The sequence below is a fragment of the Aythya fuligula genome, chromosome 22 (assembly GCF_009819795.1).
Source record: "Aythya fuligula isolate bAytFul2 chromosome 22, bAytFul2.pri, whole genome shotgun sequence".
NCBI lineage: Eukaryota > Metazoa > Chordata > Aves > Anseriformes > Anatidae > Aythya > Aythya fuligula.
In genome coordinates, this window is record NC_045580.1 from 5,501,940 (window position 1) to 5,552,668 (window position 50,729).

At 58.2% G+C, this 50,729-nt stretch overlaps 1 protein-coding gene across 1 annotated transcript; it reads right to left on the reverse strand.

The window, feature by feature from the left end:
* Positions 1–2,565: 2,565 nt before the first annotated feature.
* On the reverse strand, positions 2,566–14,134 carry BCL9L (BCL9 like). The gene is made up of 7 exons (XM_032202042.1): positions 13,779–14,134; positions 11,621–11,743; positions 9,552–9,762; positions 8,729–8,813; positions 5,929–8,311; positions 4,997–5,263; positions 2,566–3,866 (listed from the first exon to the last, which is right to left on the reverse strand). Exons 1-7 carry the CDS (start codon positions 14,077–14,079, stop codon positions 2,707–2,709), a joined length of 4,530 nt encoding a protein of 1,509 aa, XP_032057933.1. The 5' UTR covers positions 14,080–14,134; the 3' UTR covers positions 2,566–2,706.
* Between the last annotated feature and the right edge of the window lie 36,595 nt (positions 14,135–50,729).

The following is a 50,729-nucleotide window of genomic DNA, read 5'->3' on the forward strand; positions in this document are numbered from 1 at the left end:
CCAGTGCTGCGGAGGACACAGGGACAAGGTGCTGCTGACAGGGGGACGCGGGGAGTCCCAGGCAACTTCTGAGTTGGGCTGGGTGGAGGGGACGACAGGGGAGGTACTGACAGGCAGAGATCTTAACTGGACCGAAAGAACAGCTGTCTACAGACAGACAAACAGAAAAAGCTTTTTTTTTTTAATATATAAAAAATATTATGGCTTTAAATTAACCGAGACTAGCTGGTGGGTGATGAGCAAGGTTCGGGGATGGCGTCGGTATTTGGGTGTTTACGAGAAAATACCAGCAGCCAACACCCCAAAGTGCAGCCAAGGGAAGCCACAGCCTTTCAGGCTAGTCAAGCTAAGAAAAAGCTGCATCTGCTCGAGCCACATCCTCCCAGGTGAAACACACACCCTGAGAGGATGGAGAATCCAAGCAGCTACGATGTCAGGTCCGAAGCACACTTACTTAGCCCAGGTTGAAGACTATTCCTCTTTGCCCTAACTGCCGAGGCAGGGACGAGCACTTTCCAGGATTGTTCCTGGTTTGCCACTTTTTGAAAGCGATGCTCGGTCAGATCTTAAACACCACGAAGCAGGAGACCAGAGTGAAGTTCTTCCTCAGATCCAGACCCACACTTCCAACCTAGTACCGCACTCTACAAACACCCCGACACGTCAAGGTATTCCTGATCAGACTTTGTGGCTAAATCTTGTTACAGATCCAATCAATGCAGACACTGGAGTGACATTTCACCCCCTGCCAGTCCTTTCTAACAGCTCGCAACACACTAAAAAGCTTTGCCAATCCCTCTCTACTTGACGACCTCCCCTTCTGAAAGCCTTCTCCTCCCTGCGGTTTCAAGTAGGGAAAGGTGAGCGCTGTTACAAGAGAGGTAGTATGCTAAGTCTGGCTTTGCAGAGATAATCCTCCAGCTGGTGTTCGTGTGGCAATCGAGTGCCCTGAGTTCACAGTGGGATACCCATAGGGTTCACCATGCTGGAACGCGGTCCCTGCAGAGATCCAGAGATCCTGTGTGTACAGAAGTGCATGTGCTTAACCCCACAGTCCCTTCAGTGGACAGACACAGGAAAAAAAAAAACACTGGTGCCATGTGCAGGAAGACCTTACAGAACGGAGGATGGGAGGGCGAAGCGCATCCAGACAAGCCTGAGTTGTTCAAATGGCTTCTGTCAGCCTCGGGATAAGAACCTCAGCCTCGGATGTCAGAAACACAGAGCAGCCCGTGACACACAGCAGCCACACAGCTGACACCACGCAAGACAACTCTGCTTCTGAGCTGGAGTATTGCGTGCAGGGACAGCTCCCCTGCACCAGCTGGCCCTCTACAGTGCAGGACGGCGGGGCTGCGCCAGGTAGCTCGGGGCAAGATGGGACAAAAACTGCCTCTGAAAGCCCGGATGAGGAGCACAGGCAAGGGTGATGGGGAAGGAAGACCTGGGAGACCGTTCAACAGCAGAGGTAGAGGGGACACGTTGTGATCACGGCGGACGATGGGAGGGTGAAGGACTGGTGGAGGAAGGCTGTGAAAGGGCAGGGCTCCCGGCTGGCCTCTCGGGAAGCACCAGGAGGAGCCACCCAGCTCCCCTCGCACCTCTCCCTGCGCGACCCTGCCCACGGGACGCACGGCGTGAAGGGAAAGGAAGAGACCAGAGGCGGCCCGGCTGGTCGAGAGCTTCAGGCCCAGCACCTGGTTATCTGCAGAGCCTGGATCCTCGCTGCTTCTCCAGCCAGCCAGCTGGCCTTCTCCCTTTCACAGCCAAAGCAGCATCCCCGTGGAGCAGTGACAGTGGGATCCCGAGGGGCTGCGGCCTCTGCCCGGCCAGCTGAGCGCTGCTCCAGTGCCTGGGGCCACAGCTCCGACCTCCCCAGTGGTCCTCAGTCACTGGTTGTGTTCTGGTGCTCAGCACAGACTCCACAGGGGCCTAAGATCTGCGTGAAACCGTACAACCTGCACATGCAAACCGCTCCGACGCACGAATGACACAGGTTTGACAAAGAGTCACTCCATAATGAAATCTCTCGACGCCCCGTGCACCCTGGGGGATCCTCCTGCCTCCCCCAAGGAGAGCTTTCAATCCTTGTACACTGTTGCCTTCAGCATGTTTTTTGTTCTTTTTTTTTTTTTTTTTTTTTTTTGTTAAAACATGTTTTGAGGCTTCTATTAAAACACAGAAATACAGAACAATTAAAAACCAGCACAAGTTTTGCCTTTCTCAGCGACCTATTTACAGCTAGTTCCAAAAACCCTCTTGCGCATTTTGGTTGCTTTAAAGGAAAAAAAATAAAAAGGAAAAAAGGAAAAAAAAGGAGAGAGAAGGAAAAATTAAAAAAAAAAAAAAAAAGAAAGAAAGAAAAACACTTGAAGGAGGAAAATGATAAATGAAAACTTTACAAACTGCCACAGGGTCTGGAAGTCCCTGGACAACACACAGGGTTCAAAATTAACAGCCCCACTCCCGCTCCCAGTCCCTTCCACCCTCCCCTTTCCCCTCAAAAAAAAAGGAGGAAAAAAAAAAAAAAAAGAAGAAAAAAAAAAAAGAACAATTCACATCAAGTTTACTGCACGTGTGGTTTTCTGTAGAGAGGCAAATCCGATATGAAAAGCATCCCACTTGGTGTCCTCCACTGGCATTTGGCCCCAACCCGCCCCCGACGAAAGGTTTAAAAACGTCTGTACAACCCGGCCCCCCCCGTGCTCAGAAAGGCAGGTTTGCCATGTTCCCCGGCCCGGGGATGTAACTCATTTGGCTGTCCAGGGACACGCTCCTCTGCCTCATCTGGTGCGTGACCATTAGGTTCTGCTGCGGCGGGGGCCCCATGAGCGAGCCCTGAGGTGACATCATGTGTCCCGTCTGGGCGTACATCTCCCCCGACACGGACATGCTCCTCTGCTTGGCCTGCATCAGCATGAAATTCTGCTGGGCCATCAGGCTCTGCTGCGGAGACATCATGCCCTGGTGCATGCTGTTGGCCATCATACCCTGCTGGGGCGGAATGCCTGTCCTGCCCAGCATGGGCACTTGTCCGGGATGGCACATGGGCATGCCGAGTCCCCGCTGCACGCCCTGCTGCCCCGGGAGGCTGGGGGCGTTCATACCTGGCCGCACGGGGGGCTGCTCAGCCATCATGTTCTGCAGGTTCATGAGGTGGAGGTTGGAAGGCTGCGATTTGGGTGCTTGGCTGTCGCTTTTGGGGAAATACTGCAAGGTGCTGCTTGGTTTCTCCGAGGGGATGATCCTGGAGAGGTCGAACTCGGGGATGCCGGTGGGCGTGGGGCGGATGACCTCGCTGAGCTCGGGGTCGTTCAGCACCGATGCCACCCCGGGGAGCACGGCAGGGTAGGTCTCGCCGATCCGTGGAGGGATGTTCTTGCCCATGATGTGCTGCTGAGGGGGCATCTGGCCGGGCTGCTGGGCAGGAAGGTCGTCGGGTGGCAAGGGCATTCCCGGGGGGTAATGCTGCTGCATGCCGGGGCCGCCTGCCCCGCCGGGGACCATGGGCATGCCTCCTGCAGGAGACTGCATGGCGTTGTGGGGCTGCTGCATGCGGGGGAACACGAGCTGGTTGGAAGGAATCATCTGCGAGCTGTTTGGCACGGGGCCGCACTGCTGGTTCAGCGAGTCCTGGGGCCCCGGGGGCAGCATCATGGGGTTCGGGGGGGGGACGCCTGCCCCCGCTGCACTTGGGTGCATAGGAATGTTGGAGCCCAGAGGGTTTGGGGAGGACATCATGGAGGTAGGGGGTGGTTCGTGGGAGAGGGGCTGCTGACCAGGCAGGTTCATTCCCATGGGGCTCTGAGAGGATCCAGGTCCCACGGAGTTTAAGTGCAGTTGATTTGTCTGATTCCCTGTCACACCTAGGGAGGAGAAAGAAAATGAGAAGGGAGTTAACTCTGCCCACACACCTCTCCAGGCTGCAAAATCCACACCCTGTGTGAGCTTGCTTTGCTCTCCTGCTCCGAAAACCCCAAGCAAGGGGATGCAAGAAGAACGCAAAGCATCAACATCAGAAAGAAGTGCTCCAAATCCAGCTCCCTAAGCCCACGAACAGCAGAGAACTATTTCAATTTCAGCCACTGCAATGCTGTCAGCCAGGACTTGGCCACCACAAGAAGCTCCTGCCGGAGAGACAGGTGATATGGCAAGGCCTGGCTGGGAGCAGCTTGGTTTCAGGGATGTTAACAGAACACACAGCTGCAATTCATGTGGATTTGTAGTTCTTATGGCCAGCTAATTTTATAGTCCCAGATGGCTCGGCGTGTTGAAACAGCTCTATGGGGACAGCAGGATCTCAGCAGGGTGCCTGGAAGGCATGGAGGAGTGACCCTGCACCACTGCCTAGCCCTCCAGCAAGCTCCTGTGACCACACACTGCTGGGTGGTGGCAAGGTGGAACAAGACAAGCGTTGGCTGCCCAACACAAGTGCTGTCCAGGAGGGAGGAATGTGTTCATCGACACAGCAGAGCGAACAGGGCTTGCAGAGGGGTTCAGTTTCAGAGGCAGCACATGCATTTGCATGCCTGCGGTCAAGCTAAGTGACTTCTTAGCAAAGAGTCAACACGTTGATTTTTCATTTTGAAAACCACCAAAAATATTTACCAGACAGCTTTAAACTCCAACCCCAAGTGGTACAGCCTGCTGGAATTCCCCTTCCCTTTCACGCTGGTCACCAGATGACGAAAGCCAACCATTTGTCTAGCTGTCCTCATCGGTGCCACCAGCTAGTGAAGCATGTCTGGCTGCTGCTTACTGAAATCACAACTGTGCTGAGCCATAGCCTTGCTCGTGCAGGCACCTGGCTCTGCTCACAACCACCAGACCCCCAAGCCTGGGGCTGAGTGACCTTGTCTTGCTGCAGAAAAGGGAACGCAACTTGTTATTGCCTGCTTCAGCTGTACAACTGCTCTCTTCCAGCTCATCCAGCCCATCAGACCTGTGGACAGCAACATCCCTCATCCCCCCAAAGGCCAGCCCTGCAGACACGTACCTGACATGCTCCCCGGGGGAAGCATAGGTCTGTCTGGCAGCAGCTCGTCGTCAGAGGTGGCAATGGTTTTGATGGCATTGTGGTAAAGAGGCGTGGAGCTGGGCATAGCGTACTTGGACATCTGAGACATCATCAGGGAAAGGGGGTTCTGGGAGGGGGATGGATCCGGGGAGGAAGTAAAAGGCATATTGGGGTTCATGGTGCTAGAGGCTGGTTGGTTACTGGCTGGTGCCGAAGAACTGCTCCTGGGCCCAGAAGGGAGAGAACCTGCAAGAAAGAAAGAGACGGCTCAGTACTGCCCACGTGCTGGGGCTTCCTCCTGTCAGACAGCAACCCCATCTCCTCCTTACGATGGCAGCTGTCAGAGAAGGCTGCAAGACAGCTGGCAAGGCCCGGAGCCCTCCAGCCTCAGAGGAGGCTCATGCTCCAGCACCATCATGGGTTTCCACTTCAAATTGCCCGGCTTCCCAACTCAGACACAGAGCACGAGCTGCTGCTGAAGAAAAAGTTGTTCCATTTGCCCTTCCATCTACTCAGAAAGGCCCTATCTGGGCGCCTGGGGGGGAAAAAATCTCCATAAAAAGTAAGGGCACACACAGACACAAATGTCTTCCCATGCCTGCGGTCAGGAAAGAAATGCCATGGGGAGGAACAGCCTAGCAAAAGGGTGGCAAAATGCTAAGACAGATGACAAAACTACAGGCCTTGAATCATCCCGATGCAGGGCATCGCTCCCATGGCACGAGACTAGAGCTGGCAACGTGCTCACAGCCCGACTGAGCAGGCTGGGTTTGTGGGATGGAAACCACGGGAGCAGAAGGTGACAGTGCTGATCCTAAGGAGCCTCTGGTCGCAGAGTGCTCGTTGCAGGACCTGGGATGTCCACACACCCACCAAAACCACGCACGCCCCCACACAAGACAGCAACGTACCCTGATCCAGTCCTGCCATGGAAGCAGAGGAGTTCATGCTGAGAGGCTGCTTGCTCTGGGTGACTCCTGGGCTGGGCAGCGTGGCTTTGGGAGACGGCACCCAGCCGGGGGAAGGAACAGCCATGGAAGGGGACTTCAGGCGGCTTGGCGAGCCCGTGGGGGACCGGACGTTAAGTGAGGAGCTCATCACCTGGGGGGACTTAAGGGGGCCAGACTGGTTAGAAGGCGGCATGCTGACCATCTGTGAGGGCGTCTGCGGGGACTTGAGGTTGGCAGAAGGGGAGGTGACCAGCGGTGAATGCACTTGGCTGAGGGTGGGGGACTTGAGGTGCCCCATGCTGGGGGAATTCATCTGGCTGATGTTGATGGTGAGGTCGGAGGGCCGGCGGCCCAGCCCCCGGGAAGGTGCTGGATGCATGTTGGCCAAGTTGCCCCCTTGTGCGGGTGGAGGATTGGTGGCTGGAGGCAGAGGGATGTGGCTGAGTCTGGTGGTGCCGCTGATGCTCCCCACGGGCATGGTGCCCTGCTCAGGGCTGAACATGTCTGAGGTGCTGCCCATCTCCTGGGACATGTTGGGGTAAGGTCCTTGCCCGCTCGAGAAGCCCTGCTGTCCTTGGCTGGGGAACTGGGAGGGAATCACCATTTTCTGCGCCCCCCCCAGCATGGCGTTGCCGTTGCCGTTCTGAGCCCTCACCCTGGCCAGCTCCTCGGGGCTCATCCCCTGGTGGGCCATCATGTCAGGGCCCCTCATCTTCTGCGACATCATCATCTGCTGCTGGGGGGTCATCTGCACGTTGAGGTTCATGTTCATGTTCATGTTGACATTCATGTTCATGTTGAGGTTGCCGGGGCCCATGGGTGCATCCATGTCCCGAAGGCCCGACTGGCTCATAGGGGGGCTCAGCATCCCCCGCGTGCCTGCAAAATCCATTCCCATCGGGGCACTGCTCAGGCTGTCCCCCGTTATCTGCCCAGCAAACATGGATTGATCCATCTGCCTGTGAGCTTGTATCATCCTCTCCATCTCCATCCCCTGGCCCATGGAGTTGCTGGACATCCCCATGGGCCTCTGCATTGCGACCGGGCGTTTCTCCATCAGCTGGTGCCTCAGGATCTCCTCCCTGGCACGGGGATTCATGAACCTTTCAGGGTCCCCTTGCCCCGATGGGTACGGCAGGGAGCCTTGCGGAAAGTTCCCAGGGCCTCCCATAGGAGGCAGATCATCGCTCCATCCCATGCCAGGCCTGACCGGCCTCTGCATAGCATTCATGGGCCCAAGAGCATCCAAGGACATGTTCTGCATCCCTCCAAACCCAGAGACTCTCTGCATTTGATTTCCAGGGAACCGTGGCCCTGGGAAGGGCGGCCCTCCCCTTAGCTGCATAGGGTCCTGCACGTCTATAGGACCCCGCAGCTGGCCGCCCATCCCTGGTGGCCACTGCTCTCCAGGCTTGCTGTGGTAAGGCGGCGGGGGCCCACGCATCATCATGCTGCCCATAGACTGTGGGATCATGATCTCCTGCATGGGCCGCCCGTGGATGCTGATCTGCTCCTCTTTCCGGCGCTTCTCCTCGTAGTACTCTTCCTGCAGCTTCCTCCAGGCGACTTGCTCTGGTGTCAGGCTGTCCTGGTTCAGCCGCTGCATCATCATGTTCATCTGCTGCCCCATGTCAGTGCCCGGATGGTGGGGGACCTCATGCTCCAGGCTGGGGCCACCGAGGCTCTGGGTCTGCGAAATCATGGACTGCAGAGGCTCTTCGTACTTCTTCATGCTGGCAGGGGGTACGGGAGGCTGGGCAGGGGCAGCCTGGGGCTGAGGGGCAGTGCCACCCTCCCCTGCGGTTTGGCCGGACTTCAGGAAGGGCTCAGCCTCCCCACTGCGCAGCAGCAGGCGCTCAATGTCCCGCAGGGTCTGCAGAGAGCGCTCGCGGTGCTCCAGCTGCTCCTTCGAGAGCCCCTCGGAGTTCATAGGGTTTCTGGGGCCCAGGCCTGCCTGCCCGTTCCCCTGCATCCCTGAGCCTGGGCCCTCCCCGAGGAGGCTGGAGCTGGGTGTAGCCGAGTCCACTTGCCCAGGCTGCATGGTGTTGGCAGATGCAGTGGGCGTATTGGGGTGGTTATTCCCGGGCTGGTTGCTGGCACTGTTGTTTCCCAGAGAGTTGGGAGTCAGATCTCTCCGGCCATCTTCACTTGTCCCTTCCTGGGGCAGGCTGCTGGGTGCAGGCAAAGCTGTTTGACCGATGGACTGAGGCGGAGGAGGCGGCTGAGGTGGGGGAGGCTGTGGCTGACTAGCTTGAGGTGCTGGTGGCTGGGTCTGTGGAGTGTTGGCAGCAGGAGGGTTCATCGGAGGCTGCTCAGCAACCCCCAGCACTTTATGAGCTGGCGCCTGATAAAGAAAAGGGAAGCCAAAGTGAGCAGGAAAAAAAACTGTGCGTGGTCTTCCCCATACCCTCTAAAGGAGACTACGCTGTCCCAGAAACGTGCCACACGGCTGCTCTGCCTTCGTTCCTCGTGGGGAAGAAGCAGGCCCTCTCGCATGCTCTAGAAATCCACAGTTCTGTGTTCTGCCAGCGTGGCTGCAGGGCCACACACCATGCCCCATCCCAAACTCTTCACAGCTTACAGCAACCAGGACTCACTCTGAAGAGGTTTCAGAGAAAAGCAGCTTCCCACACCACTGAAAGGGAATTCTGACGCCCCCCTTCCTTCACAGCTGAGTCAGGAGCTGGGAGAAATGGCCATATCAGAAGGGAAGGGTCAGCAGCACATGCCAACAGGAGCGTTTGGTCCACAGTTGGTATACCTGGTCTAACTTTGCCCGCGGGACGTTTTGCTGATGATAGGCCAGAATGGAGTCAGCTCGGCCCTGCAAGACAGCTTCCGCAGCTCTGGGGAGAGAGAACCAACCGCCCAAGGTCAGACATTGAGCCCCATCCCAGGCCCCTGGTGCCACCTCCTCTCTTCAGCCCTACGGGGAAATCTTAGGAGGCAAATGAGCAGGGAGGATAAGCTCCGAGTCCCCCCACCTGTCCTGCACAGGCCACGGTGAGGTTCTCTCACTGAAGACCACTTGCCTTGGAATTTGCATCTTCCCATGTGCTGTGCTGGGCCCTCTGCTCTGCTTTGTGCCTGTTGTTCCACGCTGCCTTAAGGGTGGCTTGTTGCCAAAATGCTCTGGGATCTAGCACACAGAATCTGTGAGCTAACAAGCTGGACTCCGCGGCTGAGGTAACGCAGGGCAGAAGTGAGGAAACGAGTGGCGACCACCGAGTGTTGCATGGCACTCCCTGTGGCACCCCAACCCCCTGGATGCTTCTGAATCAGTTCAGCAGCTCACACTGCTTTGGGCAAAGCTTCAGTTAGATGCTGACTAGATACACCCTACGGTGAACACCACAGAAAGCAGCGCTAGACGTTGCTGAGAGGAAGTGTGCACAGAAGGCAAAGTTTGCCCATGAGCAGTAGCTGCCAGCAAACTTCCTGAACCCCAGCAGGGACCCACTCTGCGTAACTGAACAGAGCCAGACACGTTTCTCCAGCCCTCCTGGAGTCAAGTGCAGTACACAGCAGGCTGCTGTGCCTGGCCGGTCCCACAGGAGTGGAAGGTACCAGGGTTTCCTGCTTACGTGTTAGCAAGGTGCGTTGTGAAGACGTAAACGAACTGCGAGGGCTGCTTTCCTGCTCCGCTGCCTCCACCTCCTGCACCGTCCGACCGTAAGCCCGGGGCAGCACCATGAGGCGTGCTGGAAGAGCTGCTCTCGTTCAGGTTTGGCAGCGGGTTGGACCCTGGGCCAAGCTGCGAGGCTGTGGACATCGCAGGGTCTGCTACATTACAATCTGCGGGAGCACAGGAGTCGAGTTAGTAAAGGCAGCACAGCAAGGGAACCAGGGCAGTCCTTGCCAAATGGCACCGCTGTCTGCGCCAGGAGGATTAACAAAAGGGGTGCAGGGCAGGAGGAAGGCTGGAGCAGCAGCCCTCAGCCGCAGCAGAGGGATCAGTCTCTGCGTAAAGGCCACGCCACTGCAGAGCCAGGCATGAAAATGCCTCTCGGTGTCAGGGCGCTTCTCTTCCTCGAGTCACAGAGGAAAAGCCACGGGCCCGGCACCCTGAGCTCCTGACACCGGCAGATGGCAGCACCCACACAGCAGTCCCGGGCGTGGGGGTGTCCCCAAGCACCCCAGGGGCGCAGTTTGGGTCTCCCCTTCACCTCAGGGCGAGGGGTCGGGCTCACCTCAGCTCCCTTCCCACGGCCGTCGCAAGAGACAGATGGGTGAGCAGGGGAAAGAAGGGCTGCTTTTCGCCAGTGCTAATCATTAATCAGCATCAATCATTAAACAATATTCCCAATTCATATTAAGAAGCACCATTCATGGCTTTTCCTCTCGCATGGCCCCATACACACACGCTCTCCTTTCACCAGGGCCCTCCCTGCAGACCCCCGGGCACGCCAGCAGTCTGTCACAAAGCAGCAAAGAGCAGAGACACCACTGGAAACCTGCCGTGAGGAGACACAAACCCCTCCAACCCACTGGAAGAAGTGTTTTGGGGAAACATCTTGGAGAAGATGGCACAAAAGCCCCCCTCAGCTTGGTTAGATACACGTCTGTGTTTCGCATCCACCACGGCCCTTGGGTGCCACCAGGCCCTGCCCTGTGGCCTTTTCAGTACTTAAACAGGTCTCACAAAAATATGAAAAGCAACTTTTTTGTGGGCAGATAATGATAGAACAAGGGGGAATGGGTTTAAGCTAAAAGAGGGGGGATCTAGATTGGGTATTAGGAGGAAATTTTTCACTCAGAGGGCGGTGAGGTGCAGGAACACGATGCCCGGAGGAGCTGCGGATGCCCCATGCCTGAAGGCATTCAAGCCATTTCATGATTCTGTGAAATATTCTCCCTGCTGCAAATTGAAAGTAAGCTGAATCCTAAATGCAAAATATCCGAGAGCTTTGACACGTTTAGAAAACAGGAGAGACCTGTGTTCTGCTGCCCAACACCCTCACAAAACACACACATTTGCTGACTCACTGCAATATCAAACTGCCACACCAGGGAGAGTGCTGCTTCCAAAGAGAAACAGACATCTTTTTTTTCTAACATCTTGAACTCTAGTGGACAGAAGAGATGGAAATTTAAGCGACTAGACGTGGAAGCTCACAAAACCTTTATACCTATAAAATTTCAAAGCATCATCCTAGGCTTTAGGAACAGCCGGGCTTCAACTCATGGCTGTGGCTGGAAGTGGAAGAGCTTCCTGAACACCTTTGGTGAGCCCAGCCTTGCCTGAAGCACTGCTGAAACACCAAGAGCCTCTGCAGCCTCAGACACCTTTAGACCACAGCTGCAGAGACCTGGGTGTGTGTTAGCTGATCCAACAAGGGCAATGCACGTGGCGTGGCCTGGCTGCCACCAAGGCAAGGGTAGGCCCTGTGTGTGTGAGCAGTGGCATCGTACTGACTTTAAGCCAGGCACGTTTTCCAGATGACAATTCTGTGCTGTTAGAGGGGCCAGTGTGATGCACAACATAAACACCACCCTCAGCACCTTCCCCCTCCAGCATTTCCGTGGCATCTCAGTACAGAACAGCTTCCACACCTCAAACCACAACGCTCTCACAGCACAACGGCCTGCCACCACACACTCGGAGAGATTTGGCTTTATTTAAGCTGCTGGGTGGGCAAGGGTGGGCACTCACTGTGTGCACTGCTGATGGGCTTGTCGTCTTCCTCGCTGTCTGGTCCCGAGCACCATTCGTCCCCGCTGTACGGCTGCTTCCTTTCCAGCACACACCGCCGCTTGCTGCGGGGAGCTACCTCACCTGTGGAAGGACACCACGATCAGAAGAGCTGATCTGAAGAGACTTGTGAGGGGCTGGGGCTCTGCCAGATCACCTTGGGAAGCACAAGGTGCAAGGGCCAGGCTCTTCAGCTCAGAGCTCGCTGAAGCCCAGGCTCACCGACCACGTCCTGCAGCTATCTAGGCTGGCACTGAGACACCATCCCCTGCCAAGGGCCACCCTGGGCATGGTGAGCCAAGCCCCTAAACAGCAATGGGATGCGCTGCTGAGACACAGCCTCCTCTATTCTGAGTGCTGTACCAGGGCTGCAGCACGATACCTCCCCCAAAAGCCTTGGCTGCAGGGGTGGGAGGCCCAGGATGAAAGCCCCTCAGCAGCATCAGTGCCTGGCCTGTGCACTGCTCACAAGAAGCCTCCTGCAGCCCTCGTTCCAGCTGAACTGCTCCCCACAGCCGCTCACAGCAGCTCCAGGCTGAGGCTGAGGGTGGCAGCAGCTCTGCTGGACCCAAGGATCATCCTGCAGCCACAGCCCAGCTCACCAAAGGAGGCAGAGCGCTGGCTGTAGTGCTGCCAGGAGAGCAGAGTCAGTACCAGACTGGCTGCCGTTCACAAAAACTCCAAGTCTAGCACAACAGACAGGCAGGGAGCTGGTTAGAGGGCTGCTGGTTTCCTCCCCTTTCTCTTGCTAGCTCCAAGCAGACAGCTCCTGCGAGGGTGTCCTGATGAACCACCGAGCAAGGCTGCCTTTTTGGCCTGGCTGCAGACTTCAGAGCAGTGGGTGAAGAGAAACGACAACACTCACCTCTCCCACTGCCTCCCTACCAAGCAATCAAAGGCAGACAGCCTCCAAAATTGAGCGGAAATAAAAAAAAAAGAGACAGGACCAGAGCATGACTATGGGGGATGCTCGAGGGCAGAGCTGCCGTGCTGAGCAGAGCTGAGCTTCTTGGCTTGCAGGTTGCTTTCCTACCCTTGGGGACTACCAATTTCCCAACAAGGCAGAGAAGTGGTTGGTTTCCACAGGTCCTGTTGATATCTACACCTTCTGTCAAATACACACGTGTCAGAGTGCTCCGAGAGATGGCTCTGCCAGCCCAGCCAGGATGCAAGGGGTGAGCAGCCTGACGCTGACATCCCCCAGCCCCAGTAAAGGTCCTGGAGCACCTGCTCAGACTGGGCTGGGCACTGTGCTTTAGCATAACACTAACTCATCACCCTTTGTACAACATCGAGTGGTTTGCGGGCCGTATTCACATGACACATCACTGAATTGCAGCAGAAATGGAGGAGATTCAGGCACTCAATCCTGATCTGTCATTTCAGTGATTTTCTGCTCCTTGGGCACCGTTGGCATTTCTCCCCCAGCAAGCGCCACACGCAGCCATTGAGCACCAGGCTTGGTGGAATGCAAGAAACTACAGGGAAGGGCAGCTGGGGCAGGGAAGCCAGAGGGGTTGGAAGTACTGACTCAGCCCTTTTCCAGAAGCCACATGCTTCAGCACAAGAGTCACCCCTAGCTGATGAAACCACAGAGCTGTTCAGACAGAGACCCTTGCAGCACCTCCTCGCTAACCACAGCGGAGTAGCTGGACAGCTGCAAGAATACCACAAAGGCAGAGCTTTGCCAGCAGCGAGGAGACAGTGAAAAAAAAAACAAAAAACAAAAAACTAAATTCTGTCCTGAGTTGAAAGTCTGTACAACACAGAGCAGGGGCACTTGGAGCAGTTTCAGTGAAGCTCTTGCTCAGCACACCTCAGAAGGCCATGAAAAGCAGAGTCCAAGGCTCCCAGTGCAACCAGCAGTTTGGGGAATGAAATGCAAAAAAAAAGAAAAACAAAACAAAACAGAGGGACAACAGTCAGCCACTCTGCTCCCAAAGCTGCAGCTATGCCAAGCAGAGATGCAAAAGATGCACAGGCAGCCAGGGCAAGCCCGAACAGCAGTGGCAGCATGGAAACACAAGATGCTCACAGCTGCTGCGATCCCTGGTCCTGCCAAGATGCTCGGAGCAACCGAGAGAAGGGCTGGCTGAGCCGAGCTTTAGGAGCACGCTACCTTTCGGTTCCGTGTCCAGCGACGGGGTGCTGGCTTCTCGTTGCTCTCCGGAGTCCACTGAGATGCTTCGTTCCCGTTTCACCTTGCCCTTCAAGGAGCTGAAGTTTGGGACAGCGTTCTGGCTGTTTTTCAGTCCAGAGTTGCCGGGGGAGATCTGAGTGGCCTTGCTGCCATGGCTGCCCGCCCCCACACCCTTGGAGCCCAGGTTGCAGGAGGGTGCTTGGCTCACGTTGTGGTGCTGGGCTGGGGCACCGCCGCTGCCTGCCTTGCCATGGCTGGGCAGTTTGTTGTCAGGGTGCATTGGTTTGGCTGGAGCGGCCCACGGCACCACTGCAGGGAGCTCCCAGGCCCTTCGGTCAGAAACCTGCAAGAGAAAAGGGCAGAGGGTCAGCACAGAGCCCACGGGCAGCTCACTTATGGGGTCAGGATGAGAACGGGGCATTGCTGCCTGCCAGCCCTGCCCTTTGGTGCACGGAAGGATGCTGAGAGCTGCTCTGGCAGCGTCGCCAGAGGTCAAACACCTCTGCAGCCTCGTGGTTTCAGGGCCCCTTGTGATGTCTGGGCAGCCCAGGCGCTGCTGCTGCTAACTCAGACAGCTGTGGGAACAGAAAGTGCTCTTGGCACAAACCCACGGGGAGAGAGAGGGCTGGGAAGGGACAGAGGAGGGCTGAAGAGGCTTGAGGCAGCAGAGAAGCTCTCCTGAGCAGGAGACCAAACAGAGAAGGTAGAAAAGGCAACGCCATACAGGCAAGAGGAGAGCAGGGCAGGTGGCAGCAGGCAGCAAAGCCGCATCCCCGTGTCTCAGGGACTGCAGGGACGGTGCTGGCTCCTGCCCCGAGCCCCTGCGGGGAAGCTCCCACCTCAGCAGCAGCTTCCAGCCCAGCGGGACGGTGCAACACGCCCAGGGCCTGCCGGCGAAGCTCTGCTGCTCCAGACCCAGCCCGTCTGTCTGGAAAGCCCCGCAGGCCGAGGCAGAACGTTTCGGGGAAGAGGAGGTCAGGGCAGAGCACGCAGGCTTCTGGGGTGAGGGATGTGCAGGCAGCTGAGAAACGCTGCAGCAACAGCCAGCCCTTCTCGCAGGACCCTGGAGCTGCCATCCCTCCTTCCCCCGGCCCCCCAGGACCTGCCACGGCCTCCTCTGCTTCAAGGAGAGCGAGCCACGCGTCTCACAGCACCACAGCACGCTTTGAGTGGGAAGGGACCTTAAAAAATCATCTCATCCCAACCCTCTGCCACGGGCAGGGCCACCTCCCGCTGGATCAGGTTGCCCAAAGCCCCATCCAACCTCGTCATGCGCTTGTGGAGGCTGAGGGATTACTCTGATTGCTTCCTTTGGTTATGTTGCTTGCGTGACACCCCCTCCACACCGGCCAGAACCTTTCCCTCGCACGGGCAGATGAATTTCCCAGCACCCAGGGCTGGCTGGGGCCACGCTCTGCTCTTCCCAGCTGGCCTGAGCAGCCCAGATGCTGAGCAGGGATTTTTTTTCTGCCACCCAAGGACAGGAAGCTCCAGATGAAACCCCACATCCCTAAATAGCACAGAAAAGAGCCCGGCGGCACCGCGTGCACCACCTCCAGCGTGCTGAAAGCAGGTTTGAAGACACAGCACTGCCAAGAGCCACGCTGGGGCACAACACCATCCCCAGACCAGCACATGGATGAAGACCAAAGCCCCTTTTGCAGACCTGTAACCTCTGAAAGACAGAGATGCGCTGCATCTAGCCACCAATTTCCCAACGCGTTCCCTGCCTGCAAAACCTTTTTCTCCCCTCGTGCTCCCTGCAGGGCACGGGGCAGCCAGCAGCCGGCTGGCACAGCGGTGCCCAGCGGAGAATCCTACAGCAGCCCAGGCGCTGCGAGCTGCTGAGCCGCATCATTTGTGCCCAGCTCGGCCCAAAGCTGCTCCCTCCTCCTCCACACACCTCTCCAAGGGCTCCGCTCTCGCCTGCAGGAAGATGGTGAGCCACAGCGCTGATTAATTTTCACAGCACATCGGGGAGTTGCTAGCCCTTTAAGCGTCAGCCAGTCTTGCTAGCGCGCTCTGGTTCTCCGGGGACCTATTAATAGCAGCTGGAAAGATCACATCACTCTCTGGATATTTATACCCCTCATTCCACACCAGGAGAGATTTATGGCCGAGTCGCTGTCCCAGCGCCTGCCCGGTTGCTCCGTCAAACCGCCCGCAGGGGGAGGGGAGCGGAGCGGGGAGGAGGAGGAGAAGGTCCATATGGCACAGCCTGCAGCATGCGTGCTGCCTGCCATCACGGGCTCGCCAGCCTCGGGGAGCTTCTCCCCGCTGGAAGGGGCTGCTGCCAGACAGCATCTCAGACAGCAAACCCTTCAGCAGCTCCGCCGCTGGTGGCCTCAAGTCCCCGCGTGCCGCGGCACCTGCTCCGCACCGGGAGATTTTGGCCGCAGTCCTGAGGGTCACCAAGCAATTAGCACCAGCGGGTGCTGCATCAGCCAAGGAGGAGCCACCAGCGCCATCCACAGCAGCTCCGGGCTGGAGAGGTGAGCCCAACTGGGGCACATCTGCGTGAAGGCAGCGTTTTATTCAAAGCAGATCCCAAAGTGCCTCACCAAACACGTGCTCAGCAGTGCTGCAGCACAGCCTCGGCTGTAGCGCAGCAAAGGACGGGCGTGTGAGCACCCCGAGGAAGGAGGAGGAAAGTCAGGTCCCTGCTAAGACCGTGCCTGCAGGCTCTAGAGACTGATGCTTGAGATGCAACCAGTATCCCTCGAGTTCTCAGGACAAATCCATTCACCAAGGAACGAGCTGGAAGCAGGAGATGCCCGTGCGTGGCACCCGCAGCCAGGGCAGCCTCGGTGGAGCCTTTCAGCAGCACTGAGCGATGAGGAAGTCCCTTCTAACAAAGAGCCACCAAATAAACGCAGCCCCTTCCCCACAGACGAGCCCACTGCCCCCCTACACAGCTCCCTGCTGCAGCTCACCATCAGAGGCGCCTCATCCGTGGGCTAACAAGTGGATGGACACCTCTAGGTGCAGCCTGGATGAAGCCCAACCAGACGTCTCCCAAAACCATCCTTCGTGCAAGCAGGAACCGAAGCTTCCTTCCAAATGGGACACTGCACAGGCTGCATTCTACAAGGGGAACACCTCCTGGCCATGTAAGAGGAGCTGCCGAGGGTTGAGGCTGCACTGCTCCACCTGATCTGCTACTTTATTGGGCTTTTGGGCTGCGTCTGCGCGGCTTTTGCTGCCGGAGAGCACCTTTGGGCATGAGACACCTCGAGAAGAAGCATCTCTCCAAGGCAAAGGGTTCCCCTGCTCTTTCCAAGCCCAGCCAGGCAGAGTTTTTCTTCTGGTCACGTCTTCAGTGAGAAACCAGGCAATGTTTACGAGCTGTCAGCCAACACACTCAGGCAGGGCTTCCCAACCTGTGGCAGGGAGCACGGCCAGCAGCCCCGAAGGACCTCGCAGCCCCCCTAACGAAACCTTCGGATGCTGCCCGAACTTTCCAGAACTTTACATTTTCGGGGCATCTTTTTCGAGTCCCTTCTTCCTTCATTCTGGGAGCGGGCAGGTGCCTCGGGGCGCTGTACCTCACCTCGAGTGCTGAGCACACAAAGCCAGCCACAGCTGCCTGGGGATCCTGGCCCAAGCAGCAGCGCTTCCCCAGGGAAATTCTCCCATTCTCCGGTCTTAACTGAGCCCGATAACACTCCCTTTGCAAATTTTAAGGGCAGAAAGGCCAGAAACAGCTGCCTGCAGATTCCACCATGCTTTCAGGAGGAGCAACAATTGGCTCCTGTTGCAGATGCGTAGCAGGAATCCACCCCAGCCTCCCGTCTGTGTGGTTGCTGTGTGCTGACAGACACCTTGAGTGCCGCGAGCTCCTCGTGCACACCCCTTCCAGGCAGCTTCCAGCAGGCAGGCACACATCTGGGCCACAGAAGAGAATTAATTAGAAAGTAGAGACACTGACACGGGGAGACAAACGCTCCAAAACATCTTGAAAAGAACACGCCAAAAAGGAGATTGCAGAGAAATCTGGCTCCCTCTGCGATTTAGCAACACACCCACTCCAGCCCAGCAGTTTTAAAGACAATAGAAAATTTAATTCCCAGTGGCTGAAGCAAGGATCCAAGGCTCCTGGGTTCTGCCCCTGGCTGCCACCGATCCCACGGGTGACCTGGAGCAAGATGGGTCGCTTCTGGCTGCCTTGATTCCCCCACCATTAAATGGGGCGACAATCTCGCCTACCTGATATGGGGAAGGAGGCTGACAAAGCTCTCTGCTGAACAAAGTGCAGAGGGAATATTTGTGCCTTGCACATCTGAAAAGCCACGGCTTGAAACCAAAGGCTTAGACCTTCGCAGGAAAGAAACCTCAAAGCAAAACAACAAAAACTGCTTTCAGTACGGCTCCCCTGGCACGGCCTGAACAGCAGCGGAGGGGGGAGGAGGAAACTCGGGGCGAGGAGAGGCTGGTCTGACATATTCCTGGTCCTGGAATCGCTAGCTGATCGGTCAAGAAACCTGAAACCCCCGTGCATTCCCAGAGGACTTTCTGGTGAATCACGCTCCTGCTCCCTCCGAAGGCCGATAACAGATTCCCAACCCAACATCGCCGCAGGAATGCGGAGACTGTGGCTGCCTCCCAGCCTCCATCCCCGCAGGTTCCTCACTGCCGTGCCCACCGGCACCGCTGCCCCTCAGACCAGGCCCCCCGAGCTGTGCCGGGGTGCACCCCCCCAGCTCACGGACACCCAGCACAGGAGATGGGATGGGATGCGACAAAAATGATGCAACCAACAAAATGTCACTCGTGCCCTCTCCTCTGGCCAGCATGGGAGGTTAGAGAACAGGCTGACGTTGCAAACAGCCTCCAGACACACCACCTATGAAGACACCCTGCACACTTTACTCTAGGAACAGCAATCTTGGCATCACCCTCACCCAAAACGTCCCATGGACCCCACCACAAACTCAGTCTCAAAGGTCTTCAGCAGGACAAAATCTCAGACTCACCTCTTCCACCTACAGACAGACACCCCCCCATAGCACATGTGGGAAATAAGGCTCGGAGGAAGCATCCTAAAGCAGGAATCCTGTCTACTTCCCACCCCAGCTCAAAACACCACCCTGGACTGCAGCAACGCCAGGATGCACAGCGAGCACCTCACCCACACGCGAGGGTGCAGCCTTCAAATTAATCCCACCCCGGCGGATAAAACCCGCAGGCTGAAGGCACCACGGCACAGCACAGACCTCCCCCTGCGCAGTCAATACAGGGGATTAAAGGACTTCCATCAATTCCCACTGTTTGTGTACTGGGGTTACCATAACGGGGTGATTAATGCTAAGAGGTCTACCTCGTCAGCTGCGCCTCACACTGCCCTCTGCTCCACCGCCTCTCCTGAGCAGCGTGTTTGATGGTTTTCCCCACTTTGCACCATTTTCTCTAGAATAATACACGCTCCCAGAGCTGGCACCCGTGCCATTCTGAGCTCTTAGAAACGCAGCTTCGCATCCCTCCAAGCGTACTCGGCTTCTGCTGCCAAAAGCAGGGCGAAGACGCACAGAGCACCTGGCACCCTGCCCCGCAGGGCTCTCCTCAAGTCATCTCCACAGCAGTCCTGGGATGTAAATCCCCGGGTGGCCAAGCTCAGCCGTGTTCCAGCAAGGACACGACGCTTGGTCCCTTCCCCAAGAAGATTCCTGGCTGTCCCAGAGGTCTGCCCGTGCTGCGTTTCTCCCCGTCACCTTCTCTGCAGATATTCAAGACCTGCCAGGATGCTTCCTCGCTCATCCTGCTGCAGGGATCCTGCTTTTAGCAACGGGGTCAGAGCCGGCGATCTCTGGAAATCCCTTCCAACCCCACGGGTCCGTGACTCTGCGATCCCACAGCCAGGTGCTGCGGAGGCTGCAGTGCACAGCAGGAAGGAGCTCACAGCCCTTCCAGGGTCACTCAGGGCGCCCAGAAGTGCCAAAAGATTTCCTTAGGAGCAGGGCAAGCTCTCCATCCTGCTGCCTGGCGTGCAGGCTATGGGATGGAGCCACTAGATGTCACCCTCGCCTAGGGCATCCCCAGCCTCATGGCCCCCCCTGGGGCTGAGCGCTGCCAAATTTACCCTATCTCTCCCCTTGCTGGGGCACCTGTGCCGTGCACAGGGATCCCATTTGCAGAGCAAGACCTCACTCTGCATCCCAGCCCCTAACCCAGCCTGCAGATGCTGTCCTGAAGATACCCTGGCAGAAGCTCCACAGATGCTTGCTCCTATCAAGGCGACGTGGAGGCGCCTGCGGCACGCTGCCAGGTAAGCATGAGGGATCCCACCACACCTCGCAGAAAAGCTTCCCCAGAACAGCAGCTCTCTGCCCTTTTAGGCCTAAATGTGGACCCCAGGCACTTCCCAGCCTGACCAAGAGCTTTGCAAACTGCAAGTCCTGGCACGAAACGCTCCAGGCAGGGCCACCTCGGCCACCTCTCGCTGCCTGGTGCCCCAGCTGCGCTGTGCAGTAGGATCCCGGCTGCAAACAGCATGCAACGAGCAGGTTTCCCTTCGAGGAGGCTCTGCGAAGAGGAAACAAGGCGTTTTAAGTCACGTGCAGGAAGGTGTGGACAACCTTACTTTGACCTAGTTGCGTGCAGGATTTTGATCAGTTGGTGTCCTGGAGCTCTTGGCCAGACCCGGTTTGGGGAAGAGGGGCTCCTCCTGCCTCTGACCTGGCCTGGCTCTAAGTGCGGCGAACAAAAGGGCACACCTGTGGTGACAAAAAAGGGCACACCACGAGGTGACAAAAGCAAATGCTTACCAGCAGGTGCTGGAGCAAAATGGTCCAAATCACCAGGCTGCATCTGCGCGCCCCTGCGTGCACGCATCCAAACCAGCACACGGGCATCACCTCACCTGGGGAGGGGGAAAGGGACACGGAGAGGCAGGGAAGAGGTGGCAAAAACAAGGCTGGCTGCCCCCAGCACCTTGCACAGAAACTGTTATCTATCCACACTGCCTCCTGGGAGGCTGGGCTGCAGAAGGGATGCACAAAGTCAGCAGCCGCTCCTCCAGGATTATAAATAACAGCCCCGGCGCACAGCGGAGCCTTGGCTCTATATTTAAACCCTGGCTGAGGTCACTTCCTTTTCCCAGCAGCTCCCTCAGCCCCCACCCCCAGTTTGCTGTGATTTGCATGCCGGCGTGACTCAGGCACGTTGGGGTTTAAGGTCAAAGGGGAGGCAGCCGTGCATCGGCCCTGCAGGAAATTCCACGCTGGGGAACCCTTCGCCCTCCCCAGCGCCGGTGGCGGGGCGCACGGGGGCAGCCGCCTGCGAACCCAAACCCTCCCCACGAGACTTCCCCCATCGCAGCCGGGCTGCAGGGGACAGGGGGATCCCCCCCGAGCACCCCCAAAAGGGCAGCTGCTCCTCTTCACGCCCCAGCCACCTCCTCCGCAGCTCAAGCTGAAATTTCCCAGCTTCTCCCACTCAAAAGTGGGTGCAAAAAGGGCACGGCCTGGCCCACGGGACCAGCCCGCGGCCCTCGGGGTTACTTTGCCCTTGTGCAAACCCTCCCACAGCTTGCCAAGCTCGTCCAAAGACATCATTATCTAACCTTGACCCACGCCGCCAACCAGGCCACCAAAAACGGGCAGAAACGGGCAGAATTCGCCAAGTGCAGCCCTCTGGAAGGGCTGCAGGATGAACACCTACCAGCAGCTGAACGCCGACGCCACAAGGAGGGACCCAAACAGCAACCTTTCCTCGGGACTGCCCCCGGAGAGCCCCTCTCCTCCACCAGGAGGGAGATGCCTCGTTGATTTATGATGCACAGAGTTGGCAAAGGCTTCTGAAACTCCTCCAGCCCTCGTGTCTGAGGCTCGCAGGAGGCCCAGGGTTTGCAGGGCTCTTTGTGGCCAGAGCCCTGCGCTCTGCAGCCAGGTGCCCTGATGCTGCCAGATAAAAGCTCTGCAGTGATTTCATTTGCACTTGGTGCACTCACGGCGGTCCATCGAGCGCTCCCAGCTCAACCCTCAACCAGGACAACACAACTCCAGCTCTGCCGCCACTTAAAAACCAGATGGCACCAACAGGAAAAGTCGTGGCGCTGGCAAAGAGTGGGGCAGAGAAAAAGAGCAGAGGAGATCCAGTGAGAGAACTGTAAATAACAGCCCTCTTGGAACCGGGGTAGGTGTTCAGGTCATCACGTAAGCAAATTAGCTGCAGGGTTTCCAGTAGAACTAATTGGTGATGTGTGCTGTATCTATTGGGTTTCAAAGCCCTCGGCTGTCTAGATTACCAGCCCAATTCACAGGCTCCGAGGTAGCACAAGACGGGCTGCGATCGACACGTCTGAAGACCAACAGCCAGAAAGCTTCCCATCCACAGTCTTGGCATACCAGCCAAATGCCTCTTCCTCTCCCTCATCCCACAGATTCGGGAGAGGAAATCTGTGACAAAGCGGGGGTGCCCTATAGCCTTACAGCCCCGGGAGTCAGCTTACAGGGAAGCAAACGTGGCAGAAAGCTGCCGGCATCACGGGCAGCACCGATGGACGCAGCGGTTCCAGCGCGGGCTCCAGCCCACCGTGGTACCCAGCGAGGTGAAGAACCCCAATGGAGTGACACCAGCGAGGAAGAACCCTGGGCTAACCCTAAAATGCAAAGGTGACCTTACAGGGCTGTGGCAAGCTCGAGGCCTGTGCTGCAGAGCAGCTCCTGTGGCTTGTACCAAGAGATGGGCAGCGCAGAGGCAGCCGGCAGGAAGCAGCGCAGAGGTATCCAGCTCCCCCGGCCAGCTCCGAGGGTACTCGTTGTGCTCTCCTGACCACAGACACTGTTCCCTGGCTCCATCTGTGGCCCCTGGAGCCGAGCCTGCATCCCAGCAGCATGAGCGCACGGGGAAGGCATGCCTGCTCCTTCCAAGGCTGTGCGTTTACAACAACAGGAATTAAAAGCCACAGCAGACCAAGAGCAGCTTTTTGGCCCACGATCACATTACAGGACAGGAAGGAAGAAGGCACTTTGATCGGGCTGGAATCACTTGAAACAGCTTCCACGCCACTATCTCAGCCACTGGAATTAGCGCCCCAGCACCCCGAGCGTCCCGTTCCTGAAGGCGCTTCCTGCCCCAGCACGCGTGGCAGGAGCGGAGCCACGCAGCCAGCGCCGGGCACGAGCTGCTCCCAAACCAAGGTCACAGCAGCAAGAGGCACAGAAGAACACAGAGAGCCTCCCTGCAGCTTGCCAGAGGAAATCGAGGCTCAGCAGCCACCAGTGGCTTCGGAGGCTGCTGCTGCACGGGGACCCTCTTCCCCCCCGCGTGCCACGGGGGACGGGAGCCTCTCGAGCTGCCTCTGCACCTCCTGCTCCACGCACGCTGCTGGCGGGCTGAGGGTTAATTAAGGCTGCCCAGGGAGCTGCAGGAAGCCTCCTGCTTGCCCGCTCTCAAACAATGGGGCCATTGTGGAGGGCCGGGCAAGTGTGGGCAGCTCCCCGGGCCTGGCAGTTACCAGCCTGTTTGCTGCGCCGCCTCCTCCTCCTCCTCCTTCTCTTCCTCCTCCTCCAGGTAGCAGAGGAGGCTGCCGGTCCCTCCGTGGAAGATGCCAGGAGAACAGGATCGTACGGCCCATCAGGAGCTCTGGGAAGCTTGGGAACTCTTCAATTCAAGCCACAAATGTGCTCCAACCTCGCTGCCCCAGACGTGGAGCTGATCCAGAGCGCTGCCGGGAACTCCTGCGCCAAAGCAAGGCCCGCGCTGCCCCGCTCCCAGCAGGGTCTCCAGGCATCTTTGGAGCAGAGCTGAGTATCTGGCACGCTGGTGCCACTCAGACAACGCTTTTGCCACCGTTTCCAAAATCCCACCTGGATGAGTGGAAGTCTCGATGAAGAAAGTCAGCAGGGATTCAAAAATACATGCGGGACCGAGCACAGCACCCCCAGAGCACACTGCACATTGTGCCCCGTGGGGCAGATGTACCTCTTCTACCCAGTGCTGTAGCTGCTTGCCCTGTCTCCCCCGTGTCAGGAGCACAAATGCAGCCTGGCACAACCCTCTGAGCACCATTTGCTCTGCCAGCAGCCCCTGACTCTTTCACCCACCCCCCTGCGCCCCCCTCCAGCTCCCAGCACCGCTCCCCAATTCTCCTGGAGCCAGGCTCAGCTCCACGGGGCTGTGCCCCCCGGTCACTTTTTCTGAGCCAGAGCCCCCGCTGCAGCACCCAGCTAATATCCTGCCGTTTCTTTCCATTTCCCACCCCAGGGCATCGCTTTCTTCCCAGCCTCCAGATCCCTCTCTCCTGCTGCTGTTACTCAGCTCGGCCAAGCCCACCCGGAGGCTCGCTATCCACGTTCAACGCAACGCTACTTCAGGTCCTAAATAAGAGGCTGGCTGCCCTCAGAGAAAGGGCTACAAATAGATCTGTCACTGTAAATACGCCCTGCTCCCTTTGCAGTCTCTGCAGCCAGCACTGTTCAACGCAAGCCACCGACAGATTTTGCTCTTCTCTGAATTTTTGAGCCAGACAAAGGCAGGTAAAAACAGCTGATGACTCTTATGAGGCGGCATGCCTGAAAGGAAAACCACGCTCTCCCCTTCCCACTAAGAAAAGGAAGAATCTGGGCAACCTCTTCAAAACTAAGAGGGGAGAGAGGAAAAAAAAAATAAAAAAAAAAAAACAGGGCAGGAAGGACAAAACAATCTTTGTCCTTGCTTTGCTTTGCTGCTCACGCAAACACGGGACAGCCCCCGTACCTGTTACCCCAGCTCAGGCAGCTTGGCTTCACCAAGACTTCCAGAAACCGGGTCCTAATGGTCTGGGGAAAACGGCCCTGATGCTTGAGGAACAGCACGCACGGGATTTCCAGACTACCCCGATAATCAGCTCGCAGAAACCAGATAGCACAGCACACCCTCGGAGGTCACCGCCTGGCTCCACGACGTTCCCTTCAGCTGCTGTTCCTTTAAAGCGTGGCTCCGACAGACCACACAAGGGTTAAATCTGCCTATAAATATCTGTTCTCAGCAGGGCTGCTGCTCTGAACCCTCTAGCCATCTGTTCTAGCTTTCCCCCATCTAAGACTCTAACATCTGAAACACGCTCCAAATTCTTCGGAGTGCTCCCAAAAATAGCCCGGTGCCGTGGCTTCGCCGTCGCCCGCGTCTGCGAGCGCAGGAGCATGCAGCAGGGCGCCTGTGCCAGCGCAACCCCAAAAACCGTGCAAACGCCGACATGTCCGTGGCCGTGGTGCCGTGCAGACCCGTAGCGGCACGCAGATATTTGCATCCCTGCTCGGGTGGGTGTGCCTGCTCAACCGCAGGGCCACGGGAAGCTGCAGCAGCATGTTCACGCTGGCGTGAGCCCGCGGCCGCGTGTGCGTGCGCTGCGCCGCGGCGTGGGTGTGGGAGCAACGCGGGGGCTCCCCGACGGTGGCATCGGCACGATTCTGGCTGCACCGTGGATCCGACCAGCTCCTCTCCCGCTGAAGCTGCCCGGTGCCGTGAGCACCAGCACTAAAACTCCTCGACCTGCGAGGTTTCTCCATGCCCGACGCCGTGATCCAGACGCCGAGCGCAGGCGGCGGCGCGGCAGGGCAGGGAGGCCACGGGTTCACTTGTTCAGCGCTTGGCTCAGCAAATTCGGCAACCCCACCTCCGGGCACCGGAGCCTGGATGCAAAAGCAAGTAAAGCCTGATCTGCATGAGGCCAGAGACACGCCGCCCTGCCCCTATCCAGCCGGGGCTTGTAGGATTTCCTCAAGCGCTCCACGGAGAGCTGGGGCAAGGTTCCTACCGCAGACACAACAGCTTGCTTCTGCAGCACGTTGGGCTCTAAATCTCCCTCGTGCTCAGAGTCCTCACAGCTTTCCAAATACCAAAGGCGCTGCTAGATTCATCCTTCCATCTGCCAAGCCTGTTAGGGGGCAAATCCAGGAGAGAGGACAATCCTCCTCGCAGGCAACAAGTGGGAAGCAAGCTGTCACCTCCCACACCCTGCCACGCTGACCAGGAGCTCACCATCCTCTCCAGCATCCTCCTCGTAGGCTCAGGACTCGGTGCTGTCCTCCTGCTCCGTGCCCGAGCACCGCAGACACCCAGATCTTGGTGAGGAGCATCACAGAGCTCAGCCCTGCTGCCACCACATCGGGGCTCCGTGCACGCACAGCCGCAGGGAGGGGACAAACGGTGACCGATTTCCACGCGACGATGCCAGCCCAAGGATCAGACAGCAGCCAGGTCTGCGTCTCCACCTCCTTCCACAGGAGCCATTTCTCCCTTTCCAGACCACGGGAAACCACAGACCCCATCCGGAGAGGCTCCCCTGTGCCAGTCCCCAACCCCACAGCGATGCTGCGGAGATGCCCACCCTGGCACAGCACGGCCAGAGCCGTGCCCAGCCCTCAGTCACATCCCACTGGTGAGGAACGCTTCAGGAACACTTCTGCTCGGACAGAAACCATCACGGGGCTGCAGCAGGTACCACACCATCCGAGCATCACCCCGCTTTTCCTGGGGTACAGTGGCAGGGAGCCAGCTGGCACCCGGCTGGTGCACGCATCCCTACAGAATATAGGATCTTGTCGAGGGGCAGAAATGCATTTCAAGCATCCAGCTCCCGAAAACCTCAGGGATCCAACTCCCACTGCCTAATGTGTGTGAGCACATTCACTGCATGCTCATGCACGCTGTACAAATGAGCCTCTGTCTGTGTCTTCAGGATAAAAGTCTTCTTCGCTCCCTGATGTACTCAAGGCACCCACCTCGCTCTGAGAACTACAAGCTGGACTTTCCAAGAAGCCTGAAGTGGAGGTACACCTCAAACTCCAATGCCAACGTACACGGGAACATCTTTGAACTCCAGCTCTTCGTTTTAGGCTTCGGCGTGGAGTTTTGCTGGTAAACCACCTCAGCAGGCTGAGTCAACTCAGCCATACTCCATTTCTGACAGAGGGGGAAAAAAAATTGATCCAGGTATCGATTTGATGCACGAGTTTGTGCTTGTTTAAAAGTTTGCCCACAGGTCAGACCTTGTTACAAGCATTTTTCCTGGTGATTAGGTTAGAAACAGGCTGTGCCAAACTCTGGTCAGCCGCCTGGGGAGCAGAGCAGAAGCAGGTGTGGAAGTTAAGGAGTCCCTCGGGGATGCTTCCCCCCCACGCTAAGATGACACTGCGTGGAGAAGCGCCACCGACAGCTCCAAGGCAGCCTCTGGGCTTCGAGGAGCTGCAGTACAGCAGGATTTTTTTCCCCCTTTTTCACCCAGAAAGGGCCACGGGATTTCAGGATCCCCATGGGTTTGCAATCCCCAACCAGGCAACAACGCCGACCAGGACGTGGAACTGGCGGGTCGTTTCCTTCTCTCCAGCAAAACCAGAAGCCAAGAGCTGAGCAGCCAGGATCAAAGCAGGTTTCTAAAAGCTGTCTCCAGTGATCAGGCTGCAAATGCATTTTCAGCGTAGAACTGACGAGCTTTGGGTTTGCAGCAGTCCTGGTCAAACAGTTACCCACGACCACTTCCAAAATCGCTCCTCTACCAGCTCGCGTGCTCCACGGGCTCCACAGCTGGTGGAAAATAAAGGTCTCCACCTCAGCATCCTGATGTGGATCACTCCGAGTTAGCTTCTCTTCTTCCAAACCATTCCTCCTCTTCTCCCCCAAACATTTACTGCTTTCAAATTAAGCTTTGTCCCCAGTCCCACCGATGCACATCGGGTGGCTGCCGGTCATCTGCTGCGGAGCAGGGACCAAACCCTTGGAGCACCAACATCAGAGCTCCTCTGCTTAGCCCCCAGCACAAGTGCAGCACCCATCGTCCTCCGCTCAGTTCCTGCCCCAGAAATTGCCATCGTCTCCCTCATTTCTGTCCCCCATGTGACATGCACAGAGGCTTTCCCAGGAGCTCACCCACGAGTACTTTTCCCCACCACGCTCCCAAAGACTCCTCAAGTTCCCTTCATGTCAGTGGAACACAACATAGCGGCGCCCAGCCTGTTGCAGAAGGATTTATTTTGCCTTTTCCATTTCTGCGCCCATCACAACCCTTTTCTGCTGCAATAAAACCCGTAAATTGATTTCTCCCTTGCCTGGCCTTGCCTTTGCTGCCCTGGAAGTATGGATTGCAACCCAGCGCTGCTCTCTGCCCAAGGAAGCAGCGAACTAGTTCAGACCAGCGCAGCTCTCCCCAGACACCCGTGTGGCTCACAGCAGCCAAGCAGCTGCTTGCTCTTGCTCTTGTGCAGACCTCTCACCGAGCACACGGGAGCCAGAGCCAAGCTGAAGCGTTTGCTGGGATTTATGCATTTGAAATACGAAAAATCAGCGTACAAATGAAGAAATCTCCCTGCGCTCCCTGTTCCCATTTGAAACCTGTTCCCAACCCGAGGAGCCCCCGGTGTGCTCAGCAGTTTACTCCCGTGAGGTGCTGCAGCGTCCAGGGACACCCCAAAAGGTGGGACAGGGGCAGATCCTGCTGCCTGCCCCACAGCTCTGCCCCCGGGAGGTCCCTGCCAGGCACTGGGGCTACCCCAGCAGCAGATGCCTGCACACGCTGCGCGCACTGGGGTCCCCACGCAGAGCTGTGCCTGGTTGCAGTGCCCGATTTAGGCCAGTGCCAGGCTCCAAAAGGATCTCGAGCACACGAGATTCCTACAGGGAAGCCAGCTGGGGCACGTCCCTGGACGGTGGCAAAACCCAAAGTGTCCCCAAAGGCCATGGGGACAGCTCCGGGAGCTGCTTCCTGGGAATTAACAGAGCGAAGCAGAGCCCAAAAACATCACCAGTGGCCAAAGGCTCTCAAACCTTCCACCCCTGCATCCTCACACGGGTGACCCGATGCTCCCCGCATCGCCCCAGTACCTAGTGCTGTGGGCAAGGAGAGAGAAGCACCAGCTCCCCGGTGCATTTCCACATCTGGCACAGCTCCTCGGTGCCAGCAGGCTGGGCTCCCACTCAGCCCTCGATGGCACAGCCTGGGGCGAGCCATTTCACCTCAATTTCCCCATCAAACAGGCAGCAGGAGAAGGGCCGGAGTGGCCTCCTCTGGCACGCAGACGCACGCAGCCATCGGCTCGGCTCCGCAGGCAGCTCCCCCTCCTTCCAGCCAGCAGGGAAAACAGACAAACAAGCTGCCATCCCGCACCTTTTCCCTCTAGACTGGCTCTCAAAATAAAAAACAGCTTCCACTTGTCCCGGCCCCGGGGAGAGGACAAGAGAGAAAGAGGTTTGTTGTCAATACATGGAGCTGTCGCTAAGTGAAGGAGAAAAAAAAAAAAATATGGGGGGGAAGGGGGAGAAACGAGGGAGGGGACAAAACCACATTTTTACTTCTGGTGGCCAGCCAGCTGACTGACTCAGCCAGTTTGGGCTCCTGCCATACAGATTTAAAAACAAAACCAAGCTCTCAGAGAGGGGAGAGAAAGGGGATGCGGCTGAATGTGTTTTTTTGTTGCACGTCCAGCAGATCCTAGCCCAGCCTCGCATGCGCTTCGGAAAATGGCTCCTCTGTCACATTCTGTCTGGCAGCTCGGTAAAAAGAGCAAGATGTAGCACGGGTCCTTTGCTGCCACGCGACTGCTGCGACGCGCAGCACATGGCTCCCAGCACCACGCCTCGCTCCGTCGCTTCCCAAACCTTGGGGGCTGCCCCCAAAGCCAGGGTCTCCGGATAAATGCTGTCTACCTGCCAGCTGCTACAGGGCCAGGGCGATCGTTCCTGGCTTTCTGCATCTGCTGGAGAGAGGGGGAGATGCTCGGGACGGGCCTCGCTGGCAGGTCGCATCGCCAGCGCTTCCCCACCTCCACGTGCTCCCTGCCGGAGGAATGCGCGCCGGGGCGGGAGCGGGGAAGGAGTTGTTTTGAAACCTCAGCTCCTGTTTTATTTATCTGGATCCCACAGTGCCCGTGGCACGGCAGCCACTTGTAATGAGCACTCCGTGTTCCCAAAGCGCTGCACAAACACGAACGTGCGCTCCCCACGCCCTCCGCGGCGCTGCAATACGCTGGCACGCTCGGCGCTGTACCTGCCACGCACCGAGCTCTGAGCCCCAGCACAGCTGGGTAGTCATGCAATCACACATGTGAATAAGCAGCATTTGGCACTTGACGATCACGCCAGGCGTTACGAACACGAGCTGGTGAAGCCTCACGAGCCTCCCACGCAGTGAGCTCCCATAGAAACTGGCCGGCCTCCCTGGAGATTAATCCCTTACCCTGCCGGGAACGCAGACAGGGTAAGTTACCTAAGGAGCTGATGACATCTAAACGCAAACCCTGCGCTCTTCTGCCCATTTCAAGATAGCCGAATTGCGGCTCAGAAAATCCCAAAGCTGTGCCAGCCATCAGAAAAGCCACGAAGGAAACCTTTGGGTTCCGGCTCCCCGTCACCTAACGCGGCTGCTGAGACAACATCGCTTATTCGCACTGAAACACATCCCGTGAGCAGCTCGGGACGAGGATTCAGCTCCGACCAAGCCTTGCAGGGTGTCAGAGCAGAGGTGGAGGAGGCGGCAGGTGCAGGACACCCCCGGGGGATGCTCGGCAGCCCCGCAGGGAGCACAGCTGCCGGGTGGAAGGGGACCCGCTTGGCACAGCACCGCAGGCACCGGTGGCTCCGACAATCCCCAGCACCGTGCCCCCAGGGCAAGGGGATGGCCTCACCTCCAGAGATGTTTCTGATTTGAGAAAAGAAGAAGGGGAAAAGGAGAGAGGAGAGAGGGGGGCCGGGGGCAGGGGAGGGGAGCGCCGGTAGACGTTTGCAGCGGAGCTAAAAGGGGAGATTTAGTAACTGTCGGAAAAAAATGGCTGCTTTATTGCAGGCAGCTTGTAAACCCTGGAGCCTGAAGGTCTGGGAGTAATTTCTCCCTCCCACGTGCTGGGCTCAGTTTGTACTGGGGGTCAGGGGTCAGTGCTTTTCCAAAGCATTCTGGGACCCACGCCAAGTGGAGCAGGCTGCGCAGCCCCGCTCCTGCAGCAGGCGCAGGCGGTGCGAGGCGCCCGGCCGCAAGCTGCAGCGTGCTTAACCCTTCCCAGGGCGGCTGCTGCGCTCCCCTGCCACCCTGCAGGGCCAGATGGGGACGTGGAGAGCAGCCAGGGGGGGCCTCGTCCTCAGGGATCCCCTAATAATGGCTGGGGGGAGCCAGCCTGCAGAGCAGCACCCCCCCAGCCGCTGCCCTCGCTGCGCAGCGCTGCTGCAGCCAGGTCCTGCTGCGGGCCAGAGCCGAGGAAAACCAAGAGCCCAGCAGAGCAAGAGGGCAAAGCCCCGGCTCGGGAGAAAATGCTGCTCGCAGGAACGTTCCCTGCCCCATCTCAGGAGGGAGAGCTGCCCAGAAGCACAGCCCCCGAGCCCCAAACTGCTCCCCCTCAGCCCAGGCGGCTGTGCCAACGCGCTGCTGAGCAGCCTGCGGGCACCGAGCCGCGAGCGAGGCACTACCCAGGTGCTCAGCACCCACAGGGGGGAGCTGACCCACAGGCAGGGTAAACCCAGCTTCGTGGCACCCTTTAGGGTTCAGGGGAAGGTCCCAGACACCCCTTGTGCCACCCAGTGCCGGGCTGCCACCCCCTGTCCCTCTTTGCTCTCCTCGGGGACGCAGCGAGCAGCGCCACGTGGCACCTCCCGGCTCCCAGCTCTGCCTGAGCACCAGGATCTACCCTCGGGTGCTCCCGTTGGCGAGGGGAGGCTTTAAACACCGCCTGCCCGGGCTCCCTTATCTCTTCAGTCACTTCCTGCCGGGTGCTGGGCCTGAGCCCAGCTGGCTCACATGCAGAGGCAGGGCTTTTGCTGTCTCGCTCCTGCCACGCAGCAGCCCCGGATCACCTGTGCGGACGATGCTTCCTGCAGCATCTCGGCTCCCTCTCCTCCCAGCGCCGCGCTTTCTCCGGGCTGGCAGGGGGGCCGGCTGTGCCTCGGCACCCCTCCGCCACTGAGGCTGTCACAGCGAAGTGGAGCCGTCTCCCTCCAAACAAAGGCTTGTGCCTTCTTGTCTAAATCCCTTTGAAGTGCACTCGCTTCTTTCTGATCCAGGTACAAAATGGCAAAATTTCCCCACCGGCTCCACTTCTTCTGTCTTTCCAAGCCGCTGTTTTCATGTCCCACCTGCAATCCCTCCAGCTCCTTCTTCCAGCCCTGCCTTTACACTCAGAGCTACTGAATCCCCTTTCATCCTCTACCTTCGCTTCTCACTACTCCACACACCTCAGCCCTCCTTCTGGGCTTTCCCCGAGATCACAGCCCGGCGCCGTTTGCTGCGTCGCCCTGTGCCCTCTCCGTTCAGTTCTTCCAGCCCATTCCCCAGCTCCTCCGCACTCATCTCCGGAGATATCTGACCCCAGAAACTCCTTGCAGTCAGGGCACTCGGTGACCGGGGTGCTGGGGGATCACTCGGGCTTGGAGCTACCTCCCTGCTTGCTTGTGCCAAACACAGGACCCTGGTGCAGCACCACCAGGCGACCAAACCCACCAAAACGCCGCTTTTCAGGGTGTTTCCTGCAGCCAGGCCTCCCAAATCTCGGGAGGCAGAGCTCCACGGCCTCACTTGCTGCACCCAAGGAGCAAATCTTCCCACCGCAGCAGAAAGAAATGCGTTTCCCTTCTCCCAGGAGGGCCCTGAGGAGGACCTGGAATGGTGAACTTTGTCCTTCGCAGCTGCGCAGGGCAGAGCCGAGCCAGACGCCAGAGCAAAGCACCCAGCCCTGGCACCGGGGCTGCAGCTCACAGCTGACCTTGCCGCATCTGCTCCAGCCCAACAGCTCCAAGCTTTTTGCCCCAGACTCCGTGCGTGCGTCTAAAGCCCCAGGCACGAGCTGGAGACCCGCCAAGGAGAGGGCTGCCCGCTCGAACGGGGGCGAGCATCACCTCGAAGCCCTTTTCCCTTCCAGCAGGCACCCTGTTTCCTTCAGCTCCGGGCTCGTGAGACTGGGAGGCTGCTTGGAGCCGAGCCAGCAGCGGGGAAACCACCATTTCAAGGTCCTGCGAAGGAGCCTGGAAGAGCAGGAGGGGGGGGGAAGAGATGCACAGAGCAGGCTGCTCGCTGGGAAGCTGCAGCCGCTGCCAGGAGGCGGTGGGGGGAGGAGGCAGCAGATGTCCGCAGACAGCATTTGCTGAGAGCCTGCAGCGCTCCAGCCCAGCCAGGGGAGGAAGGCGGCGGCTGGTGCCACCGCTGCTGCATTGTAATTGAGCAGGACAAGCACGGCGAGCTGCTGGGAAAGCTCGTGCTGCCTTTGCCTCCGAGAGCTGCCAGGTCAGGGATGGGGAGAGCCCGACTCGGGGCCAAAAAAAAGCCCTCGGGTACGGGCAGGGAGCGCTGCACGAGCCTCCCCGGGGAGCTGAGGTGCCTGCAGGTCTTCCCACCACCAAGTCCACAGTGCAGGCAGCCTGCTACAAGAGCTCCCTCTCCTCCTGGTGTAGGTGACAACCTCTGAAACCCAGGGTCTGGGGAGAAGCAGGAATCTGCCCCCCGGGGCTCTGGCTCCCAGCAAAGCCCCGGCCCCAGGTGCCCTGGCTCGCAGCCGCTTCCCCTTGTCAGCATCTGGCAGGGAGCGCTCAGGTTTACGACCCCCCCATCCCGAGCGAGGGGCTACGTTTCCCCTTCGTCCCCCGAGGGGCTGCTGGAGAACACAACCGCCGGGGCCGTGGCCAGCAGCCAGGGAGCCCGGGCCCAGCAGCGCTGCTTTCTGTGCAAACACAACGTGTCAGCTGGGCTCCCGGGCAGCCCACGTGCTCCGAGTTTCCTGTCTCTGGGCAGAGGAGGTTTGCTTTGCTTCCTCCCCGCAGTAAATGAGGCCGACCAGGGGAGCTCTGCGAGCGGCAGCCACCCGGTAAAGCGCAAGGCTGCCTGGAAGCAGGCGTCTCCCGCAGGTTTTGCCAGGCTGCACGGCTCGGGGAGGATGGAGGGGGCTGAGAGCAGCAGCTCGGACACCGTGGGTACAGCAGAGCCACGCTGACCTGCACGCTGCTCCCTCGCTCCCCACCGTGCTCAGAAAGAGCCCAGAAAAATCTGCACTTGCCTGGTTTTAGGTGGAAGGGAAGAGGCTTGAGCCAGAGGGGTCTTTGGCTCGTTAAGCGATGCCACCCTCAGGCCTGGTGTTCAGATCAAATTAAGCAGCTCCTTGCTCTCCTTCTCCTCCAGCAAAAATGAGGCACAGGCTGGCACTTGGGTCCACTCGAGCCCTCTTAAAGTAAAAATTAATTGATATGCAAATCAGATCGGGCATTAGACGAGCCTGCTGGCCGAGGGCAATGCGCAGCTTCCCCGCTACTGCCCCGTCCTGTGCCCCAGCTCAGCCAGAGGCAACAGATCCCGAAATCAGAGGGATCACCGCCAGCACGAGGGAGCCCGGGTGGCACAAGCTCGTGCAAACCACGTCCCAGCTCTGCCTCATTCCCTCCCTGCCCATCAGGAGGTTACATCTGCATGAAGGTGGCTGGACTCTCACCTCAGGCTGAGCCACTGCGATGATCTGAGCCTGCTAAGCAATACAACGCAGCTGCTCCGGGCACCTCAGTGCCTCTGCCCACTGGGGAGCCAAGGAAGGAGCAAGAGAAGCACGAGCCGGGCCTCCTGGAGCGCGATTTGAATTCTTGCAGTTTCCAAGAGGAATTCTTTGCGTGTCCCGAGAGCTTGTCCAAATATCCTGCAAACATAACCACAGCCACAGCACGATGCCAGCAGCAGCCACGGACCAAACACCTACACCGGCAGCCCTTCAACACACAGGGATCAGATCTTGGAAGAAGGACAACGCCAAAATACGGCACTGCCCCTGCGCACACCCACCTCTCCTTCTCCAACGAACCAGCCACCAAGTGCAGCTCCCCTCTCCTGCAATTTCTTTCAGCCAGAGGCTGGCAGAGCACTGAACCTCTCCATCTGGCTGCAGCGAGCCGAGAAGGCGGCTCAGCAGCGTGCAGCTGGGGATCAGCTGTCCTGAGGGATGCCAACATTGTTCCCTCTCACAGAATGGGGAACTCTCGGACGAGAGAAGGCTCAGGGCACGGCACCGCTAGTGGCAGCGTCAGAACCAGGACATCCCAGGCTGGCTGGTTTGCATCAGTTGTTTGAAACCACTGGGGACCTCCGAGGGCCTGCAGGCTACTTCCAAGAGTGCTGTGAAGAGTGCTGTGGAAAGACAGCCTCTTGTTACAATAGATTTGTTGCGCAGGGGTCCGTACCAGGATCAGAAAAATTTCAGGAGCCCTTAAAATAAGGAGAAAAAAGTCTAAAACCTACTAGTAGAAGTAACATGTTTTAATTAGGACTTTTTGAAATTACTTTGGATTAAAAAGTAAATAAACCAAATGATAAACATTTGCCACTGATACCTGAGTCCCTGAATACTCCGAAATCCCTATGTGAGGTAGGAAACAGCTGCTTAAAGTCCTGACCATGTAAATGCTCAGGCAGGTAAATCACGCCTCTCACTAGGATAACACGCGCACCTACAAAATCAGGGCTGCAAGTAGAGCTTGTATTAAAATACCTGGAAAAGGCAAAATACTTTTTTGCTAGCGGTCTGCTTGAGGCCAAGCAACTCCGTCATTATCAGCATAACGTTTAGAAGTTCAACTGATGAAAAAATGATTTACAACAAGCAAAAACGGGCTTGCGATGAGTGAGGTTTGGGGCTTTTTTTTTGGAAACAGGCTCCAAAGCACTGAATTAGATTTATTTTTTTTTAAATGAAGCTTTAAAAGAGTAAGGGACACAACTTGCAGTGCGTTCTCCATCTGCACTCTCGGATGGAGGTGAGCAACTCAGCTGGAGCAGCACAGAAGTACAGATCGGGGGGATGTCGGGGAGTGAGAGGTGCTGCTGGGTGGCGAAGCCACTCTCATGCGCTTCTCTGCTCTTCGTTTGGGGCTGTGCTGCACTAACTGCAAAAAAAAAAAGGCAAACACATCTTTGGACTTTCCTTTTGCAGCGTGAAACTCGCGTGAAACTTTGCAAACAACTTGCTGCTGACAATTAGGAAGAGCACAAACACATCCACTTCAAGCACCTAAGCCAGATACACGCAGAGGGCATGACAGAAATAAGCAACAAGAGCAAAAATGCACTGTGCTGTTTCGGGAAGAGTTTGCTATCACTTGTCCCACCTGGAACTTCCCTGGAGCCTGCTGACAGCCCAGGTGCAGCCACCCCAGCAGGCTCAGCCGGGCACGGGGCTACGTCGCTGCCTCCCCGCTTATTCCCTCCCCAGACCCAGTCTGAGAGGAGACCCGATGCCTCAACTCCGCGAGAAAATCAACAGGAGGGCTCCGTCCGTACCTCCCAGCAGCGAAACGAAGGAGCTCGGCCTCTGTTGTCAACTAAAATCTCTGCTCCTGCCCGTGAGCCCCGGGAAAGGGAGCAGGGCCCAGCACTTCCCAGGTGGAGGAGGGGACGCAGCCCGAGGGAAGAGCTCTCTCCTGCCCGGCACGGCAGAAAGCAGGGGCTGGGAGAAGTGACAGAGGCAGAGGAGGGCACTGTTCTGGGGCCTGCATCCCACTCTTAGGGCTGCCAGGCCTGCGCAGGCTGCCAAATCAAATCGCCATCCAGAGCCACCCTCCTGACAGACAGAGCAGGCAAAGCCCTCCGAGCAGGGCTGGCGCGGGGCTCCTTCTACCCAGGGCAATCACCGCCCGCCCGTGAAGCTCATCGACCACGACTGGCAGCAGCTGATGCCTACAGATCACACAGAAACCTCAGTCCCTCCCACCGAAGGAGCTCCACGGCTCCCCAGGCAGATGCAGTTTGACATATCCCAACCACCGTCCCCACCTCTGTCCCCACGGATGCCTTTTGGCCATCAGACACGAATCCGGGACGCGGCGAGGACAGGCAAGGAGCATCCAGCCAAGGGCAGACGCCAAGAAGCCAATTTTCAGTCAGGACAGAGGGCAAGCCCCTGCCCCACAAAACCAGAACAGCCCCAAAACGCAACACATGTGTGTGCAGGAGCCTCTTTCTGCTGTGGCAGCAGGCAGAAAGACATCGCCATTCGGGGAAAAAAAAATGCAATTAGCAAAGATTAACCAGCCGGGAACTCTGTCAGCAGCTGGGAGCGGGGATGCAGCCCACCACCACCTTGCAGCAGGGGCAGGAACATGGTGACACGGACACTTTTTTGGACACTTTTGCCCCCCCAGGTGACAGTGCCCCGGGTCTGGATCTGTAGGAATGGGCACCACTCCCACCAGGGAAGGGCTCGGGGCTGCGGGGAGCTGGCCCTGCTCCATCACCATTCACCCTGCTGCTTCCTCCTGCCCTCTCCCAGTGCTCCCAGTGCTCCCAGTGCTGGCAGGGAGGGCCCACACCAGTGGCACCCCGTCCCCTAGGAAGCACCCACCCGGGGGGCACCCTTGGCAGCATCCCGACCCCTTCCTGTCTTCTCCTCCAAGCCCATCTCGCCCCCTCTCAGCCGGGACCCCCTCATAAAACTAAGAAGAGACAGGCCTTTCCTGGCATTTCCTTTTTCTGAAAAGGCTGTAAAATTTTCCTAGCGGAGCCAGAGCCAGAGCAAAGTTTGTCAGGAGCTCAGCTCATTAGGCGGCTGCTCAAGGAGCCCCGCGGGAGGCGCAGGCTGCGTAATTCAAACCAGCTTGGACCCTGGAAAAGAAAAATAGAAACCAGGCCCCAAAAAAACCAGGGGGGCAGCGCTCGGCTCCACACGGAGCCCCTGCTCGGGGAGTGCCCCGTCCACGGGGCTCTTTGGGAGCCCCGGCCCCAGCAGAGGTGCTGTGGGCAGCCCGAGACGAGCTGGCAGCAGGCAGAGGAAATTCCAAGCCTGTTGCTTCTGGCAGCCGCGCCAGGCCCTGGCTAGGAACTCGGCAACCTGGAAACCAGCTACTCAGCAATTTTCTTGCCATCCAAAGGGCTTGTTCTGAACCACAGTTTCACTTCCCCCCCCCCCCCCTTCCCCTCCCTCCCTGCATCGCAGCCCAAGAGGCAGAGAACACCAGAGGCAAAAATTCGTTCGCTCCAAAAGCACTTGGGGCCGGGGCCCCCAAAATTGCCCAGCCCCGAGACTGCACACCCGGAGCCGCCGCCGTTCCCCCACTTGCATCTGGGGGCGGGGAGAGCAGAGGAAACTTGCTTGGACCAGCCCGAGGTCTCCCCAGTTCCTTTTGCTCCTTGCCAGGGAAAAGTTCAAACAAGGCTGCACAGACACAGGACACAAGCAGCTTTCAGCCCTGCCTGACTGCTGCGCTTCAGGCCCGCCTGTGGCCGGAGCAGCTTCATTCAGGCCCCGTCTGGCCCCATCCCCTGCTCCAGACCAGCGCTGGAACTCATCCTGCCGAGGAAGTGGTGAAAGCTCCAGTGCTGGAGGGGTTTCCACAGCTCTGGCCAGCTTGCTGTCAGAGGAGTCACCCGGAGATTCAGCCCTCGGTGGTGAGTTGCTGCCCCGCGAAGCTTCCCGGCTACCTCCTCGCCGCTCCGTGCCCGCAGGCCACCAGTGCTGTGGGAGACCTCCAGCGTGGCTGCTCAGGACCCGAATTCTGTGAGCCAGCATCCTCTGCTTTCTAAAAACAATATTAAGAGTGTTTTTTTTTTTTTTTTTTTCTCTTTTCTCCACGGAGTCCCGCTCTGCAGAACCAGGCAGCTGATACACACCCAGGGAGACGGTTACCAAGCTTCGGGTGCCAAGTCAAGAAACACCATCCCGGAGCCAGCCCCGTGTTGCAACCAAAAAGAACCAGCTTCCCTTAATTTAGGTCCTTAAAAGAGACCTGAGTGAGACCCTTTGGCATTTAAGCCCAGCAGCTCAGAGAGAGGCAGACACAGCGTGGAGGCCACATAAACACTAGCAAACTGTGGGTGCATGGAGCTTGTGACCGACGAGACCTGGCCACACACAGATGTTTCTCCAAAGGGAATCACACTGGACGGTTCACGAATGGTTTCACGGGGCATGAATTGGTGTTTGTGCACCGAGCCCGCGGTGCTGCAGACCTCTTAGCTCTCTTTCACAGGCACAAATATCGGGGAAAGGCAGCGGGGCTGTGCTCCAGGGACTCCTCGTGCCCGAAGCTGAGGCCACATAGGCAGAGGCGGGGCGAGCTCATGGCACACCAGCCCTGCCCGCCACCCTCCTCCTCTGCTGCTCCGCACCGAGACTCATTTTCCATCCTCACCAGAGCATCCCGATCCCCTGAGTCACGACAGCCATTTCCCTGTTCCCTTCGTGGACCTCAGCTCTCCCCAGAGATCTGGGCACCCGGCTCCAGCCAAGGCCAGTTTGTGACTTTTGCTGCAACCACACCAGTGGCAGCTCGCTAAATTACAGTTTTCTCAGCCGGGCAAATCCTGGAGGATCAGGCACTCGGGGACTGGAGCGCTCACAGGCACAGCAAGCGTGGAGGACACGTCACGAGAGAAGCTACTTTACCAGCTTCTAGAAAAAAAAACACTCACGCCTAGGCTCAGGCAGGAGGCTGAGACCCAAAGCAGCAGCTAAGGACGAGCAGAGCAAGGAACAAGAATCAGGATTCCTGGCTCCTGTCCCTAGCTCTGCCCCATATTCCCTTCCTGTCTTCACTTAAGTCATTTCCTTTCACTTTTCCTCTCAGCCTCTATTTTGGAGGTGAAAAAAGCAAGCCTCTGCTTCTGTGGATTGCTAGAAACCTCCTCTGGGTTGTGACAGTGCAGAGCTCTGCTACTGCCAGAGGCTGAGACACACACAGCACGCAGAGCCGTACTGCGCACACAAACCCCAGCAGAGCCTGGCATTTCCTGTGCTTACATTTCGAGAAGCACAGAGTCTGTAAACAGTCAGTGTTGTGGAGCATCTTTTACACAAACCATATCCTGGCTGGTTCCTCTCCTCAGCCACTCCGTTCAGCAGCAGAGCGAGCAAAAGGAAAGCTGCGCAGCTGAACTGAGGCAGGAGGAGCCCGCGTGCGAGGGGGCAGCCTTCAAACAGCTCGGCAAGGGTGAGGGAAAACAGCGCGACGGGAAAAGAAGGGTTAAGTATATTTAAAAAAAAAATAAAAAAAAAAATCAACCCAACCAGCAGCCGGAAGAGGCAGGATGGAGCAGAGGTGTCCTGGCTGCCTGCAGAGCTCAGCCCTCCTGCTCCCTAGCAGAGCAGCCCCGTGGCCTCCCACACGCTCGGGGAGAGGGAAGACCAGTAGGCACAGGCAGGAACAAGGAGCGCTCTGTGGTTTTGCTCGGTATTTCAGGCCATCTCTCACACAGGAGGAGCTCCACTTTGCTTTCCAAGTCTCGCCCTCTCTGGCATGGATCACAAACCTGGCATCTGGCCCAGGACTCGGCTCCAGCAGAGCTGCTCACCAAACAGGGTGACGCCCCACCTCTGGGCACAGCGCGGCCTTAAAGCCATCTTGAGGATATTTTACCCCGAGCATCAGGAGAGGCTCCCCCGTCGTCCCCTTGCTGGGATTCGAGGCGTCTTGTGTCAAACTGGAAGGAAAAAAAAAAAAAACACAACAAAACAACCCACAAAAAAGCTAGATCCTGCTCCTGGGGGAAGCCGAGCCCAGGTCTCTGTAGTGTCTGTGGGACTCCTGAAGGCAGGGGACACCCAGCAGTCGGAGAGGGAGCTTTTGGCTGCTCCTTGCCCAAAGGGGAACAGGTCACTCATACTGAAAGGTGAAGTCGGCAGCTTCTACGCTAGGGACCTGAGAGGAGGAAAGTTTGCGAAGCATGTGGAGAAGAGCTGAAATTCAATCTGTCAGCCTTGAAGAAAACAGCCTCGTGTCTTGGAAGATAAAGCGTGGAGCTGACATCTTCCGTCGGGAAATCTGGGCTCTGGAAGGGCAGAGACTGTGGTGGGGAGAGGCTTCATCCCTCGAGCTGCGCCCAGCCTGGACGCACAGGTTCCTTCGAGCCGTGCAGCCCAGCATCCCCGCTGTGCAGAGGGTCACAGCCAGCTCCAGGACAGCCCTGCCAGGCCAGGAGAGGCACGAGCCCGGTGGCGGCGTGTCCCAGGGAGGCAGCAGGAGTGCAAGGAGCCACAGCAGGGCCCAGAAGGCTCAGGGCACTGACGAGCAGAGCAGCGCTCTGCTTGCCAAGGAGGCGAGGAGCAGGCAGGGCCCCTGGCAGGGCGCCCCTCCGTAACGTGGCTTTGCCTTAAATCAAAAGCAGGTGCCAGTGACGCTGCTTCCTCTGTGCTCCTGCTGAGCACGGCCCCGTGGCAGCTACAAAAAAGCGGCGTGAACTGGTCCCAGTTCGAAGAACAATCCCTGAGTCTTTCCCACCTTTGACGAGGAGCTGAGTTTCAAAGAAAGTCGGGCAGGGAGAGAGAAAACCGGCTCCTCGTTCCTGTGAGCTGCCCGGCGTGAAGCGGATGATGTGGAACACGCACCACGGAAGAAGGAAGGGTGCCTCTGGTCCTCGCCGTGTGGTGTGGCTGGTGCCAGGCAGAGGCTAAAGAAGGGCAAAACACAGCGACAGGAGCACATCGCCGCCGTCCTCCTGCAGCAGTTCCTGGGCAGCATCCACTCGGGGCTTCCCAGGGGAGCGCTCACAGAAGGGAACGCAAATCAGAGGAGCAGAAGCTGGCCTAGTGGAAGGCAGCACACAGCTCCAAAACACGAGGCAGGAAGAAACAAGGCAGCTTTTTTCCTACCATCCTCGGCCTCACCCCCGTCTCAGAACTGATGAAAATGCAGAACCGAGCAGCGACTGAGCAGCACTGCTTTCCCAGCCCCTCTGCTCCACGGCATGCATTTTGCCACCTCTCCATCGCCGCCACAAACTTCTCCTTTCACGAGGTAGTTTCAGCCTCACGGAGATCAACAAACCACTTGAAGTCGGTACCAGAGCTCCTGCAGCTCCTGGAAACGATGAATCACACGTGAGATCAACAGGAGCCGTGTTCGTCAGTCCACATCTTCCTGGGAAGAAGGAAGCTCAGCCCCATGGAGCCCAGGGACGCTGAGGCCTGTCCTGCGTTAGTGTTAGATTTTGTTGAGATTTAGATTTGCCAGAAGAGCAAATTTGTCAGCATCTCCAGGAAGACACAGCAGCAGAAAGAGCCAGCCAGCTCCGTTAGGGCTCCAGAGTGACCTCAAATGGAGAAGGTGACGAGAAGAGCACTCCCTGATGGTCCCATGGGGTGCAGAAGCAGAGAATCGGAGAATGGCTTGGGCTGGAAGGGGCCTTCAAGATCACCTAACTCCAACCCCAATGCCCTGGGCAGGGATGCCACCCTCCTCCAACCTCAAACACCTCCAGCAATGGGGCATCCCCAATTTCTCTGGGCAGCCTGTGCCAGTGCCTCGCTACCCTTGCAGTGGAGAACTCCCTCCTAATGCCCAACCTAAATCTCTCTCTTATTTTACGACTCTTCCCCCTCGTCCTGTCATTACCTACCTGAGGAAAGAATCCGTCTCCATCCTTTTTATAAGACCCTTTTAAGTACTGACAGACTGCACGGAGGTCTCCCCAGAGCCTTCTCGTCTCCAGACTGAACACCCCCAGCTCTCTCAGCCTGTCTTCACAGGAGCAGAAGAAAATCCCCGTCAGAGGGAGTTTCGGAAAGCAGCAGTTGAGACAGGTAGGGCTCAGAGGTGAAACGCACTTTTGGTGGATTCTCAGCAGGAATAGCAAAATTCAGTCGAGTACACTTTTCCACCAGGGACCTGCTCCCCCAAAAAAGGCCTGCATGGGAGCTCCGTCAGCCAGGGTACGCAAAACTGGATCGAGCACTAAGGAATTAAGAGCTGGAAGCCAGCCTATGCCATCCCCAGGAAATGGCTAGACCCAAGCAGCTTAAAACCTATCATAATAGTTAGAAAAAAAACAACTAATCCCAGCAAGAACACATCTGGACCTCAGGGGCAGACGGGCACGTACCAGAGCGCTCCAGCAGCTGAAGTCCCACTCTTGGCAGCTCAACCCAATGCAACCAAGACAGCACAAGGGACAGCACTCAGAAAACAACCCCACAGCCACCTTATACCTGGGACTCCTCAACCAGTGGCAGACGACAAGGGTAAGCCCCAAAGAGCTCTACAACAACGAGAACCAGCCATGTGCCAGCACACAAACGATGCTCCCAAAGAGGGGACCAAGAGCTGATGCTCCCTTGCACAGCTCTTCACACGGGAAGCACTGGGAGGGGGAGCACTCCAAGCACCTCGACAGGAACGAGCAGCAAGGAGAAGGAAAAGCAAAGATTTCTTGGTGCCAGAGCAGCAAGCGCGGAGGATTTCACTCCATCTAGGTGCCTGGATGCGCTTGGACCTGGGAGATTCCAAGCACAGATCCGTGGAGCTGCGTTATGCTCCACACCATGCAAAAGGCAGAGGGTTTTAAAATGCATCATTTTTTGCTTTCTTCAACCGAGCATCTGTGGTTTTAAATTTGTAAGATTTCAGTCAGGTGCTGCATTTTTTTTTAATTTTTTTTAGCAGGTATCTAGAAAGAGGAAAGGGACTTTCAGGGGGAGGCAGACGTAGTGGCGCCTACAACATCATAACAGAAAATACTGAACGTCACAAAATGGATCTTCTAGGTATCAAAGATACAGGTCAAGGTGGCAAGGAGGCCCTGATCACCTCATTTACACAGTGGAAATGGCAAAATACATGGAAAAAAAAAAAAAAGAAAGACTGTATAGCGTTTAGAGTATGAATGCTCTGGAAAACAAACTCCAATGAGGATGGCAATTATTGTAGAGAAAACAAACTGACACAGCCCCAGGAGCTTCTTTCGACCAAGGAGGAAGAGGGAATCGTGCAGGACCGTGGACTCGGTGATCTTTGTGCCAGTACCAGCCCCAGGTGTATGACATATCCACGCACAGCCACAGCACCAGAGTCGGAGGAGGTCCTGCTTTGGCACTGACACAGCCTTGCCATGAGACCTTGGGCAAATCACTTCCTCTCTGACTCAGTTTCTTATCCTGCCCGCCACGAAAGTAGCAAAACAACGTGCACAGCCCTTTGCAGAGACCTGGCAACAAACAGACGGGCGGACTGAGCTGCGCGTCACCGCTGCGTGCCTGGCACGAACCAACATTTGGATGGGGTCGAGGATTGGAGCTGCGCTCCCCGAGCAGCTTCCACAGGTCAGCAGCAGGCAGCTACACCTCGTAGCGCTGCCCTGCAGGGACACACCACAGCCAAAGGTGTGCAGTCACCGTGCTGTCAGGAGCCCTCTGCCTCGCGTGCCCGGGACACAAGCAGCCGGCACCACGGCCCTACACCTTGTCGGATAGCACTGCCCCCAGGGCGTGCAGACGTTGCAAGCAACAACACAACAGCCTGCCCTGTCATGTAGCATTACTTACGTGTTCAGATATGCATCCTTCTCACATTTCTACTCCAGCAAGTGGTTGCTAGCAGAGCAGGGCTAGGACAAGTTCACCACCTGCTAAAGACATGTCCCTAATACAACACGGCGACGATTTTGTTACATCGGGTCCTTTCTGTGCACAGCCCAAGCACAAGGAAAGAACATACGTGTCAGATTCCTCCTCCCTTCCTTTTATTTTTTATTTTTTTTTTGTCTCCTCCAAACTGACCGCATGCCTGATTTACCTCAGGAGAGCACAGAAGCACATCGATCGAGGCGCTGAAAGCAAGCGGGGAGAGAGCTGGCATCGAGGGCAGGCTCAGGGAACAGCATTGACTTCAACCCTACCTCCATGCAACGCAAGGACTCCAAGCAGAGGAATCCCTGCTCCAGCCCTTCCTGGGGCATTCACACCACCGATAACGCCTCGCAAAATCCAGAGCGGCCCAGGCAAAACCAGGCACGGTGCAAGAAGTTCTTCGCATCTACAGCACAGCTCGGGCTCTGCTCCTGGTGGAGTTACAGCAGCAACGACAGCTCAGAAGGACCCAAGACAAGCAGCCTCTGGGATTTTTTTTCTCTAGGCTGTACCAGGAGACTCAGAAGGGCCACGCAGACCAGAGGCGATGTCCACGACGTGCCCGATGCCAGCACGAGCGGTGACAGCGGCGCTGGGGCCAACCCAAGCGGGGGGCGAGCCCGCACCACCGGGGCCGGACACCGACGACCCCACAGAGCCCCGGGGACCGGCTCCGTGTGGCCCCCTCCACCTGCCCCGTGCCCGGGCCCTTTTTTCCTCAAGTTCCTCGCCCGTCGAGGACGGCACCGGCGCCGCTCCGGGGCGGGGGGGAAGGGGAGAGCCCCGGCGCCTCTCGGCTCGACGGCTGCGGGGCTCGGAGCCCGACGGCGCGTCCCGGGAGCGGAACAATGGGGGAGCAGCGGCGGCGGGGCACTCACCTCGGCGGCGGCGGAGAGGCTCAGGGCAGGCCGGGCGAGCCCCCGGTGGTGGCTGCGGTGCCGGCGGTGGTGGAGCGCTGCTCCTGCTCCTGCTGCTGCTGCTGCTGCTGCTCGGGGCCGGCCGGCGGCTCGGGGCCGGCCGCTGGGGCCGGGCTCATGGCTCGGCCGCCCCCCGCGGCCCGGCCCCGGGGCGAGCGGCGAGCGGAGCCCGGCGCCCCGCTGCCGGCGGCTCCAGCCCGAGCCCGACGGCGGAGCTGGCCCCGCGGCGAGCGGCGGCTCCGAGCGGCTCCGGTGCCGGCGGCCGCGACAGCCCGGGGGCGGGCGGGGGCGCCGTGGCGAGGGGCAAGGCGCTGCGTGCCGAGTGCTCCTTTCTCCGCCGGAGCCTGAATAATCATTTGGAGAAACAGGATCATTCACTTTCCTCCGTGCGAGGAGCCAAGCGCTGCCCTGTCAAAATAAAAGCCTCTCCGCCGCCGCCGCCTCCTCCTCCTCCTCCTCCTCCTCCTCCTCCCCAGCCCCGCTTTCTCCGCCGGCCTCCCAGCGGCCTGCCGGGGACGAGCACCAAGCCGGGAGGAGCCGCAGCAGCACGGCCGAACCTCGACGGGGCCCGGCCCGGCCCGGTGGAGCCCCCCCGGGAAGGCTCCGGGCTCGGCTCCCCCCGAGGGGGTGCGCGCAAAGCGGCCTCGGGGCAGCTCTCCCCTCCCCTCGGGGCACGGAGCTCGCCAAAGGGCCCCCAAAGGGATGAATTTTGCGGGAGGGGGCTCGGCCCGGCAGCCCCCTGGATGAGCATCGCTCTGTGCGAATGGGTATGGAAAGGGAGAGGGGCACCATGCACAACAGGGGGGTGCCCTGGTCCCAAATGGCACTCATGGACACACAAAAACACGTCCAGACTGAGCTGGGCACTGCCGGCACCGTGGCAGAGCCAGCTCACACCACGCAGGACAACCATCAAAGCAGCAGCAGCAGCAGACTGACTGCCACCAGGGTTTTAGGGTTTATGGAGACCTCCAGGCTGGAGGCGCCGCCAGCAGCTGCCAGAACACCCTCGTCCAGGCTGTGAGCAGCAAGGGAAGAGAGCGCCTGGCAGCCAGCACTCGGGCTGGAGCTGCTTGTTAGCCCCCTAAGTGGAGGGGTCTGCCGCCCTCCAAGCGACTGTCCGGCCGTGTGTGTGCCTGGGCTAACAGGAGGGTTTCACACGCAGCTGTCTCGTGGCAATACCAGTACCTGTGGGTCTCTGTTCTGCAGCGATTCCAGCAGTGAACACATCCCAGGCCGCCCTACAACAGCACCAGGACCTCCCTCAGCCCCCATCTCTCTGTTCCTCAGGCTTGGTTTACTCCGAGCCCGCTCTGGTCCACTGGGACACTTCGGATGAACCCCCCCAAGCCTCATATTTAAGTTGTGCTGCCACCCCGCGTGCCCTGCTCTCAAACACTGCTGAACCAGGGACATCTCACACCCAAAACCCTCCCCAGACCCTACACACAAGACACACTACAAGCACACAGCACTGAGGAACGGCAGCAAATTGCTACCTTTACCAGCAGTTTTCAACACCTCAACCACCCTGCACAGGCAGGTACGCTGGGGTGGAGGTGACAGGAGCAGGAAGAAGCGGAGGAGACTCGAGGAGGACACAGCTGGCTCGCTGCCTGCCTGTGCTCTTCGCCTGCAAGCCGTAGCAGTGCGCACACAGCCGGCTATTAAGGCAGCCCACCCGCTTTCTGGCCGATGCCAGCAGCATCCTAACCAGGATGTCACCTTCCTGCAGCGCACTAAGCGCTCGGGGGTGGGCTGGGAAGAGGAGAGAAGAGAAGAGAGGGCTGCAGGCGGGGACCGCTTGGCAGCATCTTAAAGCGTTGCAGAGCTAAAGGGGATCCAGGGACAAGCAATCAATCTCAGCTGATGGGAAGCAGCAGCAGCAGCGGCCCTAATTGAAAATGAAAATCCACCTTTTTTTCTTTTTTTTTCCCCCCCCCCCTCCTCCTGCTGCTCCGGCTGCACGCACACCAGCGGCCGCAGCCAGAGCCGCCTCGGAATGACACAGCAAGAAAACACCGGCGGGGCCCGCACGGGAGCCTCGCCCCGACCCTATAGCCCCTACACCGAGGGGCCCGAGCTGCTCGGGGACCTCCCGGTGCTCGTGGGAGCGGAGCCGAGCCCCGGGGAGGCCCCGGGGAGGTCCCGGGGGGCGCGGCGGGGGCCGGGGGCGCACGGGGACGCGGCGGCGGCGCCCCCTGGCGAGGTGCGGGGCGACGGGAGCGAGCTCGGGGGAGCGCAGCCTGGGCACGAAGTGCAGACCCCATAAACCCCCCCACAGGGCACGTATGGTTCAAGGCAGTGCCCTGACGCTGCTGTCTGGCACGCAGCAAGCAGGCAGCCCCACTCGTTCCCTCCGTCCCAGCCTGATGCAGCAGGGCAGGGGATGGGGGGAGTCACCCACTCGCCGCCTCTCCCCTTCCCCTCGGCCTCCCGGACAACCTGGCTGTTGCCTGCCCCTTTCTTTACACCAACGGAGATTTTTCTCCCCATGTATTCTTTATTAGCAAATCAGTGCTAATGAGAAGTGCTGGCGTGACAGCTCGGACACAAGGGAGCCCCTCATCACCAAGGGAGAACCTGCGCTGGGCATTTCAACAAGTGAGCTAACCCTTCCCTCTTTCTCACAGGTCCATTCACTCTTCGATGGCAGAAGGCGTTGTACAACGAGCAAAACGCACACAAAGATGGAGCTCCCTCAGCTCTCACGCTGGTGTAGTTGCAGTTTGGGTCAGATCAGCCCATGCTGCTTTCTGAAGAAGCTTGAGCAGCAACCCTGGGATGTACATGGTGTGCCGTGGGGTAATTTGCTCAGGCAAGGAGCTTGAGCCACACCAGCTAGGAAAACAGAGCTCAAGGTGGTGCACAGAAGACGCCGGGCTCCAGGGTCACAGCCTTGTCCTGGTGCAGTTTCACGGAGGATGCTTGGAGCACAGGGAACCCGGGTCCCAATGCTCTGGAACTTGTTCATTCCTCTCACCTCTCCAAAATGCCATCCCCAAGCTCAGGCCTTCACGAGACCCCCGTGGGCAAGGCCCTCATTACACTTATGAATATTATTAATTAGGCCCAATTAACTACACCGGAGTTGTGATTCACAGTTAGCTGGAGATGCCTTTGTGAGCAGTTTCCCCAGTGGCTCACTCCAGACTCAGATCGACCCCAGCAGAGCCTTTGGTGCTGGGGGCACACAGACGACCCGGGATGGAGCAAGTCTGGGGCTGGTGGCACCACAAGCTGTTACGCAGGGAAATGGGGAAAAAGCCAGCCCAGCAGAGGCCCCAGGTCTGTGCCTGAAAGGATCAGGACCCTCCAGCTTGGCTTCCACACTCTTTTCAAAGGAGGCTCCCAGCCTGCTTCATTCACACTGCCTTATTAACCATCACCTATCCCACACGCCAAAGCCATTAACTTACTGCTGCCAGAAGAAAAACTCTCCTAAAACCCACATTTCCAGGCATGGCATCGCTCTTCAAGCCTTCTCCCATGCACAGGGGATGAGCCCAACTCCCACCGCAGCAGCCTGCTCTCGGGTGGCCCCTGCTATGTGCTGTAGCCATATAAAAGCCACCTCCAGCATCACAAGCCCGTGCCAAGTGCCAGCAGACAGGCTGCTTGGAAGCATCAGCAGCCTCATGCAACTGCCAGCAGCACGGCAGGACACGGGATAAGGGGTTCCTAACCTATTTGGGGCAGGGCTGCAGTGTTTTCCTTGCACGGGGCCCTGCGCAGACATTTGCTTGGCTGTTTCCTGTCTCGTTAAACTGCTGCTGTCCTGAGCGGGCTCTGCTCGGTGGCACGCGAAGCAGAAGCTCGGGGTTACTGGCACCGAGGCGAGGAGGGAACTTCTTGCCAGCCAGCCAGGGTGGGAGCTGCCTCTCTCACCTCACGCAGAGCCACGAAAGCTGCAGCCCACGAGGCAGCCCGCCCAGCTGCAGAGGCTGACAGCAGGACGGGCTGCAGCCTGCTGTCAGGAGAAGCAAACGCCAGGCAGTGAGGGAGCAAGGGGTTAACCCATTTAGCAAGGCCACCGGTGCGATAAAGGCAGCAATCAGCACAGGCAGCGCCTCCCACTGCCACCCAGGGCCCCGGGGCTGGCTGGGGAGCTGGGAAGGTGGCAGGGAACGGGGTGGGTGGGGAGGACTCTTATCCTGATACGGCTCCTTCCTTCCAAGTGAGGGTTTGGAAAAACTGAGCAGGCAGGGTTGGCTCTGAAATCACAGCGCCTCAGTGACACAAAGCCAGCCAGATCCCCCCTCCGACCCACGGCAAGGCGGGCAGCTGGGTGGGCCGGGCGAGCCCCCAGCCCAAAGGGTGCCCCGTGGCCCCCCAGGAGCTGGGCAGGGAGCAGCAGGAGCCAGGGGGGGACCCCAAGCCTTGGAGGGAGGAATGCAGCCCCCCCCCTGCAGCAGCCAGATTTCCCTGTGACATTCCTGGCTGGCTGCGCAGGCAGCAGCAGGGCCCTGCGCAGGATTTCGGGGCTGTACAGGCAGTGCTGACGGTCCTGGGCTCCCCTCCGTGCACCCCAGCGTCTCGTCAGAGGCATCCTGCAGCTCTCTGTGCCCCCACGGTGGTGCCAGGGCAGACAGAGGCGTTTTCTGCACGCCCAAAATGTGCGTGGCCACAGGCAGCAGGCTCACGGACTCCAGCTCCCAAAGTCACGCTGCAGAATAAGGGGGAAGAGCAGGTGCTGCTGGCTGCTGCTGCAGTTTTGCGGTGCAGGAGACCTAGGGAAGGAGCAACCCCTCCCTTTGGTTATTTACTCAGTCTCTCCGTCCCCGGAGGAGCCCTGGGAGCTCGGTCACTGCAGGCACTCGAGCTCTTTGTCAGCAAATCCTGGAGCACGGAGCAGGTGGGTTCGGAGTGAGGCCAGAAGCCTGATGCAAGTTCTATTTCACTCAGGGTTTCAACTACTACTTGGGGTGGCTCAAAATCACTCCGTAAATGGAGCCGTAGCAGAAGTAGTCACCGATTTTTTGCCTTGTGCCATCTGCAAATCCCAATACACCTCAGTATGTGCAACACCTGAGCCACACAAATCCCTAGCAGAGGGAAAAGCCTCTCCCGCAGCATCTCACAGGCAGACCTGTGAACCAGGTGAGTTCTACAGACAGGCAGTGGATGTGATGGGTACACAAGGCCAGCAGAGCCAGACTCACCTGCCACACCTCTGCGTGGTCAGACCCGGCTGTCCTGGGTGCTCCTGAGAAGGGGACTGCGAGTACAGCCACGAGCCCTCCCCTAGCTCTCCTCCTTCAGCTTTCACTCACCCCTTGGAGCATCTGGGGCATGGATGAGCAAACACACACACACACACAGCCCTGGTGGTACTTTCCTGGCAGAGATCCGAGCCACCAGGACTCTCTGGGATTTGGGACTAGGAAGAGGTCCTCCTGCCAGCTGCTTTTCTCCCCGCTTGCCTCTTTTTTTCCAGACTTCCCCATCTCCCTCCATGCTCCCCTACAATACCCTGCTGATGCAGGGGCACTACCAAACCCCAGACGATGCCGAGCGAGGCGATCCAGCTGCTGGAGGCAGAGCTGCCTCTCCTGACACCCCTCTCAGCATCTTTTCATGACAGTGGCAAGAGGGGGGAGGGAGGCAGAGAGGGGAAGCACCAACACCCCAGATGCAGACAGGAGGAGAAAAACCTGGTACAGCCCCGTGCTACGGCTTCTTCCACGCCTGCTCGCAGCATTTAAGGAAGAGGAGATGGGGAGGGGACGGGGAGGGGACCCCCGGTTGTCGCTGCCCCG

What these genes read in the sequence shown, in the direction of transcription:
- BCL9L (XM_032202042.1), bottom strand. Translation starts at nt 14,079, where the DNA reads ATGCACCCTGACAACAAACTGCCCAGCCATGGCAAGGCAGGCAGCGGC. An exon ending in CATGGCAGGACTGGATCAGG is followed by an intron (nt 5,264 to 5,928) that starts GTACGTTGCTGT and finishes TCTTTCTTGCAG; the next exon opens with GTTCTCTCCCTTCTGGGCCC. An exon ending in TCCCCCGGGGAGCATGTCAG is followed by an intron (nt 3,867 to 4,996) that starts GTACGTGTCTGC and finishes TCTCCTCCCTAG; the next exon opens with GTGTGACAGGGAATCAGACA.